This window comes from Amblyomma maculatum, chromosome 8 (genome assembly GCF_055883805.1).
Source record: "Amblyomma maculatum isolate TAMU_Amacu chromosome 8, ASM5588380v1, whole genome shotgun sequence".
NCBI classification, from domain to species: Eukaryota; Metazoa; Arthropoda; class Arachnida; order Ixodida; family Ixodidae; genus Amblyomma; species Amblyomma maculatum.
This window is the reverse complement of record NC_139351.1, coordinates 22166601-22233314: the sequence shown is the minus strand read 5'-3', so window position 1 is coordinate 22233314 and position 66714 is coordinate 22166601. Positions and strand designations below refer to the sequence as shown.

Below are 66714 nucleotides of genomic sequence, written 5' to 3'. Positions count from 1 at the left end.
AGTAGTTTGACGCATCTTCGGCCAATAAAAACGTTCTTTAGTCCTGTGCAACGTCCTTGCGAAACCCAAATGTCCAGCTGTGGCATCGTCGTGCATTACTTGAAGAACCTGAAACCTAAGACTTGTAGGAACTACCAGAAGAAGCCGCGCACCTACTGACGAGCAGTTCTTCCTGTATAGTACACCGTCACGAATGCAGAATGAGGTCGTAGGGTTCCGGGATTTTGCTGCCTCAAAAAGCGGCGCCAACTCGTTGTCGTGCCGCGGCGCAATCTTGAAATCACCAAGATCAGGGAAACTTGTAGAGATAGCAGCTATATATTCATCCAAGACCTCATTGTCGCAATCAGTAGTTTCCAGTGACAACTGTGACAAGCAGTCAGCATCACCGTGCTTACGACCACTCTTAAAAGACACAGTAAAATTGAATTCTTGAAGGCGCAAAGCCCACCGCGCAAGGCGTCCACAGGGATCACGAAGGTTTACAAGCCAACATAATGAATGATGGTCCGTCACAATTTTAAATGCACATCCCCAAAGATATGACCTAAACCGTTGCACACCGAATACAACAGCTAAGCATTCCTGCTCAGTTACTGTGCAATTACGCTCAGCCTTGCTCAAAGAACGGCTTGCATACGCAACGACATGTTCATCGCCATTGTGGCGCTGTATGAGCACAGCACCAATTCCAACTGCGCTGGCGTCAGTGTGGAGTTCTGTTGGAGCTGATGGACAGAAATGGCATAGTACTGGTCCTGATGTCAAAATAAACTTTAACTGACGAAAGGCGGAGTCACAATCGGCAGTCCACTTGAAAGGCACATCTTTTTGCAGAAGACAAGTAAGGGGATATGCTAGAGCAGCAAATCTCGGAACAAAACGCCGAAAATAGGAGCAAAGCCCCAAAAAACTCCTGAGCTGTGTTATGACCGTGCATCATCCGCACTTGCGCGCTCTATTGTTCGCCTGTGGGCATGAATAAGTGCTGTGGATATGTGCTGTTGGTACAATGGCTCTAAGTGAGCCTGTTTCCATGAATCCTTTTTTGTAAGCCTGTTTTTCTATGTTGAGACCCTGCAAATGACAAATTGGCCCTGTCAAGGGAACGTCTTGAAAAATACCAAGAAATGTCCCCCTGCGTGAAAAATACCAAGAAATGTCCCCCTGCGTGAAATAGCTGGAAGTGCTTTCGTTCAATTGTTCACCCTTCCCGTTGAGAAGCGCTATTGTCCAGTGAGGAATGCCTACTGTCCAAAGGAGACGACAGAGTGACACGTCCGCTGACGTACAGGACAAGAAAGGAGCAAGGTGATTACGGCCATTAGAGGATTTCCCGGGAATGCAGGAAAGATTTGCAATTGCTGGAAAGGGACAATGCTGGGAGCAGTATGTGGCGCGCACGTGCACTTGGGTTTCTGAGAAGGAAATCCACTTACCGGAACCAGCCTACCGGACCTTTGCTGAAGAATAGAAATGTACCTTCTCGCCGTTCCCAAGCTCTTCCCGCCAACAAGTGACCACGCCCAACGAAACAATGCCGGACCAGTCAGTGCATCAGACCATCAGTGCAGTGATGTGTTCGATTGGATGCCGATATCTGAGGGGCGTGCCCTGGAACTGGTTGGTCAGCATCTTCAGAGAGGGGCTGGACATAGGGGGTTTTAAGGACATTGCAGAGCACGAATTGACGCTCTGAGCCCTGGGTAAACGGCTCATCCAGACGCTTCTCGCTATGAATTCTTTACGCTTGCCATTTTGTTAATATACCCTTCTTTTTCATGTAAATAATCATGTAAATAAGTTTTCTCAAAGTGCCATTAAACCTGCTTGTATATATTTTACCAACTTCGAAGATTCAATCCTTCATCAATCCCGAGTCTCTGCACGCTACCAAGTGAAGGCCGGGTCGACTTAGCCCCAGCGTCACGACAACTGGTGACCAGCGTTGGGATCTGAATCTACAAGCCACAACATCTGGTGATTGGAGGTGGATCTGAAGCTACAAGCCACAACATCTTGTGATCGGAGGTGGCATCCCAAGCAACAAGCAGGAGCAGCAATCGGCCAACAAGAGAGCAGCTCGGAACATCGATCGCATGTGTGGGTGAGTGCTTGGCTTTTCTTCTGATGTGGACCAGGTTCTAGAACAGGGTTAGATTTTAGAACTGGTAAAAAGAGTGTGGAAACGCCTTTAGGCTTGGTAGTTTGCACAGTTGTTTTGGAAGTAGCCGACACTCGGAGCGATCATGGACCTACAAAAGCTGCAGAAACTGGAACTGTTGCAATTGTGTGAGGAATTGGGAATTTATACAAGTGGTTTGGCACGAAAACCCTTGATTATAAAAGCAATCACTGATTTGGGAACCGATGATGAGGAGCTCAGTGAAGCATGGAACCTCATCGGACAAAAAAAGGAGGAGCAGCTCAGACAGCAAAAAGAGCGGGAAAAAAGAGGAAAAGAGGCGTGAGCGTGAACTTGAGAGGGAAAAAGAGGAAAAGGAGCGTGAACTTCAGAGGGAAAAAGAGGAAAAGAAGCGTGAAATTGAAAGAGAAGCAAAAAGGCTAGAGCTAGAAATTGAGCTCCGAAAATTAGAACTAGAGTTTAGCAAGAGGTCGGGCAATTGTCCCCAGCTAGCGGTACCTCTTCTCAACAAGGAGGCAGATTTCAAGATGTCAAAGTACATGCAGCCATATGTGATATCAGGTGATATCGGTCTGTATCTGGCTAACTTTGAGCGAACCTGCGAAAAACTGTCCTTCCAGCGAGACACTTGGTCTCAGAGATTATTGACGGTTCTGCCCTGCGAGGCAGCGGAGGTTGTCGCGCGGCTAAGCAAGGAGGACGCGGACAACTACGAGAAGGTCAAAGCTTGCCTTCTGAGAAAGTATAGGCTTAGCGCCGAGGCGTTCAGACAACGTTTTCGGAACGCTACTAAGTCCAGGGACAAGAGTTACCCTGAATTCCTGTACAATTTAAGAGTCAATTTGGGCGAGTGGCTAAAGAGCACTGATTCCTACAGTGATAGGGACGCTGTAGTCGAGCGAATTCTTTTGGAGCAGTTTTATAGCTGCCTCCCAGAAAAAGAAAGAAATTGGTTACAAGACCGAGGCGACATTAAGTCGGCAACTGAAGCTGTCGAACTCATTGAGGAGTATGCTTCGCGCCGACAATTCAGCAACCCAGCAGTGGATAGGCCCCGCAATCCCAAGTTGAGTGTGAATAACCGTCAGGAAAGGCACTTTGCTAGAGTTGGAAACGAAGAAAGGAAGGTTTCTTCAGGCAAACTTCCTAGAAAGGACGGCAGTGAGAAAAGTGGGGAAGTGACCAACGCGCAGAACACAAAGAATAAGCTTGAGGCTAGGAAGCCGCTCACACGCTTTAGGTGTAATGAGCAGGGTCACATTGCCGTCAACTGCCGGAAAGAAAAGATTACTTTCTCGTATGTCAGTGACTGCGATGAAAATATGAAGCTTTTGGAACCCTACCTGCATGACCTAGTAGTCAACGGGAAGTCGTGCAAGGTACTGCGCGATTCGGCCGCAGCGATGGATGTTGTCCATCCGGCGTATGTGTCGCCTTCCGACTATACAGGACAGTGTGCATGGATCCGCCAGGTAGTGGAGGAACAGAGTGTGTGCTTGCCAATCGCGAACGTGGTCATCGAGGGCCCTTTCGGCAAGTTAACAACCGAGGCTGCCGTTTCAGGAAAGCTTCCTAAGTGCTATCCGTATTTGTTCTCCAACAAATCGGACATGCTACTGCGAAAGAGGGGCATCCTTTTCGGAGACAGAGTTGTGCAAGCCTTAACACGTTCAAAGGCGCGAGAACTAGCTACACTGCTCATTCCAGAAAAATCCACAGCGGAGGAAACGGCAGTTAAAACAGTGGTAAATGCGGAAGATAGCAGGTCAGAAAACTTTGAGAGCGAGGCATCTCAGATAAGTCAACTTGAAAGTGAGCTTGATGAGACGCGGAATGAGGACGTTCTTGAGAGTAACCTCTTGCCGCCAGTGTCTAGTAATCTCACGAGACTTCTAAGTGGAACCCGAGAGGACTTAGCTATGGAGCAAGCCAATGCTCCCAAGATACAAGAGCTTCTCAAAAAGACGGAGCAGATAGTAGAACTAAAGAAATCTCAGCTGTCCGATCTGGGCGAGCTAATGACAGAGTTTGAGGCCTGCTTCGTGGACAGGCCAGGCAGGGCTGATTTGACTGAGCACGATATTGAGCTGACTTCAGACGTGCCAGTACGATCAAGGTGCTACCGATTTTCTCCGAGGCAAAGAGAAATTCTGGATAGGGAAATAACTCGCATGCTGGAATTGGGAGTAATAAAACCCTCGGAAAGCGATTATGCTTCGCCTGTCATCTTAGTAGAAGCTCCAGGTAAAGACCCTAGGCCTGTGGTAGACTACCGAAAGCTAAATTCTCTCACCAGGGATCAAGTGTATCCTATTCCGAATATTGAGGAGAGAGTAGAACAGGTCAGTAGAGCGGCATATGTGACTACGCTGGACCTTACTCGAGGATACTGGCAAGTACCGCTAACTGAACGCGCCAGCAGATACGCGGCTTTCGTCACTCCGACGGGCAGCTACCAGCCAACAATGATGAGCTTCGGGCTCAAAAATGCTCCATTTTGTTTTTCCCGACTCATGGATAGGGTTTTAAAGGGGTGTGAAACATTCGCGGTGCCTTATTTAGATGACATTGCGGTTTTTTCCGACTCATGGGCGGACCATATGGTACATCTAAGAGCTGTACTGAGCCTTTTGCGTCAAGCTGGACTAACCGTAAAGGCCGAGAAATGTTGCCTGGCAAGGGCGACCGTGGACTACTTGGGTCAACATGTAGGTCGAGGTTTCAGGAAACCCAGCGAGAATAAGATTTCTGCGGTAGCAGACTACCCGCGGCCGAGCACGAAGACGGAAATTCGAGCATTCCTGGGTCTGACAGGATACTACAATCACTACATCCCTAACTATTCAGCTTTGGCTAGCCCTCTGAGCGACGCTCTCCGCAAGACAGAACCGACAAATGTAGTCTGGGACGAACAAAACGAAGCCTCCTTCGTAAACCTGAAGGCTGTGCTGATTAGCCGTCCGGTATTGCGAGCTCCAAACTATGACCGAGAATTCACGGTCCATTGTGATGCAAGTGATCGAGGGCTAGGTGCTGTTCTCTGCCAGAGAGATGACGACGGTAATGAGCACCCCGTGCTCTACCTGAGCAGAAAACTGAGATCTAGAGAGAGAGCTTATTGCGCGTCAGAGAAAGAGTGCGCTTGCATTGTATGGGCCATTCAAAAATTGCAGTGCTATCTTGGAGGGGCCAAATTCACCGTAGAGACGGACCATTGTCCCCTGGCTTGGCTGCAAACTGCGACATCAAAGAACAGTCGCCTTCTTAGGTGGAGCTTGATTTTACAGCAGTACAATTTTGAAATAAGATACAAAAAATGGAAATTAAATGGGAATGCGGACGCGCTTAGCCGCTGTTTCTAAGCGGTCCGAGGTGTTCCTCACCATGTATCCAAATTGATAATCAGGCTTTTTTTTTTTTTTTCGTGCACTTGTATATGTGTGACTATGTAAAGCAGCACGTTTGGTTTTCTAGGCATACGTGGGTCCTGAACGTCTTGAGTGTGGGCTTTTCTCGAACAACGATGGCAGTTTTCTTTTAACCTGGTCTCTTCAGACGGGAGCCGAGTGCTTGCTTGGACATGTGGTTGAGTTTCAGACAGCTCAAGCAATTTGGCCTACGACAATCAAGACAACGCGACAAGCGGCATCGAGCTTCAAGCATTCATGTGCAGGCCATTAAGTCGTCTCTTCATGCAGCAGCTGCGACTGCTGCCCTCCGTGACTCTTCTGGCGGGGGAGGAGGCTGTTATGACCGTGCATCATCCGCACTTGCGCGCTCTATTGTTCGCCTGTGGGCATGGATAAGTGCTGTGGATATGTGCTGTTGGTACAATGGCTCTAAGTGAGCCTGTTTCCATGAATCCTTTTTTGTAAGCATGTTTTGCTATGTTGAGACCCTGCAAATGCCAAATTGGCCCTGTCAAGGGAACATCTAGAAAAATACCAAGAAATGTCCCCCTGCGGGAAATAGCTGGAAGTGCTTTCGTTCAATTGTTCACCCTTCCCGTCGAGAAGCGCTATTGTCCAGTGAGGAATGCCTACTGTCCAAAGGAGACGACAGAGTGACACGTCCGCTGACGTACAGGACAAGAAAGGAGCAAGGTGATTACGGCCATTAGAGGATTTCCCGGGAATGCAGGAAAGATTTGCAATTGCTGGAAAGGGACAATGCTGGAAGCAGTATGTGGCGCGCACGTGCACTTGGGTTTCTGAGAAGGAAATCCACTTACCGGAACCAGCCTACCGGACCTTTGCTGAAGAATAGAAATGTACCTCCTCGCCGTTCCCAAGCTCTTCCCGCCAACAAGTGACCACGCCCAACGAAACAATGCTGGACCAGTCAGTGCATCAGACAATCAGTGCAGTGATGTGTTCGATTGGATGCCGATATCTGAGGGGCGTGCCCTGGAACTGGTTGGTCAGCATCTTCAGAGAGGGGCTGGACATAGGGGGTTTTAAGGACATTGCAGAGCACGAATTGACGCTCTGAGCCCTGGGTAAACGGCTCATCCAGACGCTTCTCGCTATGAATTCTTTACGCTTGCCATTTTGTTAATATACCCTTCTTTTTCATGTAAATAATCATGTAAATAAGTTTTCTCAAAGTGCCATTAAACCTGCTTGTATATATTTTACCAACTTCGAAGATTCAATCCTTCATCAACCCCGAGTCTCTGCACGCTACCAAGTGAAGGCCGGGTCGACTTAGCCCCAGCCTCACGACGAGCTGTTTTAACGATTTCGGCGGTTTAAAACAAGTGACAGCTTCGATATTTTTCGGATCAGGCCTGATTCCATCCTTGTCTATGAGATGTCCAAGTACCACAGTCTGGCGTTCTCCAAAACGACATTTCTTAGAATTGAGTACCAGACCAGCTTTCTCAATACACTCCAAGACAACCTCTAATCGACTGTTGTGATCATGAAAAGTTTTCCCGAATATCACTGCATCGTCCAAATAACACATGCAAATGTGCCACTTCAGCCCGCGCAAAACTGTATCCATGAATTTTTCGAACGTGGCTGGAGCGTTACATAATTCACATGGCATCACATTAAATTCATACAGCCCGTCTGGGGTGATGAATGCCGTCTTTTCTTTATCTTCCGGGTGCATGGGGATCTGCCAATAGCCTGATCGCAGGTCAACTGAGGAAAAATAGGAGGCGGAATGTAAGCAAACAATGGCGTCATCAATACGTGGCAGGGGATACACGTCCTTCTTGGTAACAGTATTCAGACGTCGATAATCAACACAAAATCGCCATGTGCCATCTTTCTTTTTGACTAGAATCACAGGGGCAGCCCACGGACTAGACGATTCCTGAATGATGCCCTTATGCAGCATGTCACGAACTTGTTCTTCGATTGTTTGGCGCTCTGATGGGGATACACGATAAGGCTTCTGGCGGATTGGATCAGCAGTTCCTGTATTGATTCGGTGCTGAGTACGGGAAATGGGAATCCGTGGTGGCGAGTCCCGAGAGAAATCGAAAGCCGCAGTATGTTTCGCCAGAACTTCCACTAAACTGTGACGGTCACTTGTTGGCAGGGATTTGTTAATCATGGCAATCAATTTTGTCTCATCTTCTTCTGAGCATGCGGTAGGCTGGGAATTGTCTGTGCTGAGCACGGCCACTGATTTAAAAGTGTCTTCGTCAAAGTTGGCAAGTTTTAGACCACGTGGTAATACAACAGGTTCGTTAGAGCAGTTAGTCGTCCACAAAGAAGAATGGCCATTCATGACTGAGATGATGCAGCGGGGAATCAGAATACTTTTCTTCGCGCAGTTGAGGGTGAGTGGTTCAACCACAGCGTCGAACGCATCACTGGCACAGCTGGAACTAACAACTCGTATAAACTCTGCTGACATTGCAGGAATGACTATGTCTTCCGAAACCGAAACGTGCTAGGATGGGTCCGCGAATTTCACGCAAAGCAGATTCAATTCGAGTGCTCACAGAAATGTCTCCATTGCGAAAGTCGAGAGTGGCCCCACATTGCTCCAGAAAATCGAGTCCAAGAATTACGTCATGCGTTGATCGAGTAAGTACTGCGAATTCAGTTCGAAATGTGTGGCCGGCGATAACAAGATTCACGGAACAGACTCCAAGTGGGTTAAGCGGTTCGCCACCAACACCACATAATGTTGTCGCACTATCCCAAGCAAACATAATTTTACGACCAAGACAGTTTTTAAAAGCGAGTCTTATAATAGAAATAGTTGCACCCGTGTCCAACAATGCCATAGCACGTACACCGTCCACAAACACTTCAATTCGTTTTTTTAACATCGAAATGGGCAGAGGCATGTGTAAGCTAGAATCTTTTGCGACCTCACCTCCATCGGCCGCACTCACTAGTTTCCCGGAGGTGGCGACCGTCGTCGGGGAGAAGGGGATTGTCGTAGGCGCCGAGACGGTGGTGTCAGGCTACGGTCAGAGGCCGGTGATTCGTTTCGGTTCAGTACCATTCTGCGTTCATGTCGGTTAGCTGTTGTTCTGTACTCATTCCGGCCAGGTGTTCTTCTATATGAATCATCATTGTCAGCAGGAAGCCTTGTACGGGAGTTCACCCATTGTCGGCGATACTGCTGGTACGGACGACGGTTGCGGCAAAAGCGGGAAATGTGACCGATCATTCCACAGGTATAACACACTGGCGGCTCACGTTCATTCGATGAATAAGGCTCATCATCGCTTGTATTAAACGTTTCATGCTCTGGATGTGGTCTACGAGGAGGACGAGAGTGCTCGCTGTTGTAGGCGTTGATGTTGAGAGGCTGAATGTTCGGGCGATGAGCAGCAGAGCATCGGGTGTCCGAAGGAGACGTAACAGAGGGATCATAACAGGTAGAAGATGGGCTGTCTGACGAAGAGGTACTCCTGTAGACGGGTCTGACATGGCCCCCAATATCTTGATGCCTCCGAAGCTCTTCACGGACGATCTGGCGAATTGTATCTGCCAGGCTTGTCGTTTCAGACACATCCACACTAGCGATAGTTGTCACATTAGGCAGCCGACCAAACTACGGAATGATACGGCGTCGCTTCAAAGATTCAAACGTGCGGCAGTGTCGTGTTACATCAGCGGTGGTATTCAAATCCTCCTTGCAGATGAGAAAGTTGTACACATCTTGCGCTATTCCTTTGAGGAGGTGGCCCACTTTGTCTTCTTCTGTTATTCGATCAACTATTCTGCATAGCTTGAGGACTTCTTTTGTATAAGTTGTGCAGGTCTCCCCCGGTACTTGTGCTCGCTGAGCCAGAGTCTGTTCTGCGCTCTTTTTTCGAGCATCGGCATCGCCGAATCCCGCTCTCATTTCTTCCATGAAGCGATCCCAGGTGGTAAGAGATGCTTCATGATTGTCAAACCATGTTAGTGCAGTTTCTTCAAGAAAGAATACCGCATTCGCCAGCTTGGTATTCGCATCCCAGCGGTTGTATTTGCTCACCCGATTGTAGTAGGTGATCCAGTCATCCACGTCTTCCCCAGGCTTGCCATAAAAATGTCGGGGTTCCCGATAAGGCTGTGGGGTGGTCGGTTGTGCTGCTGGCATGGGCGGCGTTGAAACATCTGCTTGCGCCATCTCCGTCCGTAGGGGGGGGGGGGGGGGGGGTAGCCCAGCAATTCTTCTGCTCCGGCGAAGTAGGAGAGGTTCCGTGGTGATCTTTACCCAGCACCTCCACCACACTTGTTACGACGTTTATTCAGTCAGATCTTAGGCTGCGCTAGAGAATAGCACACAAAAGCGGGGCAGAACCAGCTTCCTCTTCTTCTGCTTATCCCGCCAAACCTCATCTTCCTTCAATAAGGACCGCGGGAAGTGCGTGACACTATCTTTAGGCGTCACATACCCGGAGAAGCGCTGCTTCTCCAGGCTCCAATAGCTAACTTCCTCACCTCTATAAATCGTTAGCAACATGTTCTGAGCTTTTTTGCTGTTAATTGAACGGCGGAGGTGGTCCCCTCAAACTTATCGCTTCATATTTTTTTTTTCTATTGACGGCTGTACAGTTTTTTTCTCTTCAACCAACAGCTTTTTAGAAGGATCACAAGGGTCGCGTGTTCCTGCAATGGAGGAGCTCAAAAATGTTTTTCTTTGGATTTTAGGAGCGCAGTATGTCTAGCCTAGCACGTGAAGTTTAAACGTTTTGCTGTTAATTGAAAACACACAATAGGTCAATCGCATGTCCGTTAGCCTCTCGGAAAACCAAATACTTGCTACCATTACACTTATCAAAGCCCTTTTGCACTCGTCGTATATCGCCGTCAACTCACTACGAAATGCACATCCGAAGTCATAGCAGAATTCCTGAGCATTATCTTGTTTTCATCATGCACAGACACCACCCATCTTTCTATTACGGTAACTTTATAGCCTGTATGTTTTTACATTAAACCCTATGAACCAAGCCAGACTATACGCTGTGATTCACGACCACACCTGTCTCGTCGTAGTTCTCATCAGAGGCAGTGGTTATGTACTCGCTTTGTTATCAGAGCGACGAATTTTTACGGCTCAATACGCAAGGAAATGTTGCGAAGCTCACAGATGTCAGTTTGCCATGCTGCATGGAAGTAGAAGTCAAGACTTACTTCCAAGGAGTCATTTAGGGTCAGAAGGCAAAATGAAAGAAGAAATAGATTAACGGTGGCAAATGACGAGAAGATTCGACGTTGCGGGTGTGTAATTCAGAGTCTCAGGGTGGTTTCATAAGCCGTCCACTATGGCATCTCTCGTAGTCTAAGTTCCTTTGGACCCTTAAACCCTATAAATCAATCCAAATCATCAAACCCTCGCTTATTTTCCCGGTAATATGGGACAGGACCTCGACATTGAAGTGCATTCATTCCTACATAGAAGAATGTCTTAGGTGGGAACCAATGTTCTTGAAAGACTGGAATATGACCTCACACTGTGATATCAATGGCGAAAAAAAAGTAGGTGCTACCACCTCGGGAAGACTTGTCGACGCACCGTATCGGTGATCCGAATAGAGGTTATAAAGAACTGCCTTATCACAAAAAAATGAGGGTACAGCGCCTGCTTTACTCGTATTTTTTTTTGTTTCCTTTACTGTTATACTTTTTTAACATGACCCAACATAGCTGCCCTTTTATAATCTTTTTCTTGGGTGTTTGCTCCCAAGGCGCACGAGAAACTAAATTATGCGTTAATTATGCCAGAAATTCATGGCCACAAATCTTCGTGTGCAGCAAATATTGTTTCTTAATCAGACTACGGCAGAACAGGGAATATTGAGAAGTTAGAATATTTGAAGATATCTCTGCAAAATTTGATGCTTACAGAAATTGCGGTGCAAATTTCAAGATGCCTAAAAGAAAGTGTTCAAGGGCGACGGCAATATATGCAGAACAGCGCCCCTACGCAACGTGAAGACAATGCGGACCTATTCGGCGCTTCGCTTGGCGCGTAACTTAAGCACTCGTGTAACTCTGAGGAGGGCCCAGGTTCACATTCTGCTTGGTGCGGTCGTTTTCGTCCTTTTTTTACTTTTGTGTTTTTTAGATGACCCTGGTATTTTACAGCTTATAACTCTTTTTGCAGCCATAAATTTGTCTAGCCCGTACGACAGCTCTAACCGGTTTCATGCAGTTTTATCCAGCACATTAACCCAATATGGCCACATACTCAATCCAGTAAAAATTTCGTAATAGATTAGTCAAAACGAAAATGTTGCAGGATGCATGGGCTCCTTTCGGGGACAGCATGGACTCCCCCTGCTGCTCTACGCTTGTAAACGGGGGCGTGTCAAAAAGTAAAGGTCAGTGGTATGCAAAGAGCAAAGCTGCTTTGCTAAGCGCGTAAACCTAGGCACTCAGCAGCGATACTTGCCGCATGTGCCTCCACTAGCGTAAGTTTTCTTTACCTTCCAACATTAACAATCTATTAGGACGTCTTCTATGTGCTATAGACGTGCACATGCTGTTACATAACCAAACTTATTTCACAATACAGACACAATGCAATTTCACAATGCCCATTTGTCAACCCATTCGCGGCATGGAGCATGTTGAGAGAATGGCCTACATCGGCCTACATTAAATATCTGTTTTTAAAATAAGCGAAATTCAGAAGCCGAAACAAACTCGATTTCTTTTTCAGGCGAGCGATCATCTATAACCTGGCTGTTGCTAAAAAAAGTGCGCCGAAATTCGGCGAAAATGAACAAACGTTTAGCGATAATCTTTTGCCAAACACAACACTAAACAGATCGTACTGATGCATGTATCGAAATAAGCACAACCTATTCTTGCAATCCTTGTTCCTAAGCTTCATCTGCACATGGCCGACTGTCGTTAACGTTCCTGCCGACCTTCAAAGGCATAAAGAGATCGGTTGAAGATATGAACCCTGAACACAAAGCCATGGGATCGTTAACTGGGCCGCTGCGAGGCAGCGTTGTTGATCTGCTACAGATACCATATAAGAGGCTACAATTACTACGGCAATTAGGCCATAGATTCCACTTTTCTGAATTCAATAACATAAGTAAAACAGCTGAAGCAAGACAGACAGGACTATACTAGCCATTTCCTTTCAGTTTTCACCCTGTATATGTCTTATATACAACGTTAGAATGAAATAAAATAATTATCAATTCTATATATTGTAACTTGGATATTTTCCCCTGCCGAAGTGAAAATAATAGTTAAGAAGACTCTCACATGAGGGCTTGAAGGAGAAACCAACCAGTTAACCCTTTACTTTCTCACTTTCAAGCATAGCAAAGCTCCAGGGTGCACGCAATGAATATTCTAATTATTTCGTTGTGATCACAGTATAATCAATTTTAAGTATCATTTTCACAAAGTCCACAAAATGACTGTAAAAATAATATTGCGCTAAACTAGAGTTAAATCTAGGTTTTAGCATATCAATTACATAAATGGAAATTAAATCTGCAGATATTGTCAACATTTTCCAGAACATTTCGCTAAATTCTGGTGTTGAGCTTCTGTTACATATGAAACATAGAAAGAAACGCGGCCCTCCAGCATGCGCTGGATGTATTGACATTTCGCCTCCCTCCTTTGGGTTTAACTCTTTCGCATGCAAAATCCTGTTTCATTCGCATTGGAAATAAAGCTGGCTAACGGAAAGCTCCCACTATAAATTTTATGATAGATAATACCCCGATTCCTCAGGCACAAACCGTTCGCATTCTTGGTCTTCTTCATTCCTCTGGGACTGGTACCCCGTGGCTGACAGCCATCCGTAAGTCCGCTCATGCTACTCTAGGTCTGATTCATCGCCTAGCTATGCACTCTGGGGGCGCGCGGGCTCACACGGCCCGCCAGCTTGTTCGCTCTGTCCTCCAGCGGCGTATAATCTACCAGGCACAGTTTCAACGTCTCACCCGCAGACAGTGGGACTCCCTTGAGGCCATCAATCGTGAGGCTATGCGTGCAATAACATATCTGCCCCGCCTAACACCCATACCAATACTTCAGGAGTACGCCCAGCTTAATACGCTCAGTGAACTCGTTGAACAGCGGATGGCAAACAGAGCTCGCAAACAGTCTTTACAACTACATCATTTGAAGACACTACCTCCATGGCCGTACTGCCAGCTCACGGACAATCGCCCCACTGCTTCCCCGTCGGTATCATCCGCACATCTGCCTGAAGGGTGCATATTATATACCGATGCATCACATAATGCAGAGCGAGGAGTTACTTCTCTGTATAGTCCCTCTCATCCGCATCTCAACACTCACGTGACATATACCGCGGATACGTGCACCCCTCTGGCACTGGAACGTAAAGCCATTTACAATGCCATACATTCCCTTCCGCCAGTTCCTACATTCAATGCAGTTCATCTCTACACAGACTCTCTCACTGCCCTTAAACAGCTTAAGGCCGTTCGACGCACATTCCAAATAACACAGTCCATACATTTGCTCTGTTCAAAGTACCCATGTCCTGTGCGCATACACTGGATTCGCGGCCATGCTCGCGATCCACATAACATACAAGCAGATGCTATGACGCATATAAACACATCAGACGATCCACCACCTTCCCCTCTTCCCCCAGATCTGTTCCTGTCCCACGGTTCCGATTCGCAAGTTCTGCGCCAGCGAACACGCGCTCTCATTCCTCCGTGTTCGCACCCTCTCCCCCGTAGTCTTACTCGGCAGGAGGAGGTGACAGTGCGCCGGATCCGGGCAGGGGCAGCTCTGACCCCATCTGTTCGACATCGATGGCAGGAAAAAGATCTACCAGTGACTGACAGCTGCCCTCACTGTGACACTGCACCTGACGTCTGCGATGTACGTCACTTGTTGTGGACGTGTCCATCAACGACTCACATTAGACAACAGATAACCATGAAGGTGGACCTGCGGTGGAATCGCGATTGTGATTATGAGAAATAGACAATGGACAATCGCTACACTGCCAACCTCTGCGAATACATAAGCGCAACTGGACTTCACTCCTTCTTTTAACTTTCTATGTCCTGCACCCCATTCTCCCTTTCTCAACTTATGCCTTGTGGCAAACTTTTCGAAAAAAAAAAAACGCTCTATCTCGGCACCTTCTGGTAAGGACAATGTTTCGCCTGTTTCTCAGTTTGTGTTTTCGTTGAAGTGTCTCACTTGAAAAAACTTTCCGCTTCTATTTCGGATCTCGCTTTTTCTACATTATTGGAGCTTTGCTTTCAATGATTATAAGATTAGCAGTAGGCATTCCATCGATACAAGCAAACCTATTTTTTCTCTACAGTCTCCAATTAAAGGTGTGTCCTTCAAAGCTGAATGAGTAACGTTCGTTACATACTAAAGGTTTAGCATTGTCGTTAACGTTCCCGCCGATGTCTTCTTTCTATACGTGGAAAAGGCATTCGGCACATCATTAACTGCCCAGCTCCAACGTTCCACCACTACATTTAGGTGTTTTTTTTTTGGAAGGTATCTGAAAACAAACTTTTTCATCAACTGGTAGCAGCTTTTCCTCGTTAATGAGATAATGGCATGTCGTCTTTTCGTACCACCGTTAAAACTGCGGTACGCGAGGGCATCATCAGGGGCCTCTTCACATTGTTATTTATGGCTCACCAGATAACCATTCCTCTAAACAGCGCATGCCTGACAGCCATTGCGTAAATTACCATCCTTGAAAGAAAAGTAATCACCGACCTCCAAGTTCTTCACTGCTACAATGAAAGTCTAATTTTCATATACTTTAAAAATGAAATAACCTTCTTATATTTTAATCAATGTAACACCCGACATAAATTTCGAACTCTCAAATTACTACTTCTCAACCGACAAAGATATATAGTAGTTAAAAACATGAGCGATTTTATTTGGTTTCATCAGTTCAAGGAGGTTACTAACGAAGCTGATCGCTTATTGGGGTATTTCCTTCAAACCCTCCACGTTATATATTACTCCCGAAAGTAAAGTTGGTAGCTTATTTACAATTTTTCAACGGAAACCAGAATATACGAGTGCGCTAGTTCCAAACCCATGCCACAGCTTCCTGGTGCTTTAGTCATAGCACATTCATAAGACGCGTGGAAACGTTAATTTTCATCTTCCAGCACCCACGGTTCAATTTCATTTACTACGGTTCCGGCTTTACCTGCTTTTAGAATCCAAGTTCAAACGCGCTTGCAGTCATATTTTGATAAAGAAACCAAAAGGATTTGAATCACTGCGATTATTTGAACAGCTTCGTTAATATTATTTACTGAGCTAGTTTGCATTCTCAACCATACAGACATCCGCCAATAGCTTTCATTTCAATCGCGCAAGTCATTAACTGGCACGATATCACGATATTACACGTGAGCAGCTTGTGTGCTTTCTTGTTTCGACGCATCGAACAGATATTCGCACCGCACGCTTCGGAAGATCCGACAGTCTAGCCCCGCGTGTGCTCATGCACGATGGAGCCACCTATAAATCTTCCGCACTGGCAAAGGATCATCAGCGCGGGAGGCTAATTAGCTGTGCGACGTTTAGGGTAGAATCGTTCATCTATAACTTGAGCGTTAAAGGAAGGCACGCAAGCACATCCCATCGCAGGGTCGAATTCTGGGAACTGATCGCGGTATCGCTCAAACATCCTCACACAGATGAGACCCGAAATATAAACTGTCGCGATGTAATAGAATTAGAATCAGAAATATACTTCCTTGAGTTCGAGAAGTGTGTGATGAGAGGCTAGTTGGTACAGCTTTCTGAAGACATAAAACTACGCAGGAGACGCTCGTCCTGTCTGTATCTTTCCTGTGCCCTGTCTTCTGCGTAGGTTTGGGTCTTTAGAATACCTCCTTGCCTCCTGTTTATTTCTTTAGCGAACTGTATTCCCAAGAATGATGACATACTTCTTTTGTTAGACAGAATCAAAGATGCGAAACCACAAGAACATCGTCGTTGCTTGGTAATAATAATAATAATAATAATAATAATAATAATAATAATAATAATAATAATAATAATAATAATAATAATAATAATAATAATAATAATAATAATAATAATAATAATAATAATAATAATTGGTTCACAGGAAGGGAAAGGCGCAGTATCTGTCACACTTGTAGCTGTGGACACCTGAACCGCGCCGTAAGGGAAGGGAGTAAGGTGGGAGTGAAAATGGATAGAGAGAAAGAGGAGCCGTAGTGGAGGGCTACGGAGTAATTTGGACCACCTGGGGATCTTTAACGTGCGCTGACATCGCACAGCACATGGACGCCTCTTCGTTTCGCCTCCATCGAAACGCAGCCGCCGAAGTCGGGATCGAACCAGGGTACTCCGGCACAAGGGTTCGAAGTACCTGGGTTCGAACCCGACCTCGGCGGCTGCGTTGCGATGGAGGCGAAACGAAGAGGCGTCCGTGTGCTGTGCGATGTCAGCGCACGTTAAAGATCCCCAGGGGGTCCAAATTACTCCGCAGCCCCCACTACGGCTCCTCTTTCACTCTATCTACTTTCACTCCCACCTTACTCCCTTCCCTTACGCCGCGGTTCAGGTGTCCACAGCGGTATGCTATTTTTTTCTGACAGAGCCCTCAAGAGCGGAGCACAGACAAGCTCTGTAAGCGATCACTGCCGTAAAAATATTGCAAGCAGATTACCCTTTGTGTGCTCAGACTCACCTTATCCCGCTTCAAGGCAGTTAGCGCTCTGTGAGCTATCAACGCTGTGAGAGACGGTTTAAATCGTCTTGACCATGCTAGCGCTCGTGCAGCCGAACACAGAGCAGTAGCACAAGTGTTATCGCGTGCTCAAAATTTTATTAACATGCTCTGCGCATCATTGCGCACATTACTATGCACAACGCATGCAAGAATGTCCTCAGTTTGACTTGAAATGTCTTCAGCTTTTCAGAATGTCACACCAGCCGACACAGAACGTAACCGCTACGGATTTGACAAATGCGCCAGCCCACCTAGCCGCCCACTCCAAGACTACTGGATAAGCAATAAAGAGTCAAGAAATTAAGCTACACGTGCGGACATCTGTCATATTTGAAAATCCCCCTCACTACTTGCCCCATGAAATGCCGCACAATTCAATTTACTGACTCTTCAGTGGCCAACTAGTAGCCGTCAGGCAGACTGCTAGAATAAATGCGCAGTGCATGAGGGTTATAATTTTCGTATAATAAAGCGTGACAATACTTCCATCCCATCTATTCTGCAATTGTGTGATTTCTCATAACGTAAGATTTAAGGGGCATAAATTGTCCAGAAGGCTGACGCCCCTATCCCTGCAGCTTTACTTACAATAGGTAATTTACCATCTTCATAGCTCAAAAGGTATTGTGAGAGAATGCAGTGTTTGTCATTGACATCGGCATGCCCATCGGTGTTGTCATTGGCCACCCTACGTTCTCATCAATTTCTAAAATAGGAGTCGTCCTCAAGTCGAACAGAACCATCTTATAATTCGAATTCTTCAACGAACTATAAATAATGGAAGGGAATCACAAATTGTAGAACCCCAGTTGTTACATCATTCACAGAATAGCTTAAGACATAATAATTTGCATTATCCTAAGTAATAGCGTATTTCTCGAAACCAGCTTCAGGTGTTATATTTTATTTTTAAACTTTGCTCCCGTTTACTGCAATGATTCTGACACTATGATGACTACGGTTTTAAAATCCTACTTAGGGATTACGTAATAGGTCTTGCTTAAAGTTTACAACTTGCTAAACACGAGGAGTCGTTTGAAATATTATAGCTAAAATGATTGTGCCACTGGTAAATTAGGCATAAATAATATCTTTCTGATTACACCACCCGTTAATGCGAAATTTGAGCACGGCTATTTTCGTCTCAGAAAACCTGGTGTTTTCTTTATCCGCGGCGATAGAAACAAACATTCACCAGTTCTGCCCGAGCCTTTTAATGCTCCCAATGGTCAAGATACGCCTGCCGAAGTATGGTTCGAGAACAATAACGGCCGCTAGGTGCGCCCCCTCCAATCAGGCTGCCCACAGTTTACGCCGACGGCGGCGACGACGGCAACGGCGCTGTGGCCAGTGAGCTGCGCTTGTGAACAGCTTTCCCGAAGTGATCTCTAGAATTGTGCATCAGATGCCTACGATGTAGTGAAATTTGGAAAACGCCTCAGTGTCTGCTTGCTCCCTTTAACAGCTCATCTTGAGGAAACTAGTTGTGTACATGCACTTTCATACCAAATTAATAACTAATCCACTTTTTCTTCTTCACTTATAACACATATGCGCATTAGCATACATTCTCAAACTACACCATGACACCACCTGGCATAGCTAAGCCATATGAACGTTTCTGTGCGACCTCGGGTTATAATGTCTGTTCAGGAATTCAAAGGCCCGGTTTAATTCTCACTGAAATCTTTCGTCTGGGAGGAGCTACATGATTGGCAAGCCCGGCCTCCGACTATTTCAGTCATGTGGTCTTCTAGAGCAATCACTGCCCGGCGATGTCATTTGCCATCTGCCTCTCTCCAGAAGCATTCCCTTAATTTACGCTCACAACTATAACGAGGACGCCGGATTCTCCGCACAATGGGTCTCTCAGCGCTATCGCGTAGCCCCTGCCAGTACCTTTGATCCAAATAATAAAAAAGCACATAATTCTCGCTCAGTTAATCTCTTTAAGGTGCAAATGTGTTTCATCTAATCGGCTTTGTATAAGGTACCCTTGTGATAAGAAACCAGCTGGTGTTTTAACATGCATTTGCATAATGGCCGCATTATGCCATCAATGCTGTTTGACTTGGGCTTCAAAAATGAAGGGGGAAAATTAAGGAAAGGTTTAGTACTATTAAACCTAAGCAGACGTAGTGAATGCGATGCGCTTATTGTTTGACAAATATGTGAAGAAGAGGAAGAAGCAGGTTCGCGATGTAAAAGAAGCGAAGCAGCTGAAGGATATTCGAGCGCCGCCCACTCCGTGCACCTGCACGTGCGAAGAAGCAGCAGAATTGCTACATCAACAAGAAGCAAATCAGCAGTAGAAGAATCGGTTGCCGCCCGCTCCGTGCACCACACGTGCGAAAACGAAGCTGGTGGCGAGGAGGAGGACAAAACATTTATTGACGCAAGGGTATTCGGGGCCCCCTGGCCCCCTGGGTCCCAGCACGATCCAACCGCACTCAAACGTTCATGTTCAATCTGCCCATGACGTCGGCAGTCCGGCGAACTGCAATCTTTTGCTTCGCCAGGTCCTTGGAGCGTAGTGTGGTCTCCCAATCTTCCCAAGTCCGAGGTGTCACTGATCCTCCGGAGGGAGGAGACGCCGGGCAGGTAAGTAGTGTATATGTCAGTGTTGCTTTAGGGGCTTGGCAGAGGGGGCAGGTTGTCGAGATTGATTGATAGTGAGATAATAGGGAGAGAGTGGGGAGGGTCCTTGTTTGCAATCGTCGCCAGAGATGCTGTTCCCTGGTGGTAAGGGAGGATTGTTGTGGTGGTAGTTATTGTTGCCATTCGGCGCGGAAGTGTGCCCAGATTGCACGCAGCTAGTCATGCGGCGGAAGGCCAAACTGACACGTGCCGTAGCTAGCCCAGTGCAGCTCTCGCATGAAAAATGTCTCGTATATTTGAGGCCAAACATTTCGTGTTTAAACTTGCATCAAACCTATCTCCACTTTATCGAAGCCAATTTGTTTTTAAAATCTATTATTTGTTCAGTTTTTCTTCAATCTCATATGCTCTTCAGTGTGTCGCAACAGGGGCCCATTTTACATTTTGTTCATTGTGTTTCATCTAAAAAGCCAAGCCTTCATTGAAGACCGTGCAGCCTCTTGAGTTGCAATCAATACTAGCGTATCGCAACTTCAGAAAACAATTTCCCTACCAGAATGGCTTATATGATGAATTTGCCTAAGACTGGGCGAATACGCTTTACTGCTAGCACTACTGCATATCCCAATTATATACCTTTGCCAAAAAGGAATTGTCACTGCATCATTTTTCAATTCCTCACCCACTGCTTTGGCTCACAAAATCACTGGTCTCAGCTATTATTCTTCAGAGGACTAGTCACATTTAAGGACATTAACACCGTAATATCTGCTTAGTAAAATATAGAGCCAAATTTCTGGCATTCGAAATTGATCAAATCAAATCAAATCAAATTTTATTACACGGCATTATCTCGCCCATTGGAAGGCCAGATGAATAAATCAAGTTCGTTGAAATACTGGGATCAGTTCAGAGCCAGTTCAGTGCTTGCAACACCTTTGCCCCATCATCAAAGCCAAGTCTGCACATTTATTCATATAAGGGAGACAAACAGTGCGCGTTTTTATGATTTAGAGGCATATTTCATTTCATTTATTTCTCCCTTAAAGGCCCGAGGGCATTACACAAGGGGGGAGCAAACTCAATATACAATGCGAACAAGAACAGGAAAACATTAAAATAACAAGAAAAGAAAACAGAAACAAGAGAAATAATGCAAGGGTTAGACGGAATAATTAAAAAAAACACAAAGAACAAAATACCGTAAGTAAATGGCGCCGAAAATGTTACACAAATTTGCACGAGAAAAACGCTTTCACGAAACTGGTGAAACTTGAGCCGGTTGGTACGTCATCGATGGCAACGTCAGCACAACTACAAACACACGTAAAAAAAGGTATGCCTACTCCGACATGTTGTTCCAACCCCATTCACCACTTTAACAGTTTTGTGCCTAACTTTCCTCATGCCGTAGCATTCCACGATTGGTTTCTCCTTACACCTCGAAAGCGCGAAATGGTCTTCCAGCCCAGAAGTTTTACTTTACTAATATCATGACCTCACCAATTTACTGTGCGTAAATGCAGACAGGTCGGAATTGCCCTCCTTCTACGTTGTATACTATTGCAAAGCCCACCCACTAGGTATTTTTGTTTAAAACCACTGTAACCATGATGAGTAATAAAAAATATTTAATAGAGTGGTTCGTACTAACTCTACTCCGCAAACCAATACATAACTATCCCTACATCATTCACTTATGGCGACCATCTTAGCATTTTTTGATCGTCCTTTAAGCGATGCCAGGCTTAATTCACGCCGTAGTTTTTGGGCGCTTTTTAAAGTATGCAAAACTAGATCTAGATAATTATTGTCCCACTTGAAAGCTAAACATCCATTACATTGGCTATGTACGTCAGTAATATTTGTTCTTGCCGTACCTTATTTTTTACGTTTAATAATTTCTGGCATGCCCACAGCCATATTAGGCACAAAACTGTTAGTTAGACGAGGGGAGGTGAAAATCACCCAAGTATTGAATGTCCTTCAGAACGCAATGCAAATTTTGACAACTTGAGTGGATGAAAGAAAAATAAGAAGACTTGGAGCACGGCCGTGATATCCTGGCGACACCGGCACGCTCACTCCCAGCGTGACAATACAAGTAGGGAAGACAAAAGGGTTGTGACTGAAATGTAATCGCGCGTTGCACTACACATGGCTTACGGCGGTTAGTTTACCCCTCAGAAAGGAATTTCCGAAGCCACTGGAGGCCAGTTTCCTCCGGGAAGTTGTGCAGGAACTGGATAGACTTGACGTTAGAGAGGCTTGATGTTAAAAAGACTTAATGTTAGAGAGGCTACAGGAGAAAATTACGTCTCTAGGGTGCTGAACGCCAGTTGTAGGGTCTGAAAGTGTACCTTGAGTATTGCACACTACGGTGAAAAGAGTGGTCAATCACTGATCTGCACCAGGCTCCTTGCTGAGGGGTTCACACCGCATGTGTGCGAAAGTTTAGGAGAGGCCGAACCAAAAGGGCAAGGAGCCGGTCCGGGCGCTGTTGACACGAAAGAAAACTACTTGTCCCAGTCACCTACATGAACTGAAAGCTTCTTGAAAACGAATTACATATCGGCGAAAACAAATAAGTGAGTGCCTTCTCATCAATACACTGGGATGGTACGAGCTCCAACAAACAATGGAAACACACTCCGCAGATACATCAAGCATCGCACATACGCGCTGTGAAACGAGCGCATTTTATAAATTGATGAACTGATCATGCTGTGCATGTAGGCTAATGATTACACATTTTCAGGTATATTAAGAGGCAACTGTTTCATCCTAAGCCCTAGAATTAGGAGCCGGCAGATTGAGTTCAGAACAATTAATACCCACCAGTTACCAGTTACTGCCGCTTACTTTCAGCAGCCTTCTCCAGCCTGAATTCAAAGCGTTGTCGTAGCTTTGAATGGTTATTGTAGTTTCATTTAACTTCTTCACTTCTAAACCACTTATAAATCGCAATAACAAGGTTTCTTTTTTTTCTGAGCGAGCAATTCACAGCATTCACCGAAACTCATGCTATAACAGACGTAAGCTACCAACTACCATCGGTTATTGTTGCTTGCCACTTTAAGAACCTTGGGCACCCTCACGATCTGTGGCATTGTTTTTGCTAGCAGAGAAATAAGTCTGAAACTAGTAAATCTTCATTAAAGAATATATAGGCATGAATGTCATTCAAGCACATATGCAGCTTGCTTTTATTCCATTTTATTTTATGGCATCAAAGCTCTCCACCCGGCATTTCACTTGTGCAAATTCTCGTTCAGTTGACACGCTTTACTCAAGGGAACCACAGCCTGTGGCCGCCCTATCTTGTTATTTTAATGCACAAATGATACTGTTCCGAGCATTTTGGTACAGCGTATTTTATTGGCATGCCGTTTCTGAGTACCTTTGGGCTCTAGTGCCTACCGAAGTCAAGATTGTCACAGTTTACGGATGAAGACACTTTCTTGCAGTTTAATCCGTGTTGCAACCACATTGGCGGCACTTAATTTGTCACTAACCCTGTGAGCTTCAACTCAAGTATATTATGTACATTTGTTTCTGTGAAGAGGCATGTCCTCTGTACCTCCTCGGAGCCTTCAGCAAATAACGCCATGTCAGGAAGTGTATTCATATTCGACTTTCACACTGCATACTTTGCTTTAGCATGCTGTGCCGGCATTTATATTAAGTCAGTTCAATTCACGCAACGCATACGTCTAGGCGAAGTGAGTGATGGCGAAGTGAGTGATGAAAGTATGTTCTCAGTATACCGAGACTTGAAACCCGAAGCCTGCCATGCACGACAGCAAAATAGTCGAAATACCATATGCATGTAAGCAGCCTCATCTAGAGTAAAGAACAGCCACAGACAATAAAAGCAGCATGTCCCTTCGTATCACTTAACGCGCGGCTAGTCCTCCGCAACATTTCCATGATGACGCTTCTGCCGCAAATAGCGTTCTATAAAGCCTGCTGTCTCTATCTAACTCATCCACACGTATATGGCTCTAATGCCTCGTAATCATTGTGTGCCACAACGATCGACAGCAATCAATAATCTCTACACTCTGCGCAAAAGACTCTTTCGAGACTCGTTTTATGCGCAAACGTATACAGCTCTGTTGGTCGAAAATTCGTCTCCGTATCCTCGTTTTGGCTCGGGTGTTGCCGGTAGTTACCGCGCACGTAGTCGGAACGTGGCTGGAAAGTTGCCAGAGGAATTTTGCCATGGAGGCCTGGAGTTGATGTGGCGCCATTTCCCTTGCCATGCTGTTTAAGTATCCACAGGAAAGTGTGAGACCTAATGCGGCTTTCCTTTGCCGAAACCAATTTACAAACAAGCTATGCCTTCCACGCTTAGGATGAAGCTTGAGCATCCCGAAAACTTTTTATAGCATTCACGCAGCCCTTCATATGCAGCGCTACCGCCATTTATTACTGGTGCAGATTAGAGAGTGCATAATTGGTCCATCGAGCGCAATACCTACATCGAACATACACTCAGCGCCAATAATTCATGGTGCTTAACAAACTAATAGACCACAGACAAAGCCTTCTCAGAACAATATAGCCCATGTTAGCTCTTAGCATCCATTTGGCTTCGTAGTCAGCTGACATCGCTGAGAATTTAAAATTGTCAAGGCTAGCGTTACCCACCAGCCTAGGATAGGTCATGACAGAATGATGCCTCATGAAAGGTAGGGAAATGTAGACACCAGAGTGGGTCTCACTCAAGTCTCAGTGTACCCCCCCGCTGCTTTCGCACGCGCATTTTTCTCGAAACAAGAAGAATGAGGTGTACAGAGATTCCAACATATATTTCCTTTTGTTCAGTTCGACAGGAAGAGGCTGAATATCTTGCAGTGACGGTCCGAGCTCTCTGGAGTTCGGCGGCTTTTTGTACATTGAGGACGGGTGCAAGGAAACAAATCTATTGAGTCGCTTATGACTGCCTACGAGTTGAGTATTCAAAAGCATTCGTTTTAGTTCGCCCGCAATGTCGCTTGAAATGCTTCTAAATTCAATTAAACATTTTTGTATATTGTGGTTTTATCTTTTTTGCGCACCAGACTGGTGATATTTTTGGTGAACTTATTTCGTGCAAGGAGACAAATATTTCCACGTTTGTAGGGCCCGATAGAAAATTGCACTCGAAGAGCACTTGAGGTTTCGTATCTGGTAATTTCACGAAGCTTAAATGAGTGGCATTAATACGGATTAGAAAGAAAGAATACAACTCTATGCTAATAAAGAGAGCACAAGGAAACAGCCGGAAAATGTGGGACGTAGTCAACAATGTGATCGGTAGACAATTAAAACAGCACGTAGTTCCTGAAGACATTGATGAAAACACAGTTGATAGGTTTAATAATTACTTCACCAACATCGGCCCAGAGCTTGCAGCTAATATCCCTAATCTATCGTGCTCTGTTAATGACCCGCGTGTTCATGACACTTTCTTACTGCAAGCCATTGACGATTGTGAAATCACAGCAATCGTGAAAACTCTCGCCGCAAACAAGGCAACAGGACATGACGGGATTACAGTGAGAGCGTTAAAAGACAACATTCACCATCTTGCACCATTCCTGGCAACACTAATGAATCACGCAATTTACGAAGGTATTTATCCGAATATTTTGAAGATCGCTAGAGTTACACCAGTTTACAAAAAAGGGGATTGTAATGATCCAGGCAGTTACCGTCCAATCTCGGTTTTGAGTATCATTAACACTGTGTTCGAAAAACTTATCGCAAAGAAACTAAATGACTACTTGGAGAAAACTAGAATCATATCTCACTGTCAACATGGCTTCAGGAGTAACAGGTCTACATCTACAGCAGTAATGGCATTGTCTCAGGAGCTATGTTCATCTTTGCATAATAATGAAATGTCCATAGCCTTGTTCCTAGACGTAAAGAAAGCATTTGATACTGTTAATCATAACATTTTAATTCAGAAGCTAGATCACTATGGTTTTAGGGATTCCACTCTTGATTTCTTTACTACCTACCTTACCAACAGAAAACAATTTGTTCATCTAAAACACTTCAAATCATCTCGACAAGCTGTCTGTGCTGGAGTGCCCCAGGGGTCAGTTTTAGGCCCTGTGCTGTTTTCTATTTATGTCAACGACTTTCCTCTCTCTTTGCAGAATTCAAAAACGGTGATGTACGCTGATGACACTGCAATAGTTTTTACAGGCAAAACTCTAACTGAAATTGAGGCTAAGACACGCGATTTAAGAAACATCTCTGCATGGTTTAAGGCAAATAAAATGACATTAAATGCTGTGAAAACAAAGTACATCCTGTTTAGGTCAAGGCACAAACATATCACAGATACGCGATTACATATTTACCTCGACAATGTTTTAATCGAGCAAGTTGACACCATTAAATACCTCGGCGTAACCCTAGATAAGAACCTTAATTGGCATGAACATATTGATAGCCTGTGTTCCAAGCTTGCTTCAGCTTGTTACATTCTATATAGAACACGGGGGCTGCTAGACATATCTGTGCTGAGAATAATCTATTTTTCTCTTTTTCACTGCCATTTGACGTATTGCTGCGAGTCATGGGCTAGCACATACAGATCTTACATTCATCAAGTTATCTCTTTGCAGAAAAGAGCACTAAGAATATTAACATACTCTAATAGGTATCAGTCCAGTGCTCCTTTGTTCAATAGGTCACAGGTTTTGCAGTTTCCATTGTTATATGAAATGAGAATCGCAATGTTAGTAAATAACATTATACAAAATAACTACCCGCTTTCAATTAATATTTTTGTGTTGCCTATCAGGAGCACTAGAAATGCTAGCAATATTAACTCTAATTACCCGGTAACCCGCAATGCCTACGGTCAGCGCCTAATTCAATACTGCGGGGCGAAAATATGGAATAGTGTACCACTCGAAATTAAAATGGCTAACAATTTCCTGTTTTCAGTTAAGCGCTTCTACTTCTCGATGATTGAGAATTATGTTTGTTGATCTTTTTACATCTGCTGTTGAGTGTTGCTCGCTATTACTTTGTTCACTGATCATTTATAACCGAGTCTTATGTTGGTGTCTTCTGTTGCTGTTATAACAAATGTGTACAATGGGCCTATACTAGCTTCGGCTATTGGCCCAGCAGTTTTTGCAAACGTTTTTTATATGTTATGTGAAAATAAAGAAAAAAAAAACATCAATACCTGCGTAGAACAGCCGGCCCACTCGCCGGTTGTTTTCGACGATTATTGTTAAATCAACATCAGCACGCATCGCAAGCACATATTAGTAAGTCAATCCCCCACAACGCGCTCACTACGACTGCCTTTAATACCCTTAAACAGGTACCCTTCATTGCTTGGGCTTTGCATGCCCGCTTGCACGTAAAGGACATAGGTTCCAAGCCAGATGCCGGCAAATTAAAGTTGTTGACATAAAATATTTACTGGCCGTCCTTCCCGCCAGTGGCGTCGCGAGGGGGTGCGGGGGTGCAATCCTCACCGGTTGCAGCTTCCGGGGGGGTGCAGCTGGGCAATGAGAGGGAAAAAATGGCGGGTGTGGGGGAAATGAATTATTGTTTGAAGGCGAGAAAATATGCGCATTAATGCCGCTGAGACTCTGACAGGCAAGTGTGATCTAGTAGAACGAATGATTCTGTTGAGAGGAGTGATTGAAAACACATGCCCCAGTTTATGCCAGATACTACACGCCATTTTAACGTTGAGTCGGGCATGTGTACGTGCGTGTACCCTGGAAACACCAGCGACACCCGTCGGCGGCAGAGCTGCCGCATCGTCTCTTTTAGTGTGTGTGCAGTTCACTCTTCTTTTCCAAGTGAGGGCCGCTGCCAGTAGCTCCCCGGCACTCTTTTGTCTTGTTCATTTGTCACTTGTGCTCCTCTCGCTCCTCGGCTCATTCACACTTACGTTCGCCTCAAAATTTCAAAACTCTGAAGGCCACAGAATGCTTGCTGCTCAGTGGACTGGCACGGCTGATCACTACTCCCTGACTAGAAGAAAGAAAGAAAAAATCAAAGGGTCTCTTAGATGTCTCTTAAGAGGAGAATGGCGAAAGCCTACCCTTCCTAACCTATAATTTGTCTCCCATCGTTAGATTCTTATCAGCATTCGTTGCAGTAACTATAATTGGTTTAGAGGAAAATAAAAGCGCAGTATCTATCACACTTTCTGCGGCAAGTGCGAGTTTGTACCCCATCGCTCCTGTTGCGTGCCGTTCCTTGGCGCGCATTTAAATGTGGCATTGCAGATTGCAGGGACGCATCCCGCCTCGGCCAATCAGAGCGTCGCAAAAGCGGGACACACTTTGTCCAAGACAGCATGAGCCATTAAAGGCTTTCGCCTTAATAATGAGATGGAAAGGAGGGCACTTTTATCAACGCCAGCTAGGTGCTTTAAAAGGGGACATGAGAGTGAATGTACCGAAGGATGCTCACATAGTGCATTATCTGCATAGAGCATTATTTTCCCTGAAAAAGGTAAAGTCATTGTTAAAATGAGAAATGCAACTGAAAACGTTAAAAATGAGCCTGGAGACGCCCACAATCCCCAACTCCAAAAACCCGTTTCGCGCTTAATACTTTCTGTTGGGCATCAATGCGCGTTCGTAACTTTGCACTTTGGATGCCGGAGTCAACTTGCATCTTCTGGAGAAAAGGAGAAGAGAAAAGTTAAATGTGCAGAATATAAAGTAAAAGGCTTTCACCTATGCATGTGGCATATGAAATTAAGGCTCTGCTTGGGACCTAACTACAATGGCATTGAAAGTTTTCAGGAAAGGGTTTGATTACAGAATGTGCGGAAAAGATTTTTTTCTCGGAACTGTCATTATGCGTTCTCACACCAACCGCCCTCCGCACTAACCAATGCAGCCGAACACCCCAAGACCGTTAGCTGCAGCATGATGAAGACTTCCGAGTTGCAATATTTCAGAGGCCTTCATTGCGTAGTTCATGAGGCGCCTTTGTTCTTATGATCTCATGCTGGGCAATCAGACAGCTGCTCAGGGAATTTCCTCGCAACTTGCTATTGTTTGTACCTTTTTCGGAAATATGTGGTTTTGATGTGATGTAATTTGCTGAATTAGCAGTCGTGAGGCACGATCGTTGCGTCTAAGGGTTAAAAAGAAAAAAAAAATGCCAAAGCTTCACTTGCACATGTGTGGTTGGGTGCAGAGCGAACCGGACTTCAAAACAACACATGACGACAGAGGATGTAGAAAGAAAGTTGCGATTTGGGACTTAAAACGCGGGGACGGGGAAGGGCGGAAAAGTGAGAGGCGCCAAGCGACGCCACTGCTTTTCGCCCCAATTTTGTGGATACCTCCAGTGCTAGCACCAACACCACCAGACAGATTTTCGCGTAATGGGAGAAGAAATGCGTTTGCATTAAAAATGCGGCATAGTTTGACATATATTATGGTGAGGCTACCTCAAAAAAAAAGAACATAAAATAATGTGCCTCTGCCCGTGCCACTAGGTATAACGGGCTTAGGCAAAGTTTGACAATGAACATTGCTTTATCAATAAAGGCCAACAGAGTTGTCTGTGGTGACATTCCTCCAACGTTTCCACAAGGGAATGTTTGCGTCGCCGTCTATTGACCGGATGCCCAATGGTTTTTGATGGTAGCACTCACGTTTGCTTCACGTGTTCAAGCATCTGATCTGTGAAAATATCCAAGCATTTTCGGCTCCATACAGCTGTTAAATCATGTGCTTCGCTTGAGCACATGCTTGGCTAATGCATGAGGATGACATAGACGACACTACCTGCGTCACAAGCTACACTGTGCTCTGTGTTTGTTGACATCCTCGAAATTTTGATTGGATAATAAGACCAATGCAAATTTTGACATTTTAGCGGTGGTGTGGTAAAAATGGCAGATCCGAAACTAACAAGCAAACTTTATTCATAGACAATGGTGACATGAAGGCAGACACTTGCATGAAAAAAAGTAGAACCACAACGAAAACAATCCGAGGCACTTCAATATTGTTGCTTTAAATGTTGCATCAGCATTCGGCGCTCATCGGCACGCACGTCGCAAAACGGTGTGAAACTGTTGATTTGGATGCCTGCGGTGGCTTTTTTACCTGTCCGTGGCTGCGGGGTCCCATCATTAAGCGTCTTGAAAGCCTCTTGATTTCAGTATCTGCTCAGAGCCACTTAACATTTGAAGTACAAACGAATATATGGCCTACTAGCTTTACTCGACGTTTCCTCACAGGTCAATATTTCGTTGATGCAGGGATTTCAAATGTGTGGGCGCCGCTACAAATGGAAATGTTTAGAACCTTGAAAGAATGAGAAAGCGAAAGTCTAGTTAAATGTTTCGTTACTTTTTGCATTATTCATTCACACTCTACGACACGAGCACTCAATGCATACACTTTAAACATCACAACACATAACTTCCAGGGCGACTTTCCGGCAGCAGTGACGGCGAGCGCCATCTCGAGCTTCTCTAGACTCTTCCGCCATGGCAGATGTTCTCGCTCCTCACATCCCGTTGCTATTGCCTGGTTCTTCGTCCCCCATAGCGATGTGAAATAAAGCTCAAATCCCATCTGGCGACATATTCAAGCCAGGCGAGCGCGCTACTAATTTTCTGGCGCTGTTGGCATTTATCTCCAGCAGTGAAGCCCTCCCGCTCCACCACTGAAATGTGCACCTGCTTGTCCCCAGCGCCGCTGTTGTCCTCTCCCACAAAGCTCTCTGCCGCCTTACGTAAGACAATGAGAATTGTGGGCTCATTCTCGGGAAGTCGAAATAACGGTCACCGCTCTTGATAGGCACCAGGAAATATGGTACGAATCATGGCGTGTACAAGGTTCACTTATTATCGTTTTCCATTCACTTGTTTTTTTTTCTACGCGGCGTTTAAACGCAGTGCTTGAAGAATTTTGCCTACAAAATATTTTGCTCAGAAAAATGGCCAATAAAGAGCTTCCTGCGATTCTGCCTTTGCTCGGCTCCACCACGATGACCTGGAAGTAAGGGCTCTCAACTGCTGAACTCAACACTGTATAAAAAGGGAGAGTGGAACATGAGAAGTCATAAGAATTTGGCTTCCTTCTAGCACTTTTTGACCCTTTTTTTTCATGAAAGTGGTCGTACAAGAAATACGTGCCTACAACCCTCTACACTGCGGGCATCTGACCCATCAAGTGGCCCGAACGGAGTCACGACCCAAGACGCCATGAAGGGCTTGAAACAGCAGCTAAAATATAATTCGAAAGCAACGCCTTTTGAAGCCGTTTGAGGAAGTCAAAGGGAAAACCCCACTGGTTTTATAGCATACTTGTAATAACACAACTTATTTATCTAATTCTTAGGAGCACTTTTCTCTTTAAAATATATTTATTGAACTGCCACTATGCGTCTTACGGTTGATAAAATATCAAAATCACATAATAACGGGTGCTCATTAAATTTGTAGCGCGTTGAAATCAAGTATGACGCTAATCACAGTTACGCTCCCGCATATCTGTCGCTGTAGAGTTGGCGACACTTGACGTACGTTTCAAGGGACTGGAAGCGACGACGAAAGTGAACGAACGAAAAATTTATTAAGAATTTATTTTCCGCTTTTTCCCGTGGTCCACGTGCATTTTGATGTCCTGTAGTGTTCTGCGCGTCATTACTAAGACAAAAAAAAAAGCACCACCATTTCGTGCCCACCCCTGCAACGTGCGCTGCTAACGCACAGAACGTAGAATTTCTTCTGAATTTTGACTTTCCTGATTATGACCACTGATACCTGGGTTTAACCCGCGGTCTTGTAATTATTAGCTTTGTGCCCAATCCAGCGTCAGGCACAGATTATGAAGAATATGGTATGCTTAAATATATAATGCTTTGTATGCGGCAATCGAATGCGCTTAGTTGTTTTTCTAACTGCGTAAAAATTATGCTTTCATAGGCGCTTAGGCAGCATCGGATGTCTTTGATATTTAGCACATATATTAAAATAATATTTTTGCTGCCTATCATAATTGCTGATGTACAGCGAATATAAAGCGTCTCAGATGATGTCGCACTATAAATGAAGCGGCAGAAGCAGTGTACACAGTTGCACTTGAATAACCATCATGGCGTATAAAATTCTAATGAGCTTTCGAGAATAGAAATCGGGCATTGCAACTTTTGGATGACTAAATTCCAATTAAATAATACATTTTTCATGGAGAGAAGAAAACGTATAATCAAAGCAATTTCAGACGCGTAACCAACCACATTAACTCATACCTTCTCACAGCGCATGTGAAGACGAGCCCTTAATCGGACAGAGCCAAACGAGTAGTACGCGCCATGGTAATAAAAATACAGCGCCGCACTGTCCCAAACGGGGGCCATGTAACGAGGGGAGAAAAGAGGTTGGAGGTTGGGATAGCGGCTCTCCGTATCCTTTGCTGTGGCGGATCCACCTGACTCTGGATCATAGAAAGAGGAACCGCATTTCAACTGCCCTTTCTACCTCGTGGAAGGCGCCGCGCGAAAGCGTTTCGTCCTCAGCAGGGTGTGCTGTTATTCGAACTGTCGGACTGTAAAGATCCCAGCGGCTGTTGGCGGATGTATTGCTTCTTGCCCTGAATCTGTCATCTACCCAAGCAGCACAGCAGCATTGGTCCAACAATGGTTCATCACTGGAAAAGAATGGCATCAATATTGGACTGATATTGGCATTTGGGCATTTTACTACATTCTCCATTCTTGGCCCATCTTTCGTTCCAAGATTGGTCCAGTGTTCAACCAAGCTGGAGCCACCAATGTAGGCACAATATTAAACTTTCCATTCATGCCCCATGATTCTTGCCAATACTGTCCAGCATTATACCATCATTGTATTACCAATATTTGTTTAATACCAGCTATTCCATTGATGGCCCATTGTCAATGCCAATATCATACCAATGGTTAGCCATTGCAGGGGCACTGGCTACTCCATTCATGCCGCATATTGTCGATACCAATATTAATCCAATGGTTTATGGGTACACCGGCTACTCCATTCATGTACCGTTGATGATGTCAAGATTACACATTTTGTGGCACTGCCTGTGCAGGCCATAAAATGCAGCCTTTTTCATTCTAGCCATATTCGTGAAAGCACATCGAACTTGCTGGGACAATAATGGCCTTTCAAATAGGAGTGGCCATAATAACTCAAACTGTCGCTCATGAGCAACCAGTAGATATTCACAAAACAAGGGCATGGTTCACAAAAAGATAATATTTATTGCAATTGTTACTATAGACGGCAGTTGTTACTAACCAGCGCTGAGGGCACACACATCAGCAGTTAACGGGGCAGTGGCAGGGTTGGTCAGGGCAGGGCGGGCTCTCGGGTAGTGGAAGGGGCCAGGGAGCTGGAGGGCACACTCATAGGCGTAGTGAGGGGGCTGACCCTGTATTTGCATTCACAGGTGACATGCCTGGTTCGCCAGGGGAGGTTTCAGCATAACGCCTTTTTCTTCCACCCCCCCTGTCACAGGAACCAGGCAGCCACCTACGAATAAATGCGTGTGCCTCCAAATCGTCCACCCCAACTTTTTCGCAAATGGCACCAGCACAAAAACAATGAGGAAACAAAATTTACAGCACTATTACGAGGCATATAAAATCGCGCGCATTATTTTAGGAAGATGTAGAAAATTCCAGGATTCATGTACTGAAATTCATGGTCAATGAGAAACACTATACTGATGAGTTCCAGATTAGTTTCAGCTGCCTTGGGTTTATTAGGATGAAAGACGCACATACATTGCATAGCATGTGCCCTGTTGCATTTTGATCGCCTCCACAGCAATACGGCTGAGACAGCCAGTGTTTCATCCCACACTACGAATTAGTGCTTGATTGTCGGCTGTCTCCGCATATGACTGGCGCGCTAGTTTTTTGCCGCTCCTACACTTTCTGCGATGTGCAAACAGTTTATACTAAATACGGTTACCAAAAGAATGTTCGGCGACCATTTGCATTTTTTTTAAATGGCTAGATATAATATACACAAGCGATCTAAGCCCACGACTGCTGCACTGGCCGCAGGTTAGCTGATATACGCTTTTGACTGGTTTTGTGGGTAGTTCACTTAAACGGGAAGCTCACTTAAACGGGTAGCTCACAGGTGCATCATTTTTACACATATACTGCTTGTCCAAGCAAATTTGATCCAAGGGATAAAAAAAATATTTCGGAGGCAGGCAAAGGAAACCAGATATATATTTCTGGAAGCTACCTTGAGCGCCACAGAAAAGGTTTTGTTTGGAATCCTTAATTGACATTATTTACCTAAATTACTGATTAATGACTTACACAATAAATGGTGTTGGTACTTTGAAGAGTACCGGCACAAACCACGTTTGATTATTTGTGATAAAGAACCCTCACGTCTGCATTTTGAACACCAGATACAATAGGAAGCCACGAAAATACAGAAATCTGATTCCCGGACAATACAATTGAGGACTTGGCTTGGCTCGACAGCCCTGTGTAGCGTTAGACCTACAACTTGCCTATGGTTTCTTCGTCCGCGCCAGCACATCGTCCAACAAGACTGTATTCGTATTTTACAGCTGAAAAATACTGTTAAACTCATTTATATACTTACCGCTTTGTAGTCATCCGCATTGCCATGTTCGGCGCGCTCATTGTAACTCGAGCCTTCATGTGCGCCAAAGGGCCGACGCGAAGCAACCATCGCCAGCATATCACCCTTACTCATGCATGGGGCTAGCAATCATAGCGGCAGGTTGTTTTGTCCGCTCAAAACCATGTTGTGAGCAGCACAATTTAGGTGCGCGAATGGGCTGGTAACGGTTTCGGTATCTACATAACCCGGAATTTATCTGCAGCTGGAAAAAAAGGTACACATGAGGTTTCTAACCGCAAATATTGAAACAGGGGTTTCCGAAAGTGCTCACCGACTCTGTAAGTCCTATTTATTGTCTAAAGTGAATATTTAGTACTTGAAGCGAATAACCTCACTTCCCTACGTACAAAATAAAAATTTTCTGCGCTGTCCTAAGTGGCTGCCAGCAATGCACCACCGGTTTCCATCGTCTGTTTCTAATGGTTTATTTATAACCCTTGGCTCAAGCTATGGGGTGCAGCAGGCGTAATGTAGCTTGAATAAAACCTGCAAGAGATCATATATATGGGTACATTTGTAAGGTTTACAGATTTCACTTACAAATTCTACAGGAATCGCGTCACTGCAGCCTTTCTTTAAAATTGACACGTAATAGCGCTATATTCGTGTCTAAAATAAAGTACTCAACGCATTAATTCAGCTTAGCAAATGCAGCTGTAACAGAAAGTGAAGGCTGGCGACACCAAAGGTGTGCCTAGCTTTCAAATTTTCTTAGATGGCACAACCGTTCGAAATATGGAATATTAAAAAAAGCCCTTGATATTGGCTTTCTCACAGCGTATTATGGGTGCCTTAGATAAGAAACATAATCGAGGTCCCATGGCCATCTTTTGTTTCCAATGAAATTCTTATATGTGGTGGGCAAATATCTAGACACAAAAGAATTAACCTTAGTTTTTCAAGATACGCGTAGTTTCCTCGAAAAAAAACAATTGTATGGTATATCTCTAGAGGTAGAAAACGCTGTTTTTGCCATTTCAAAATGTTGCAAGTTTGGATACCATGATTTTGTCAGCTACTCTTTTTTACTAACTAAATATATGCAGGTTTTATATTTACAAACACTATTAGAAACCTATCTTGGTTTTGCAGTTGAGTTATTAAAAAATCGCAAACTTTTCTTCAGGAGCGATACGCTGCAAAAATATTCATTTTTAACCTTATGTACTGGCATATGATGCATTAGGTTGGTTGCACTAAATATGTTTTCACTTCCTGACGCATGTTCTTAATTCCAGGCAGTATCTGGAGCTCCAGACCACTAGGTGTGTTCTCCACAACGCATCAAAATTGCTCAGAATTCGAAAATAGCAGTAAAGGGCAAATTTGCTGCAATTAAAAAAAGATCATCTTCGATTTTCCTTCAAATCCCTCTCAAAATTCTTCAGTACCTCAAAAATATCACGGACTAAAAAGTGTTGCGTTATGCTGTTTAAAAATATAACATTAAATATTAAACCGAGTCTTGTGCTGATAATGGCCAAACTCAGCCTGCATTCTTGCAAGATCCAATAATATCTTGGCACAGAAACTATTTCTCTACATTATCTAGGTTCCATTTTTTATTTCTGAAAAAATTTGAAGCTCTAGATTTGTGTGTGTATCTGCATATTATTTTGAAATTGGACAAAAGTAAGAGAATGGTAAAACAAGGAAAACTGATTAGAATTGAAGAAACGGCCGCAACATCAATTTTTATCAAAATCTGTGGAAACAATGCAAAGTACTTTGTTTATTTGACTCAGTAAATATATTGAATTCTGCAAAATGTAATATTAAAAATATAAAAATGCTTATTTTTGTTCTATAGATGTGCTTATATGGCTCCCCCTTATGGAGTAGGCATCAAAACTTCAATTTAGTATTTGCTGAATTTAGTTACATTTTACCTTAAGTAAAATTTAAAACCTTGTCAGCGCTTATACACCCTTTTTCTGCTTCTGGGACAAATACTTAATATAGCTTAAAATGGTATTCGCTATTTCTTTCAATTTCATGGCAGAACGCAAGTGAAGGCTGAACTTTTTCTCTGTCCTGCATTCTTTTTTATTGCTAGGTGCAATAGCATTCAATCTAGGTTATTAATATATTATTCCATTTCTCAGCTTTGACCACCACTAACAATACTATATTTTTGAAGATGATTTTTCAATGTGTAATTTTTATAATTACAATCATAAGCAAACCGCTTTCCAGCATAATACTTTTGGTGGCGTTACAGAGAACACACATAGCAGCTTAGAGCTCCAAATTCTGCCTTAAATTAACAATATGACCTGCGTAATAAACACAGAATGTTTTAGTGCAAACAACGCAACGCGTCACGCCAGTATGTAAGGTTGAACATTAACACTTTTGTAGCGCGTTGTTCTTGAAGCAAAGTTTGCGATTTTTTACTAAATCAACTGCATCAATGAAACACACTTTTAATACTTCTTATACAAGTAAACGTTACCCAAATGCGGTGAGTAAAAAACAGTGGATGACAAAATTTTACGCAACCAGCCGGCCTCCAAACGTGCAACTTTTTGAAACGACAAAAACGGCGTTTTCCAGCTTTAGTGATAGGCGTTTTTTTTTTTTTCGAGAATACTACGCCGAATCTGGCAAACCTAAGGGTCATTCCTTTGTGTCGAGACATTAGCCCACGACATATAAAAATTTAATTTAAAAAAATGGTCATGGCACCACGATTACTGTTCCTGTCCGAAGACATCCATATTTGTTTTCATTTCGTCTCTTCAAACAGGCTGGTTTAGCCAATGCGGTGAATAAAAATATCATCGCATATATTAAAGATTTTCGCGCTATATGTTATACCTAAAGCTACCTATATCGTCACAACTGTCATACATTATTTGTAGCTGAAACAACATCACAAAAGGGATTCGATTGCAAATTGTTCGCTAGTTAAATAGTCGTACGAGATGACACACGTATACTTTGTAGAATACAATTTAGGAAAGAGCAGATACAAACTACAGGCGAATAATGCTATGATACGGAGCATATGTATTACTCCGGTTAAAGTAAAAAAAATCAACTTTTAACATAATAATATATTCGACAAACTATTGCATGCTCACATAGGAACACAATTAATGAGCTCATCTACGCATCTAATGTCTATGATCATTAGATATGTGGATGACTTCGTTTTATTCCAATTCGTGCGTCACTCAAAATAATTGAACGAAAAAAAAGTTAATGTCTACCCAATTTTCAGTCAGTATACCACAAATTATGCTAAGGTGCTTCATGTATGTCACATCACCTAGCAAGTGAAGTGGGATAACAGAAGTAATCAGACTCTAACCCTGATCAGCATTTCGCTTTTGCGCCATCTTTGTAAGTTTTTAGGCAGGCTTTTCCACTGATTATCCTCTTCTTTATACCCCTGCCACCCACAGCACACAAATCTTCTGGGGGTACCGAACTGTTGGTTTTCGCACCAGTGATACAACTTAATCGATCCATTTACACGTAGAAAACACTCTCGATGCGCACCTAAAAAAAAATGAAAGCATGTATGTGTAGGTGAAATGATTCACCGGCGATTTAATAATATGATTTGAACAATAAAATCAAAGGATCACACTCGAAGTAACAAAAAAGTGGTGGAGAGATAGGAATTGAAGCAATGAAAGGCGGTTGCTTTCTGCAAAAAGCCAATAGCAAGAGGTCCACCGTCTATAAGAATAGGCAATAAAAATAAGGCATATTTAAAGGTGCATGCAGCAGTTACAGTGATGCAGTGCTACCTTTTTTTAGGCAGGCTTTTCCGTTGATTTTCTTCTTCTTTATTGCCCTTCCAACCACAGGACACATATCTTGGGGGGGCTGTCAGTTTTCGCACCAGTGATACAACTCAATCGATCCATTTCTACGTAGAAAACGCTCCCGATGCGCCTCTAAAAAAAATGAAAGCATGTATGTGCAGGCTAAATCATTCACACATGATAAAACAATATGATTTGAACAATGAAATCAAATGATCACACCCAGAGCAACAAGAAAGTGGTGGAGAGATAGAAATTGAAGCAATGAAAGACGGTTGCTTACTGAACAAAGCCTATAGCAAGATTTCCTGCGTCTATAAGAATAGGCAATAAATTAAGGCAAGTTTATAGGTGCATGCAGCAGTTAAAGTGATGCAGTGTTACTTTTCTTTTTCACTGCAGTGATTGGTATAAATATTACAGCAATTGCTAGGCATCTCAGATAACCCCATTGAAAACCTCATCCAAGGTACCGAGCAGTAGTGGCGTGTTATATGCAGCTGTTAACGGAAAGACAGGCTATCCTATGAGTGCATGCGTATTTCCTCCTTTTTGTACCTTGAATAAAAGCGACTGAACAGTGAGTGTCGTAAGAGGTGCAGCGTCCCTAAGAATGGGGAACAAAATTAGGTTTTAGTAAACAGAGGTACAAAAAGAAGCAAATATGCTTGCAATAATAGCATGATGGCCTACCTTTTGATCAACAGCTGTAAACAACCTGTCACTGCCAGTCGGTTCTTTAGATAGGCTTATCAATGCCAGAGCTTAAAGCTAAGAGCAATATGAGTAATGTTTATTGCGGGCACGGCCGTGAACAATTCTAGCGGAACACTCCATTACTGTAACTATTCAGCCGTCCATTTATACACACCGTTCATTAAAGAACCATGCACATCATATTAAGTTGCTCTTTTCTACTCCCAAATGATTTCCTATAGAATTAGAATGCGTGGATCGCTGCTTCGGTTTCAACATTTTTGAACGATAGCTATGGCGTGCACTTCATGCATACGGTACGGTACGTGAGGTACAAAGAGCTGTAATTGCCGAACAGGCGGACCTGACGGCCTGTCCCATTTCGCCTGAAAGTGCGCGCCGTGATCGAGCGCTTCGCGAGCAATATATTTCGGACGATATGGTTGCCTCATACCGGCCGTCAATGTTTTGTACAATGTGTCCCGCGTGCACGTTGTTTACTTTGCAGTGACAGGGACGCAGTGCACACACGGCTGATGTGCGTTTTTGCTTGTATTGTTATTTTCCCCCGCCTTCGAAGCGCGTCTGCGAAATCGCTCTCCTATTGTCGCCGCTTTCTGATAACGACCTCACCTGAAGGCACGGGCTCAGAAGGGGGGCGTCGATTAAGAAAATTTTGAAAAGGGGCTCACTTGCGCTGTTCACGGCTTTCAATTCCTCAACATCATATTAACTATTATGACAGTGAGGTTTATTATGACTTAATTATAGCCTAATCATCAAGCGGCATCACGCACATGTCTGCCCCACTGTAAAATTCGCTTGCACAGACGGCACGAACAGTTTTCAAAACTTCGTCTGTACATCTGAAAACAAAAAGCTGCCCTTAACTCTTAACAAAATCCAAAAACTGTGTGAACATGGCTCTCTGCGCACAGAAGAGAGGCTGTCCAAAATATATGTACAAAGCCGGGCGCATAGTATCTGGTTACTAATTGATTGCGGCGCGCTGCACAGTCAAAAAACTGCGCAAATGGCTGCCTGCAGTGTTCTGTCACGTGTTGGTGGCATACACACCTGTTACGCACGGCTCCTCTATTTTCGGCGCAAATGCTATTCATACCGCAGCCAGCAAATCAGTCCACGCACTTGCTTGCATATAACCCGGACGAGAGAGAGAGAGAAAACTTTTAATGAGCATATAATCAGTAAATATTCGCAGGAGCTGGGTGGTCGGTGCCGCTAGTCCAGGGCTCCGCTGGCAGCAGCTGACTTGCGGACTAGCTGGATAATCCAGGCTTGCTGGTCCAGGTTGTCGCTGGTCAGGGCCGCCTCCCACTGCTCGTGTGTCGGGCATGGCACTATTAACGTTGGGTCAGGTTTGTCCTGGCATTCCCAAGAGATGTGAAAGAGTGTGGGGCTTGCACCGCACCAAGGACAGTAACTCGTGTATTTTGTTGGGCTTATCTTATTTAAAATTTGAAGATTAGGGAATGTGTTTGTTTGTATTTTTCTCCAGTCTATAGCGTCCGAGGAAGGAAGGTGTTTGTGTGGTGGTGAGAAAATTCTTCTTTCTAACCGTAGGTGTTCCAGCCTGTCGCCGTAGGGTCCTAGGAGAGGGGTGAGGTAGGGATGGGGACCCGCCCGGTTTGTAAGAGCTCGGGCTAGATCATTCGCTACCTCATTTCCTTCTAGGCCTTCGTGTCCAGGTGTCCATGTAATTGTGTGCGTCTGGGAGATGGAACGTAATATTGCACACGCTCTTTTGTGAGGTTTTCTGGCCAGGTAGTCCCTGCAGGCTGGTTGGGAGTCCGTCACTACTTGTGATGACTTATTTTGGTTGTCTTGTGTTTTTATGGTGATGGCTATTGCCAGCGATTCCGCTTCCGCAGGATCCTTGGCATAGATCGAAGCCTGAATAATTGGCCTCTTCTTGTGGTCAACTGCAGCTATTGTGAACTTGCCAGGTTCGCCGTAAGCCCCTATGTCCACGTAGACAACTTCCGCGTCTTTAGACAATTGTTTTTCCAATGATTTGACTCTGGCTTTCCTTCGACCCTTCTGTAACTCATGGTGCATGTGCCTGGGTATCGGGTTCACATAGATGTTGTTTCTTGTGGATGTCGGAATTTGTGATTTGATCTCAGAAGTTCTTAGTGCCTGCCATAGCCCTAGTTTTGACAGGATTTCCCTACCCGCCTGCGTTGTTGTTAGGCGTTGTTTCTGACTCTCTAGAACCGCCTCCTTGAGCTCCTCGAAGTTGTTGTGCACTCCGAGTGCCCAAAGACGTTCCGTTGATGTTGTTGGCGGGAGGTTTAGGGCCGTTTTATAGGCTCCTCTTATGATAGTGTCAATGGCCCTTTTATCAGTGAATCTAATTTCGTGATATGGGAGCCCGTAGGTAATTCTGCTAACGACTAGGGATTGTACAAGGCGTAGGGTGTCCTCCTCCCTCATCCCTTTCCGGTGGCAGGTCACCCTTCCAATCATTCTGGAAATTTGGTTGACTGTGGTTTTGAGTTTTTTGATTGTATAATCCACTCTCAAATTGCTTTGCAACCACAGCCCCAAAACTCTGATCTTGTCCTTCTCTTGAATTATCTGGTCTCCTAGAGAGAGGTGAATTTCTCCTGTGGACTTGTAATTTCTTCTGTGTAGCCTGATAAGTTCGGATTTTTCTGGGGAGCATTGAGGACCACTCTCCCCGGCAAATTCCTCGACTACGTCTATAGCGGCTTGCAGAGCTTCTTCTTTTTGCGCCAAGGATCCCCGAGTAGCCCAGATGGTGATGTCGTCCGCGTATAAAGTGAAGCCAATATCAGTGCGGGTCAACAGTTTTTTTGCTAAATTTATCATTGCTATGTTAAATAGCATTGGAGAGATTATTGAACCCTGCGGTGTACCTTTGTTCGGCATGGGTACTTTTGGTGATCGGATCTCTCCAATTCCTATGGTGGCTGTGCGATCTGAGAGGAAAGCCTTCACGTATTTGAAAATTTTTTCTCCGCAGTTGATATTGTTTAATTCTTGCAATATGGTTTGGTGGCCAATGTTGTCGAATGCTCCTTTGAGATCTAGTGCCAGAATGAAATTTTCGCCTTTTCGGGGTATGGTGTTGATTACCTCTTCCCTAATCCGGAGGAAAGCATCTTGCGTGCAGAGTCCCTTGCGGAAGCCCAGCATGCAGGAAGGAAGGATGTTGTTTTCGTCGATGTAATTTTGGAGCCTTAGGTGGATTTCTTTTTCATATAGTTTTCCCAGGCAAGAAGTGCGGGAGATAGGACGGAGACTCTCCACAGCCGGTGGCTTTCCAGCCTTTGGTATGGTGATGATATCCGCGTGTCTCCAAGCTGATGGGACCTGTCCCTTCTCCCACAGTTCTTCGTTGATGTACTTCGTTAGGTCTTGCAGATGTTCGGTGCTTAAGTTCCTAATCATAGCGTAGGTGACTGTCTCCTCCAGGGGCAGTGTTTCTTGTAAATGTATGGGCGGCAGAGTAGACCTCCGCCAGTGTTATGGGGGAGTCAAGGGAGGGGTTTGGTTGACCCGCATATGAAGTTTGGCAAGCCGGAGTAGGGTCTCCTATGTATTTCTCGTGCATGGCGGTGATCAACTCTGCATTTGTGCCCGGGTATTTATGGGCTATGGTGTGGAGGGTTCTTCTTGTGGCCGTTTTGGTTTTTGATGTGTCTAACATGCTTCTTAATATTGACCATGCTTTAGCCGTGCTTAGGGTACCTTTCAGTGAATTGCAGAAATCTGCCCAGTTTTGCTTGGCGAGCTTTATAGCATACTCTTGTGCTTCAGCCGTAACCTGTGCTATCTTTATTTTAAGTTTTCTATTTAATTTTTGCAATTTCCACCGTTTTAATAGACTTTTTCGGGCTTCCCATAAATGTAGGAAATGTCTGTCTACTTCTGGGGTTTTTGTCGTTGTGTTGATAGTCTTGGTCGTTTTTGCATGAGCATCCTTCAGGCTTTGAACCCAATCTTCAATTGTTGTGATGCCATCGTGTGGCCGTCTAATTTGTCTGAACTTATCCCAGTCTGTTATTTTAGTAGAGCCAATGTTCCTTTTCATACGGGTTGTCATTAGGGATAAGGTAAGGATTTTGTGATCGCTGCCAAGTGTTTCTTCTAGATTGGTCCAGGTGCAATGTCTTATGTTTTTGGTGAAAGCTAGGTCTGGGCAGGTGTCTCTGCTTACACTGTTTCCTATTCTAGTGGGGGACATGGTGTCCGTCATAAGACAGAGGTCCAGCTGCTCAGCCGCTTCCAACAACTTGGTTCCCTTCGGGGTGTCCTTGTGGTAGCCCCATGCCGTATGTACAGCGTTTAGGTCCCCCATAATAATAAGGGGGTTCGTTCCTGCTATGCGTGTGCATTCCAGTAAAAGTGGCTTGAAATCTTCGTGCGTGTTGCTTGGAGGACTGTAAAGGTTTAGAACAAACACACTTTGCTTTCTTCTTTTTTGAGAGATGATCTCGATGAGAACTTGATTAATTGCACTGAAGGGAAGGTCGTGCGGTATGACTGTTAGTGTGGGGGCCACTAGTGTAGCTATTTTAGGTGCCGTGTCATGGGTGTATGTGAGGTATCCTTTGAGGTATGTTGTGCATCCTGTTTCTTGGAGACAGATGACGTCCGGAGGTATCGGTTGATTTTGAATAAACATCTGCAGGGAGCTGCGTTTCCTTGAAGGAGCGACAGTTCCACTGCCAGAGCTCTAGGTGGTTTGGTTGCCGGTTAGGGGAGGCAGCCATCAGCGTTACTCGCCACTGACTCGCAGTCGCTGAGATCTGTCATGCCAGCGGACCTTCGGTGGGTTTTTAGTCGAGGGTCATCGGGGATTCCCGTGCGTTTTCGCACCCCCTGAGTTATTATTTAGATTTTCGAATTGAATTCTTCTTGAACTGCCGCAAATTGAGTTTGCGTGGCAATTTGTTGGTCTTGGAGTTGTTTGGTTAGTTGTGTCATCGTCTGCTGCATTTGAATAATCATTTGTTGCATTTGAGTAAGAATGCTTGGTGCGTTTTCTTGAGTGTGAACTCCGAGAGTTTGCGTAAGCGTTTTCTGCCGTTGCGTTTGGAGTACACTCGCCTGTTGAGGTTGAGATGCGGAGGTGTTTACAGCATTTTGTACCGGTTGTGGCTGTATCGATACTATTGATGAGGGTTGGGGGGCAGTTTGCTTCTGACCCATTTGTAGCAGTTGTTGTAGTTGTTGTTCCACCTTATTAATGCGTTTCTGTTGTTCTGATAGTTTTATTTTCAGTTGTCTATTTTGCTCCTCGAGCCTAGTGCAATCCTGGCATGGACCATACCCATTTAGAGCAGTGGGACAGGCAACCTGAGCCCAGCTTACCCTTTTGCTGTCGTGCTCTAGCTTGTCTGGCGTCGCCCCTATCGCTTCTGGTGGTCCCTGCTGGTTGGGCCTGATCTGTTGTGTCTTCTGTTGGGAATAGTAGGCTGTCAAGTCCCGTCCCTTGGATCTCGATCGGGATTGGGGTCTCTGTTTCTCTGCTAGCTGCTGTTCCTCCTCCTCCGATGAAAACCAGCGGCGCTCCATCGGCTTGATCTGCTGATCTCTCCGGCTGATGTGCTGCTTGGGGGGCTTCTGTTGCTGATTGTTATTGCTTTGTATAGCTTTGTTGTTGTAACGTCCGATATGTGCCCTGAGGCGCTACTTGCAGGCCTTGTCTCCTGTTGGGTGGTTTCCCTGGCAGGCCACGCACTTGGCTTCACAGGTGTGGTTTTCCTCTGGTTCATGAAGGCCGCAGTTTCGACATACGTTGGCGTTGGGTGTTGGGCAGACATCCGCTCTGTGGCCTGCCTTGAGACAGTCTTGGCAGATCTGTTGGGTTGGTCGATATGGGTAACATGCCGTCTCTCCCCCGTAATAGATGACGTAGCGGGGGAGAATGGGGCCTATGAATGTTAGCACTGCCGTGCGAGACTTTCCCAACATTCGTGCTTGAACGAGCTCGACCCCTTGTGTGCGTAGTCGGATGTTTGATAGAAGCTCCTCTGATGGTGTGTTTGGATCCACTTAATGAATAACTCCTCTGATGACGTCCTCAGGCGCCACCAGGTAGACGTTGACTTCGTAAGCCTTGTTTTTCAAGGTCAGACTCTTGATGTGCCGTATGGCGTCCGCAGTCTCTTCGTAAGGAGTGCTGACTATGATGATGTTCGATCCTGTGCGGGGTCTCACAATAAATTTGGAGAAGTCGCACAATTCCGGGTTGTTGCAGGCAGCCACGATGGCTCTTGAGAACTGGGTAGGAACAAATTTTCTGACTTCCATGCCCTTCTTGGGTCTTATTATCACCTTATAGTCAGTTTTAGGAAGGGGTGGTAATTTCCTCCTCTTCTGAGACGTTGTTTGATCCATAGCCGGCTGTACTGGCGATGCTATCGTTTTCTTCGGTTTCACGACGGTCTGCAGCAAGTGTGTCGGGGGAGCATAGATCTTTCCTGCGATCACGACTTGTTCGCCTCCTGCTAACCTTTGACGATTCTTCTTGCATATGTTTACGTGCCAGTTGGAGTAAAGGTCATCCGGCGTCCAGGCATGACCCTCTTCCATGTCATTAGAAGATTGGATTTGGACGTCTAATTCCATTCCCTGGTGTTTAGCAGAGTGAGCTGGGTTAGCGGTTGTTGAACACAGACCACTAGATCCCACTTCGCCTTGGTCTAAGGTATCCATGCGCTCTGGATCGGCATTACTAGGCCTCGCATCGCCTAGCATGGCCGCCGCCGAGGAGCTTCAAAAGCCCATTTTGATGTCCAACCCGGACGAAAATTCGCTTAGTTCTTGAAGTCATGCTTCGCGCAGTTGTTTCGAGGAGAATACGGAAAGAGAACATTTGGGAGTGGTAGGAGATTATATAGAACCAATTATGAAGCAATGGCATGCTGCAAGGATATATACTCACGGTCTAAGATGACGGCGTTCACTGAGTCCGATAATGCCGATGGTATCGAGCCGTTGCTGTAATCCGTACTCCGGGGACATTTCACAGCTCAGCTATTCACTGATATGTAGCAAGCACAAACCGGAGACCGTGGACATGTATAGGCGCAAGAGAAAATTATGCACAGCACAATGAAAAAGAAAATTAATGAGGGAAGAAATTAAAGAAAGGTTTAAGAAGCTGTCACAAGTCTTGTAGCGTGTCCAACAAGCTCTGAAATGGACGCTTCGGGAGGAGGCCGCACAGCAGCGCAGCTGGGGATGGTTGTGTCTTGCACGTAGACGCGTAGGCGAGGGGGAACAACGACCCGCTCAACCAGCGCGCGATTCCCGCCGCGGTGTTGTGTTCGCAAGGGCTGCGCGTGGGAACGAAGGACCAACGACCCTCTCAACATTCCATTCCTCCTTTACCCAGCCCTCTTCTGCTTGCACCGGCCAGCCGTGACTTCGGACCGTGCCGATGAGCGGCCGCCAGCGCGCACCGCGCCAGTCGAGTTCTAATAAATAGTTCTGTTTTGTGTGTTCGCAAACGCATTGTTTCTTCAAGCCAACCACGGACATAACATTTTTAAAAAAAATAGAAAGCCTCCCCATCTACCATCCACATTCTTGCGTAAATCCATACAGCTGGTGCATCGACAAATGCGCGCGTCCCCTCCCTTTCGCCACCTATGATCGAACAAAGGATGGTCGTTCGACCTTTTATATTTACTTCAAAATATTATATATTGTTGCGTGATGACTGAATAATAATGTCAAAGAGGCGGAGTTCCGAGCTCCTCTTCTATTCTGGCCATCTTTGGTTATAGATTATACAAATTATGCTCAAGTTAGCTAGCTAAAAATTATCCGACTAAATATATACATGTTTTTATTTGTATTCAGTTAATGTTCGCTTTTCGGGTATGAGTAGATGTTTTTATAAAAATTCTCAACATCGGCCCAAGAAACGAAAATTTTCCTAATTTGCAGGCCTTTATTTCAGAAAAGGTTCATGGTAGAGCAGCAATAATTCCACAATATGTTCTCAGCTTAATTATCCGCAAACAGCTAAAGCTCATATTTTTATGACATTTGGATACAGAGATACGATCGCGCTAATTTACAGAAAACAGCGAACATTAAAAATTTTTAGGAAAACAAAAACAGTTTTCACATTGTTTAAACTATTTCCACCTATTCTACACTACCTCAGCTTTGAAAACCATTAAAACATCTTGCATAATTTTGTTGCGCAAGTAATTATGGCCACATCGATAAAGCCTTTGTCCAATTATAGCGCACCGTGCTGTTCTGAACATTCTACGGAATTTGTGAATTGTTCAAGGTTTTTAAATTTTGGCATATAATTTTGTAACAGGGAGAAATATATTTACAAAACAGGATTCAAGATATATACATTGAGGAACAGCTGAGCTGAGCAGAGCTGAGCAGAATAAGAAGACGTCGATTTCTGATCTGCCCTGTCTTGGGAGTCCTCAAGGTGTTCGGTGCCTGAGCTTCTTCGTGGTGAGGCCTTTCCACGTTCAGGGGGGTTTTGATCAGGGTTCAGGCTAGCTTTATAGGATTTGGTAATGTAAAGGTGTCATTACCTTGCGCACAGGCATGTCTTTCACCACCCCGGGAGGGGGCTCGGCAGATTGGTTCGCCAGCCTGCCGAATGAAAGCTTGCCTCTGGAATCATTTGCAAAAAATGGCGTCGATGTGATTCCTGTCGCACTCATACCGATAGGCGATGGAATGCTGAAAATGAAAAATCCGAAAGCTATTCAGCAGCAACTCAAAACTCTGACGGATCACTACCTTGATATCTCTGAGGTGCGACCTTTCGGGAGAAGAGGTATAGTTTGCAAATCTGTAAACATTAATTGTGTGTCAGATCTGCTACGCTGCAGTTCTTTTACATCGATTCCTGTAAAAGCTTTTATTCCTGAACAGCTGGCTTGCACTAAGGGTATTGTGCGTGGAGTGGATCCTGCATCTACTGCTCAAGAAATTTTGGAGGAATTTCAGGACGCAGGAGCTGGTGTTCTTTCAGTGTATCGCTGCTCTCGCATAGTGGCCGGGGTGCGTGTTGCTACAGAGTCAGTTATAACAACCTTTGCCGGTCTCATGTGTCCATCTGAGTTAAAAATTTGGCCAATTATTTATCGCATTGACCCGCTACGTCCTCGCCCCCTTCAATGTACCAACTGTTGGCGATTTGGACACAGTGGACGAGCGTGTAAGTCTGCGACAAGATGCAGGGTGTGTGGGGAAGGACACTCTTCTAATAGCTGTACCGCTGCAAGACCTAGCTGTTGTCTGTGCAGTAACGAGCACTCGGCTGATGACCCCAGTTGTGAGAAACGATCTCAGGAGCAAGCGTTACTAGAATTAATTCAAGAGAATCGTTGCTCTCGAGCAGATGCTTATGCCCTTCTTGATCGGAAAAGGCACACTTATGCCAACTGTGTGCGCCCTTCTACTCCAGACTTTGAGACCACGTTGTCTACCGCAATTGTCAAAACGGTTGAAAAAGACCTTTCTGTCGTGGTTGACCGTATGCTTACCAGCTTTACTGAAGCTTTGTCTAGTATTGTTGGTAGCCAGTCACTTTGCCCACCTCAACCTGTGCTGACTCCAGCATCTATTTCACCTCAAACCTGTACTGAAAGTTCAAATGCAGATTCTCCTCTAGTGCTGGCTCAAGTGCACCCAATCGACAGTGTCCCTGTAGGCATTTCTCGCAAAAGTTTTTGCTCTAATGATGTTGAAATGGCATGCCCTACTCAAAAGCGCCGTGCTTCTAGCTCACCCTCTAAGTCCTCCATTTCTCAGACCAAAACTAAAAAAGGACCTTCCAAAGTTTCACAGCAAACCGATGTGTTAAAAGAGGCTATTGCGGCCTCAATTTTAGATAAGTAATCATGGCAGGTGTACAAGTTCTGCAGTGGAATTGTCGCTCTATTATATCTTCACTTCCAGATTTATCTCTTCTCCTTTCAACACATAAACCAGACATAGTGCTTTTGCAAGAAAGTTGGCTCTCCCCCGCAAAGTCATTTACCTTAAAGAAATATCATGTTTTCCGCGCCGATCGTGTAAACGGTAGGGGCGGTGGTTTATTAACTTTGATATCGTCAAAATTATGTCACCGGGCAAAAATAAGCAAAACAGTAATGAATCCTGAGTGTGAGATTTTGGCTGTAGATATCACATTGCCGCATTGTGGCCCTGTCACAGTCGCTAACGTCTACTGCCCCACAGGTGTACGTAGCACAGACTATTTTGACAGATTACTTACAAATTCTAATAGGGTAGTTATTGCAGGTGATTTTAACTCGTACCATACTCTTTGGGATAACTACTCCGACGCATGTGGACAGCTGTTATGGACGTGGATGTCGTCAAATGCTGTGCGCTGCTGCAATTCTCGGGCTATAACCTTCATGCGCGGAAATTCACAATCTGTCGTCGATTTATCCCTGGCAGCAGGTGGGATAGGTATAGGAGGATGGTCCACAGTAGATAGTGGTACGTCTAGCGACCACTTTCCAATAACATTTACCATCATGATGAGCACAACACGAGATAGAACTTTGGACCGTAAACTAGTAAACAACGCCAAATATGCAGCTTCGCTACGCTCCTCCCTCAAATCAAACCTTTGTTCATGTAGGACCGACAAAGCACAAAAGGTATTTTCCTCAATCGCGAATGCTACTGTAGATTCCCAGTTCACTGTGCGGTCTACAGTAAACAATAAGTCGCCATCCCCTTGGTGGAATGACGCGTGTGAGGAAGCCTTCCGCCGTAGAAAAGCAGCATGGAAAAGCCTCTCTTATAACCAGAGCCCAGTAAACTGGATAAACTACAAATTTTGTTCGGCGTCATTCAAAAGAGCCATAGCGCAGGCAAAGGACGAGTACAACGAAAATTTAAATAATTATTTGTCAAACCCTAAGCACAGGAAGGCTTTGTATCGTTTCATGGAACGAAATAGAAACTCGCACCTTTCACAGTCATTAAGTTCAGTAGTGTTGTCCCCACAGGAGGCAAAGGATGAGTTAGAACAAATTGCGTAAGGACTAGCATTACGTTTCCAGGAGCAGTGCAGAGTTCCCTTGCACGCTCCCATTTCTTGCTCAGAGTATGTTGAGGTTGATAGGTCAGAACTACTATCTGTGATTTCTTCCATGAGAAACTCGGCTCCAGGTTGGGACGGCGTTACGGTAGGTATGGTCAAAAATTTTAGCAAATGATTTCACTCAGGATCTCCTGGATCTGGTTAATGAATCATTAGAATCTGCATGGCTGCCTCACGTCTGGAAAGTGGCGAAAATTATATTGCTCTTGAAAGACCCTGGTAAAGGATTTCATGTTGAAAACATTCGGCCGATAGCTTTGACTTCGAATCTAGTAAAATTAATAGAAAGAATTGTGCATGGCCGCCTCTCAAAGCATATCTCAGAGGTTAATGCTTTGAGTTCTTCCCAAATAGGCTTCCGCAATGGATGCTCAATATGGTCTGCACATGTAGATTTAGAAAGTAGGATTCGCCTTGCAATGTACAACAAGGAGGTATCAGCGTTAGTGACGCTCGATATTGCTAAGGCCTATGACAGCATTGAACATTCCATTCTACTAAACAAGTTGTCATTATTACGTCCTCAGTTCTACATTTATGCGTGGATCAGGGAATTTTTGAAAGGACGAGAATTTCTTTGCACTGATGGCACATTAACCTCAGACACCTATGCACAGACAAGAGGGGTGCCTCAGGGTTCTGTGCTCTCCCCACTCCTTTTTAATATATTAATGTGCGATATTCCGGTTCATCCTGATGTCACTGTATATGTATATGCAGATGACATAGCATTCTTCGCCTCGGCAAAAGATATTCATGACCTATATCGTTCACTACAAGCTTACCTAAATGCACTTGAGGTCTGGTTTGACAAAATTAAATTGGTTTTAAATGTGTCCAAAAGTAGTGTGCTAGTTTTTAAAACCGTAACCCCCTTATATGTTTCGTTAAACTACCGCTCAGATGTCATACCTCAAGTGGAATCTGTGCGGTATTTAGGCATTACGTATGATGCTACTATGGATTGGAGGCTTCACATCAAGTCTAATGCTCGGAAAGGTGAACGTGCCCTTGGTAGGCTGACACGGATAAGTAACAGGAAATTTGGTATGCGTCGAGATACTCTTCTACTTTTGTACAAAGCCTATGTGAGACCGATTCTGGAATTCGGCTGCATTCTTTTTTCTGGGTGTCCAAAATATAAGCTACATCCTTTGCTGCTTTTAGAAAGACGGGCGCTGCGCCTCTGCCTAGGGCTTCCACAGTCAGTCTCTACCACTGTTCTGTACTTGGAGGCCCGCATTCCGGACCTTAACTCCCGTTTCCACCTTCTAACTGTCAGATCATTCTTGCGATCATTTGAGACCACTCCCGGTGTGGCTATACCTATTTTTGTGTCAAACCCCGCCCTCTTTCTCACTCAGCAGTGGCCAAGGGTCTGCAAGCCCCAGGTTGTTTATACGCAGAGCATTTTAACAAACATTGGTGTGGACCTTGCTTCTATATGTCCTATTGGTTGCTCAACGTCCTTTGTGGATATAAATTATGATTCTATATTTCCATCTAATGTGAAGCACTTGCCCTCAAATTTAATATCCAGTCTCCTATGTGAACACCTTGAAAAGTTCCCTGATCACGCTGTAATTGCCACTGATGCGTCTGTGATTGCGCACAAAGCTGCGATTGGAATTTTTTCGGAGTCTCTTTCCTGGAGTTTTTCGGTGCGTGTCCCGGATTACACACCGATATTTCTAGCAGAGTTTATGGCGATTGGGCTAGCGCTACTAAAAGTTCCCTGCAGTCAATCAAAAATAATTTTTCTATCAGACTCTCTTTCTGTTTTGTTGTCACTGGAGTCAGCACGGGATGCTCAGTTGATCCGCTCACTAAAGTATTTCATACCGGGGTGGGTTAAAGAAATACGCTTCATCTGGGTCCCCGGACACAGCGGTATTTTTCATAACGAAACTGCAGATTTCCTGGCTAAATCAGCTCTTGATGCATCTGTTTCTTGTACCATTCCTAATATCACCATTTTTGGAATGTCCCGTTTCCAGCGATATCAATACCTAGCCGCTACATGCAATGATTCTTTGCTATCTACAGCCGAATACCAGCATCTCATATACTCATGGAAAGTTCGAGCATGTAAATCACGGCAGTGTGAGGTTACGATGACTCTTCTGAGATGCAGGATTCCTCGCTTAAATCTTTATTTATGTAGATGCGGGATCATCCCCACAAACCTTTGTGAGGCTTGCGGTGAAATTGAAAATATCGATCACTTCCTTCTCGCTTGCCGAAGGTTTTCATATCAGAGGAGGGTGCATTTAGAAAGTCCAATTGCACGCTTGGGATTTACGTTATCGGTCCCGCTTCTACTCTCCTTCGGTGCGAGTGCGAAAGGATTTGCGTTGCCTCAAATTTGTCAGTACTTACATAACTACATAACAGTTACGGACAGATTCCCCTGCTAATTGCATTCCAAATTTACAAAACTACAAATTTTTGCATCATATTTTTTCATTCAATAACTTTTGTGATCTAAAACCTTTTGTTTTTGTTTAGTTGTCAATTACTTTATTACACTAATTCAGTTTGTGTAGGACATTTGGCAGTCCACACTGAACCCTGGCCAATCCCCCTTCGTGGGTATGTGCCAAATATCAAGGAAGAAGAAGAAGAAGCCAAGGGGCCAGGCTACGAGGGCCGCCCATTCGACGCAGTTCTTTTTCTTAATCTTCCACAAACGATCGCGCCACTTCGTCCTCATCATTCTCCAGCTGTAACAATATTTCTTCGCTCATGTTTTGTCTTGACTTCGCAAATCGACGGTGACAGACACAGCAATGAATGATTCAGAATCAATTTTGTTCGCGTCGAGGTCCTGATGCGCTGTGGCATCAGGCAACACACAGACGTTTTTCGCAATCACCTTCACCTTAACGCGGATTGCACAAAAAGACGATAACGTTCAATCAGCAAGCAACGTATTCCAAATCATTTTAGTAGAATGAAAGAATTAGAAAGGGCATGGAAAACTGCCTCATTAAAACAGTGTTTTTAGGCTGCATTTGTTTTTTCGAATGATTCGACAGCGCTCATTATTTTCATTCCTGTACAGTTTTTTTTATTCCTTTGCCACCGCCTAGCGCGGTTGGAATGGTCACTCTAAACTAATAGGCGGAAAAATCTATTTTTTTGTTTATTGGCGATATATACGTCGTGCGCCATATAAATGTACCGGGGCCTTCATGCTCGCAGTCTGCACGAAAAACGTGTCTTTTTTTTTTACCACCGTGTGAATGCCCAAAACTAAAATGGTAACCTCGCGAGTCTTCCGGCTTTTCATTTTCCAGTGATTGCTTCTAGAAAGTACACACATCGTATTCGGTCCTTTCTCCAGGTAAACAGACGATGCTGCGCGTAGTTCCTTATGGATAATACAAAAGCACTAGAACAAAAACATCGCTGAGAAAATGGTCATTTGTTCCTTCAACTGGAGGCAACGTTTTCCTTCTCGGCAATGCAAAAGCTACCTTCTAATCACTAATTTAATGTCACATGAACATGCTATGGCGACACGATTTCGTTTTTATGCGCGTTCTCACTGACAACTGGATTTGTACTATAGGTTAAGTATAGATGCAGGGATGTCGTCCAATACAGGCATATTGGGTCGTGAGTGCTAGCCGGTCTGGGGTAAACATATGTGGTCGCACGGTCGTGCTATCATTAGATATAATCGTGCGACAAACGTATGCGCCTGCGACAAAATCTGCATGGATGCCAATAGGCTAAAACCGTAAACACATATAGCTGACCCCCAAAGGTGCGCCGCATATGAGCGCACCGAAAAGACGAATCCAGACAGTTGCAGCGGTACGTGCTTGAATGCGTTATAGTAATTGTCGTCCCGTACGTGGTATTCTCTGAGGTCCGAACGATCGGCTGAAATGTTGTCGGAATTAAATGCCGCGGTTTGGCGTCCAGCGCACGTGTATTCAACCATAAAAATGGAGAATTTGTTTTGATTGAATGGTCAACGGAAAATATTCACTTCGGCAGCCCATTAAAGCTGCGTTTTTGGATGGCAATGACAATTGCGAGATCAGGGGACAAAGTGATCCATCGTGGGCAGTTTTCATACAGGGATAGCTAATACTGGAAAAACACAAGACAAATTGCAATGGTCCATTACAGCCAGTTTAAAACAACGGAACGGTCAACGTCGGAAGAACACAGGACACCTTGGTCCATTGTAGCCAGTTTTAAAAACTGGACAGGCAACGCCGGAAGAACACTGGACGACATGGTTCATTGTAGCCAGTTTTAAAAAAGGAACGGCCAACGACGGCGGAACACAGGACAACTTGGTCCATTGTAGCCATCTTCAAAAAACTGAACATCCAATACTGGAAGAACAGAGGATAACATTGTCCACTGTAGCCATGTTTAAAAACCGGAACATCCAATGCCGGAAGAACACAGGACAACTTGGTCCATTGTAGCCAGTTTTAAAAGAACGGAAAACCCATTGACGGAGGAACCCAGGACAGCTTGGCCCATAATAGCCAGTTTTAAAACCCGGTGCGACCATTATTGGAGGAACAATGGCAATCTAGGTCCAATATAGACATTCTGTATGTACGGCAGTGCCAATATCGGGAATTCACTGTACATCTTGGCCCACGCTAGCCAGTTTTGGCGACAGGCAGCGCCAACACTGGGGAGCATTGGCTAGACTGGGCCATTGTTGGACATTGTGTTGACTGGCATGTCCTATGTTGGGAGCATGCTGGTTAGGCTGGCCCAATGTAGGGCCACTGTTCGCCGTCGTACTTACAACAATGGCCCAATGCTTTGTGCTGCCTGGGCCCAAGCAGCACACCAGCATTGGTCCAACAATGGGTCATCACTGGAAAATAATGGCATCAATATTGGACTGATATTGGCATTTGGGCATTTTACTACATTCTCCATTCTTGGCCCATCTTCTGTTCCAAGATTGGTCCAGTGTTCAACCAAGCTGGAGCCACCAATGTAGGCACAATATTAGATTTTCCATTCATGCACCATGATTCTTGCCAATACTGTTCAGCATTACACCATCATTGTATTACCAATATTTGTTTAATACCAGCTATTCCATTGATGGCCCATTGTCAATGCCAATATCATACCAATGGTTAGCCATTGCAGGTGCACTGGCTACTCCACTCATGCCGCATACTGTCGATACAAATATTAATCCAATGGTGTATGGGTACACCGGCTACTCCATTCATGTACCATTGATGATGTCAAGATTACACATTTTGTGGCACTGCCTGTGCAGGCCATAAATAGCAGCCTTTTTCATTCTAGCCATATTCGTGACAGCACATCGAACTTGCTGGGACAATAATGGCCTTTCAAATAGGAGTGGCCATAATAACTCAAATTGTCGCTCATGAGCAACCAGTAGATATTCACAAAACAAGGGCATGGTTCACAAAAAGATAATATTTATTGCAATTGTTACTATAGACGGCAGTTGTGACTAACCAGCGCTGAGGGCACACACATCAGCAGTTAACGGGGCAGTGGCAGGGTTGGTCAGGGCAGGGCGGGCTCTCGGGTAGTGGAAGGGGCCAGGGAGCTGGAGGGCACACTCATAGGCGTAGTGAGGGGGCTGACCCTGTATTTGCATTCACAGGTGACATGCCTGGTTCGCCAGGGGAGGTTTCAGCATAACGCCTTTTTCTTCCACCCCCCCTGTCACAGGAACCAGGCAGCCACCTACGAATAAATGCGTGTGCCTCCAAATCGTCCACCCCAACTTTTTCGCAAATGGCACCAGCACAAAAACAATGAGGAAACAAAATTTGCAACACTATTACGAGGCATATAAAATCGCGCGCATTATTTTAGGAAGATGTAGAAAATTCCAGGATTCATGTACTGAAATTCATGGTCAATGAGAAACACTATACTGATGAGTTCCAGATTAGTTTCAGCTGCCTTGGGTTTATTACGATGAAAGACGCACATACATTGCATAGCATGTGCCCTGTTGCATTTTGATCGCCTCCACAGCAATACGGCTGAGACAGCCAGTGTTTCATCCCACACTACGAATTAGTGCTTGATTGTCGGCTGTCTCCGCATATGACTGGCGCGCTAGTTTTTGGCCGCTCCAACGCTTTCTGCGATGTGCAAACAGTTTATACTAAATATCGTTACCAAAAGAATGTTCGGCGACCATTTGCATTTTTTTAATTGGCTAGATATAATATACACAAACGATCTAAGCCCACGACTGCTGCACTGGCCGCAGGTTAGCTGATATATGCTTTTGACTGGTTTTGTGGGTAGTTCACTTAAACGGGAAGCTCACTTAAACAGGTAGCTCACAGGTGCATCATTTTTACACATATACTGCTTGTCCAAGCAAATTTGATCCAAGGGATAAAAAAAACATTTCGGAGGCAGGCAAAGGAAACCAGATATATATTTCTGGAAGCTTCCTTGAGCGCCACAGAAAAGGTTTTGTTTGGAATCGTTAATTGACATTATTTACCTAAATTACTGATTAATGACTTACACAATAAATGGTGGTGCTACTTTGAACAGTACCGGCATTAACCACGTTTGATTAGTTGTGATAAAGAACCCTCACGTCTGCATTTTGAACACCAGATACAATAGGAAACCACGAAAATACAGAAATCTGATTCCCGGAAAATACAATTGAGGACTTGGCTTGGCTCGACAGCCCTGTGTAGCGTTACACCTGCAACTTGCCTATGGTTTCTTCGTCCGCGCCAGCACATCATCCAACAAGACTGTATTCGTATTTTACAGCTGAAAAATACTGTTAAACTCATTTATATACTTACCGCTTTGTAGTCATCCGCATTGCAATGTTCGGCGCGCTCATTGTAACTCGAGCCTTCATGTGCGCCAAAGGGCTGACGCGAAGCAACCATCGCCAGCATATCACCCTTACTCATGCATGGGGCTAGCAATCTTAGCGGCAGGTTGTTTTGTCCGCTCAAAATCATGTTGTGAGCAGCACAGTTGAGGTGCGTTAATGGGCTCGTAACGGTTTCGGCATCTACATAACCCGGAATTTATCTACAGCTGGAAAAAAAGGTACACATGAGGTTTCTAACCGCAAATATTGAAACAGGGGTTTCCGAACGTGCTCACCCACTCTGTAAGTCCTATTTATTGTCTAAAGTAAAAATTTAGTACTTGAAGCGAATAACCTCACTTCCCCACGTACAAAATAAAAATTTTCTGCGCTGTCCTAAGTGGCTGCCAGCAATGCACCACCGGTTTCCATCGTCTGTTTCTAATGGTTTATTTATAACCCTTGGCTCAAGCTATGGGGTGCAGCAGGCGTAATGTAGCTTGAATAAAACCTGCAAGAGATCATATATATGGGTACATTTGTAAGGTTTACAGATTTCACTTACAAATTCTACAGGAATCGCGTCACTGCAGCCTTTCTTTAAAATTGACACGTAATAGCGCTATATTCGTGTCTAAAATAAAGTACTCAACGCATTAATTTAGCTTAGCAAATGCAGCTGTAACAGAAAGTGAAGGCTGGCGACACCAAAGGTGTGCCTAGGTTTCAAATTTTCTTAGATGGCACAACCGTTCGAAATATGGAATATTAACCCTTTAACTTGCAAGACCAGATAGAATGATGCTATAATTTTTTCATTGGTTTGTATTCGTTTTTATTAGTCTAAATGTGCATGAAAAAAAATGGGAATGCGTTTGAGCAACGATTTCGAAAAATACAGAACGTCAACAATTTTGTTGATCTGCCAAGATAGGGATCACAAAGCTGGCAAACTGACATGCGTCAGTCATGTTCTACTTGAGTTGGAATTGAAGGAAACAGTTGTTGCCGCTTTTCAGGCACGAAAAGACGTCACATTTGGCGCACTTGAAGCCTGACACACCTTTATGGCATAAAGCACAGCGACCCCTGACCTGCTGTGTTGACTGCGACTTCGGGTGGTGCTCGCTAGCGGCCACTGGCCAGTTACTTATTTTGTCGTACCTGGCGTCATCTGTGGGAAGGGCATGCTTTCGCACCGTAGTCCCTGTCTGGAGGCTGCGCAAAGGGGGTCTTCCAACAAGTCGAGGGCTCACCAGCTGCAGAGCCGACTTCAGTGCATTTCCCACAGACACACGGACTACCTATATCGTCAAAACTGTCATACATAATTTGTAGCTGAAACAACATCACAAAAGGGATTCGATTGCAAATTGTTCGCTAGTTAAATAGACGTACGAGATGACACACGTGTACTTTGTAGAATACAATTTAGGAAAGAGCAGATACAAACTACAGGCAAATAATGCTATGATACGGAGCATATGTATTACTCCGGTTAAAGTAAAAAAATCAACTTTTAACATATTAATATATTCGACAAACTATTGCATGCTCACATAGGAACACAATTAATGAGCTCATCTACGCATCTAATGTCTATGATCATTAGATATGTGGATGACTTCGTTTTATTCCAATTCGTGCGTCACTCAAAATAATTGAACGAGAAAAAAGTTAATGTCTACCCAATTTTCAGTCAGTATACCACAAATTATACTAAGCTGCTTCATATATGTCACATCACCTAGCAAGTGAAGTGGGATAACAGAAGTAATCAGACTCTAACCCTGATCAGCATTTCGCTTTTGCGCCATCTTTGTAAGTTTTTAGGCAGGCTTTTCCACTGATTATCCTCTTCTTTATACCCCTGCCACCCACAGGACACAAATCTTCTGGGGGTACCGAACTGTTGGTTTTCGCGCCAGTGATACAACTTAATCGATCCATTTACACGTAGAAAACACTCTCGATGCGCACCTAAAAAAAATTAAAGCATGTATGTGTAGGTGAAATCATTCACCGGCGATTTAATATGATGATTTGAACAATAAAATCAAAGGATCACACTCGAAGTAACAAAAAAGTGGTGGAGAGATAGGAATTGAAGCAATGAAAGGTGGTTGCTTTCTGCAAAAAGCCAATAGCAAGAGGTCCACCGTCTATAAGAATAGGCAATAAAAATAAGGCATATTTAAAGGTGCATGCAGCAGTTACAGTGATGCAGTGCTACCTTTTTTTAGGCAGGCTTTTCCGTTGATTTTCTTCTTCTTTATTGCCCTTCCAACCACAGGACACATATCTTGGGGGGGCTGTCAGTTTTCGCACCAGTGATACAACTCAATCGATCCATTTCTACGTAGAAAACGCTCCCGATGCGCCTCTAAAAAAAATGAAAGCATGTATGTGCAGGCTAAATCATTCACACATGATAAAACAATATGATTTGAACAATGAAATCAAATGATCACACCCAGAGCAACAAGAAAGTGGTGGGGAGATAGAAATTGAAGCAATGAAAGACGGTTGCTTACTGAACAAAGCCTATAGCAAGATTTCCTGCGTCTATAAGAATAGGCAATAAATTAAGGCAAGTTTATAGGTGCATGCAGCAGTTAAAGTGATGCAGTGTTACTTTTCTTTTTCACTGCAGTGATTGGTATAAATATTACAGCAATTGCTAGGCATCTCAGATAACCCCATTGAAAACCTCATCCAAGGTACCGAGGAGCAGTGGCGTGTTATTTGCAGCTGTTAACGGAAAGACAGGCTATCCTATGAGTGCATGCGCATTTCCTCCTTTTTGTACCTTGAATAAAAGCGACTGAACATTGAGTGTTGTAAGAGGTGCAGCGTCCCTAGGAATGGGGAACAAAATTAAGTTTTAGTAAACAGAGGTACAAAAAGAAGCAAATATGCCTGCAATAATAGCATGATGGCCTACCTTTTGATCAGCAGCTGTAAACAACCTGTCACTCCCAGTCGGTTCTTTAGATAGGCTTATCAATGCCAGAGCTTAAAGCTAAGAGCAATATGAGTAATGTTTATTGCGGTCACGGCCGTAAACAATTCTAGCGGAACACTCCATTACTGTAACTATTCAACCGTCCATTTATACATATCGTTCATTAAAGAACCATGCACATCATATTAAGTTGCTCTTTTCTACTCCCAAATGATTTCCTATAGAATTAGAATACGTGGATCGCTGCTTCGGTTTCAACATTCTTGCACGATGGCTATGGCGTACACTTCATGCATACGGTACGGTACGTGACGTACAAAGAGCTGTAATTGCCGAACAGGCGGACCTGACGGCCTGTCCCATTTCGCCTGAAAGTGCGCGCCGTCATCGAGCACTTCGCGAGCAATATTTCGGACGATATGGTTGCCTCATAACGGCCGTCAATGTTTTGTACAATGTGTCTCACGTGCACGTTGTTTACTTTGCAGTGACAGGGACACAGTGCACACACGGCTGATGTGCCTTTTTGCTTGTATTGTTATTTTCCCCCGCCTTCGAAGCGCGTCTGCGAAATCGCTCTCCTATTGTCGCCGCTTTCTGATAACGCCCTCACCTGAAGGCGCGGGCTCAGAAGGGGGGCGTCGATTAAGAAAATTTTGAAAAGGGACTCACTTGCGCTGTTCACGGCTTTCAATTCCTCAATATGATATTAACCATTATAAAAGTGGAGGTTCATTATGACTTAATTATAGCCTAATCATCAAGCGACATCACGCACATGTCTGCCCCACTGTAAAATTCGCTTGCACAGACGGCAGGAACAGTTTTCAAAACTTCGTCTGTACATCTGAAAACAAAAAATTGCCCTTAACTCTTAACAAATTCCAAAAACTGTGTGAACATGGCTTCCTGCGCGCAGAAGAGAGGCTGTCCAAAATATATGTACAAAGCCGGGCGCATAGTATCTGGTTACTAATTGATTGCGGCGCGGTGCACAGCCAAAAAACTGCGCAAATGGCTGCCTGCAGTGTTCTGTCACGTGTTGGTGGCATACACACCTGTTACGCACGGCTCCTCTATTTTCGGCGCAAATGCTATTCATATCGCAGCCAGCAAATAAATCCACGCACTTGCTTGCATGCAACCCGGACGAAAATTCGCTTAGTTCTTGAAGTCATGCTTCGAGCAGTTGTTTCGAGGAGAATACGGAAAGAGAACATTTGGGACTGGTAGGAGATTATATAGAACCAATTATGAAGCAATGGCATGCTGCAAAGATATATACTCACGGTCTAAGATGACGGCGTTCACTGAGTCTGATAATGCCGATGGTATCCCGCCGTTGCTGTAATCCGTACTCCGGCGACATTTCACAGCTCAGCTATTCACTGATATGTAGCAAGCACAAAGCGGAGCACATGGACATGTGTAGACCAAGAGAAAATTAAGCACAGCACAATGAAAAAGAAAATTAATGAGGGAAGAAATTAAAGAAAGGTTTAAGAAGCTGTCACAAGTCTTGTAGCGTCTCCAACAAGCTCTGAAATGAACGCTTCGGGAGGAGGCCGCACAGCAGCGCAGCTGGGGATGCTGTCTGTTGTGTCTTGCACGTAGACGCGTAGGCGAGGGGGAACAACGACCCGCTCAACCAGCGCGCGATTCCCGCCGCGGTGTTGTGTTCGCAAGGGCTGCGCGATTGGGAACGAAGGTCCAATGACCCTCTCAACATTCCATTCCTCCTTTACCCAGCCCTCTTCTGCTGGCACCGGCCAGCCGTGACTTCGGACCGTGCCGATGAGCGGCCGTCAGCGCGCACCGCGCCAGTCGAGTTCTAATAAATAGTTTTGTTTTGTGTGTTCGCAAACGCATTGTTTCTTCAAGCCAACCACGGACATAACATTTTCTAAAAAAATAGAAAGCCTCCCCATCTACCATCCACATTCTTGCGTAAATCCATACAGCTGGTGCATCGACAAATGCGCGCGTCCCCTCCCTTTCGCCACCTATGATCGAACAAAGGATGGTCGTTCGACCTTTTATATTTACTTCAAAATATTATATACTATTGCGTGATGACTGATTAATAATGTCAAAGTGGCGGAGTTCCGAGCTTCTCTTCTATTCTGGCCAACTTTGGTTATAGATTATACAAATTATGCTCAAGTTAGCTAGCTGAAAATTATCCGACTAAACATATACATGTTTTTATTTCTATTCAGTTAATGTTCGCTTTTCTTGTATGAGTAGATGTTTTTATAAAAATTCTCAACATCGGCCCAGGGAGCGAAAATTTTCCTAATTTGCAGGCCTTTATTTCAGAAAAGGTTCATGGTAGAGCAGCAATAATTCCACAATATGTTCTCAGCATAATTATCCGCAAACAGCCAAAGCTCATATTTTTATGACATTTGGATACAGAGATACGATCGCGCTAATTTACTGAAAACAGCGAACATAGAAAATTTTTAGGAAAACAAAAACAGTTTTCACATTGTTTAAACTTTTTCCACCTATTCTACACTACCTCAGCTTTCAAAACCATTAAAACACCTTGCATAATTTTGTTGCGCAAGTAATTATGGCCACATCGATAAAGCCTTTGTCCAATTATAGCGCACCGCGCTGTTCTGAACATTCTACGGAATTTGTGAATTGTTCAAGGTTTTTAAATTTTGGCATATAATTTTGTAACAGGGAGAAATATATTTACAAAAGAGGATTCAAGATATATACATTGAGGAACAGCCAAGGAGGCAGGCTACGAGGGCCGCCCATTCGACGCACTTCTTTTTCTTAATCTTCCACAAACGAGCGCTCCACTTCGTCCTCATCATTCTCCAGCTGTAACAATATTTCCTCGCTCATGTTTTGTCTCGACTTCGCAAATCGACGGTGACAGACACAGCAATGAATGATTCGGAATCAATTTTGTGCGCGTCGAGGTCCTGATGCGCTGTGGCATCAGGCAATACACAGACGTACGTTTTTCGCAATCACCTTCACCTTAACGCGGATTGCACAAAAAGACGATAACGTTCAATGAGCAATCAACATATTCCAAATCATTTTAGTAGAATGAAAGAATTGGAAAGGGCATGGAGAACTGCCTCATTAAAACAGTGTTTCTAGGCTGCATTCGTTTTTTCGAATGACTCGACAGCGCACATTATTTTCATTCCTGTACAGTTTTTTTTTTTTCATTCCTTTGCCACCGCCTAGCGCGGTTGGAATGGTCAAACTCTAAACTAATAGGCGGAAAAAACTATTTTTTTGTTTATTGGCGATATATACCGCGCCATATAAATGTACCGCGGGGCCTTCATGCTCGCAGTCTGCACCAAAAACTGTCATTTTTTTTTACCACCGTGTGAATGCCCAAAACTAAAATGGTAACCTCGCGAGTCTTCCGGCTTTTCATTTTCCAGTGATTGCGTCTAGAAAGTACACACATCGTATTCGGTCCTTTCTCCAGGTAAACAGACGATGCTGCGCGTAGTTCCTTATGGATAATACAAAAGCACTAGAACAAAAACATCGCTGAGAAAATGGTCATTTGTTCCTTCGACTTGAGGCAACGTTTTCCTTCTCGGCAATGAAAAAGCTACCTTCTAATCACTAATTTAATGTCACATGAACATGCTATGGCGACACGATTTCGTTTTTATGCGCGTTCTCACTGACAACTGGATTTGTACTATAGGTAAGTATAGATGCAGGGATGTAATCGGCGTCCAATACAGGCATATTAGTTCGTGAGTGCTAGCCGGTCTGGGGTATACATATGTGTTCGCACGGTCGTGCTATCATTAGATATAATTGTGCGACAAACTTATGCGCCTGCGACGAAATCTGCATGCATGCCAACAGGCTAACACCATAAACACATATAGCTGACCCCCAAAGGTGCGCCGCATATGAGCGCTCCGAAAAGACGAATCCAGACAGTTGCAGCGGTACGTGCTTGAATGCATTATAGTAATTGTCGTCCCGTACGTGGTACTTTGTGTGGTCCGAACGACCGGCTGAAATGTTGTCGGAATTAAATGCCGCGGTTTGGCGTCCAGGGCACGTGTATTCAACCATAAAAATGGAGAATTTGTTTTGATTGAATGGTCAACGGAAAATATTCACTTCGGCAGCCCATTAAAGCTGCGTTTTTGGGATGGCAATGACAATTGCGAGATCAGGGGACAAAGTGGTCCATCGTGGGCAGTTTTCATACAGGGATAGCTAATACAAGAAAAACACAATACAAATTGCAATGGTCCATTACAGCCAGTTTAAAACAAAGGAACGGTCGACGTCGGAAAAAAGGACCCGGACCAAAAAAGGACCCGGACCAGACAAAATACCAAACACATTTCTTAGAAGATATGCGGAATGGGTCGCAAAATACTTATGCCTTATTTTCAACAAATCTTTAGCCTCATCTTTCCTTCCCGCAGATTGGAAAATCGCAAGGGTAATTCCTATCCATAAAAGTGGAAGTGAAAATCAAGCGTGTAAATATAGGCCCATTTCACTAACAAGTACTGCATGTAAACTACTGGAACACTTAATTTTAAAACATATAACAACATTCCTGGAAGATCAACGCATTATATCACCATTTCAGCACGGCTTCCGTAAAAACCTATCCACCGTCACTCAACTAGTAGAACTAATACATGATGCTTCTCTTAGCATCGACCACCAAAAGCAAATAGACCTGATTTTACTAGATTTCTCTAAAGCATTCGATCGTGTATCGCATAACAAATTAATTCTAAAGTTAGAATCCACACTAGGCAAAGGAACAATCATTAACTGGATCAAAAGCTATTTATCTGACCGGTTACAATTTGTAGAGCTTAACAGTGAAAAGTCCACAATAACTGAAGTCACGTCAGGTGTACCCCAGGGCAGCGTTCTAGCTCCTATTTTATTTCTAATCTTCATAAATGATTTACCTGCTAGCGTTCGTGTTAATATGAGGCTTTTTGCTGATGATTGTATATTATACCATGAAATAAATTCGCCAATTGATCATGTAGCACTTAATGATGCACTAAAATCAGTACGTGAATGGTGCGCTAAATGGCAGATGAGCATTAATACTGAAAAATCAGCCGTGTTACGAATTACCAGGAAACATAGTGTGTCCGAATTTTCATACACACTAAACAATATTCCGCTTCCCACAGTTACACAGCATAAATACCTAGGCCTAATTATATCAAATAATCTTAAATGGGACACTCACGTGAACTTCATTACATCATCAGCACTAAAACGACTTTTTTTTCTTAAGAGGCGCCTCCGAGACGCCCCATCAGACATTAAATTACTTTCGTATAATACTTTTGTCAGACCCGTACTTGAATACGCAAATGTAGCCTGGTTTCCGTTTACAGATAAACTAATAAAAAAACTAGAGGGCGTCCAGAGGAAAGCTGCTAGATTCATCTATAACAAGTACAGACAAACGGACTCACCCACAAAACTAATAAACAAAGCTGGAATACTCACGTTACAAAACCGCGCCAGGCTTGCACGGCAGAAACTGCTTTACCAACTCATTCATAAAATGATAAACATAGATACTTCGAGGTATATTGCAAAACCAGACACAAGAGCAACACGACATAGACATTCACAAACACTGGAAGAATATCGCTTTAACACAGACTGTTTTAAACATACATTTTTCCCGACAGCAATTAGAGAATGGAACAACCTACCATCATGTATAACACGTTCATCTTTAGAAACTTTTTTGCAGTCTTATGAAGCCCACCTACTCGTTTTACAATGTCAGTTATAATCATAGTTCAAACTCATTCAGTGCTCTATGTTAATGTCAAGTGTGCTTCGTTGTGGTGTGTTTTCAGGCATTTTTTTTTTAGTTACTCTCATGTTATTTGTAATCCGTTATTATCAAATACTTGCTATTAACTGTACTACTGTTTCAAACCGTTGTAACGCTGTATATTTTTGTACTTTTGTTGTGTATTTCCAAATTTGTGTGCCCTTCCTGCAATAATCCCGATTGGGATTGGCAGTATTTCCAAATAAATAAATAAATAAATAAAACACAGTACACCTTGGTCCATTGTCGCCAGTTTTAAAAACTGAACGGGCAACGCCGGAAGAACACTGGACAACATGTTCCATTGTAGCCAGTTTTAAAAAAGGAACGGCTAACGACGGCGGAACAGAGGACAACTTGGTCCATTGTAGCCATCTTTAAAAAACTGAACATCCAATACCGGAACAACAGAGGATAACATTGTCCATTGTAGCTATGTTTAAAAACCGGAACATCCAATGCCGGAAGAACACAGGACAACTTGGTCCATTGTAGCCAGTTTTAAAAAACGGAAAACCTAATGACGGAGGAACGCAGGACAGCTTGGCCCATTATAGCCAGTTTTAAAACCCGGTGCGACCATTATTGGAGGAACAACGGCAATCTCGGTCCAATATAGACATTCTGTATGTACGGCAGTGCCAGTATCGGGAACTCACTGTACATCTTGGCCCAAGCTAGCCAGTGTTGGCTACTGGCAGCGCCAACACTGGGGGAGCACTGGCTAGACTGGGCCATTGTTGGACATTGTGTTGACTGGCATGTCCTATGTTGGGAGCATGCTGGTTAGGCTGGCCCAATGTAGGGCCACTGTTTTCTGTCGTACTTACAACATTGGCCCAATGCTTTGCGCTGCCTGGGTATGGCACCCACTTCCCTGACTGGATCA

The 66714-nt window shown here is 44.2% G+C and overlaps 1 long non-coding RNA gene across 2 annotated transcripts; it reads right to left on the bottom strand.

The window, feature by feature from the left end:
• Positions 1-34607: 34607 nt before the first annotated feature.
• Positions 34608-58770, bottom strand: LOC146180699 (uncharacterized). Of its 2 annotated transcripts, XR_014700105.1 has the most exons (4): positions 58177-58770; positions 38354-38503; positions 37909-38099; positions 34608-35078 (listed from the first exon to the last, which is right to left on the bottom strand). It is a non-coding gene; the product is annotated as an uncharacterized LOC146180699 (long non-coding RNA). The 2 variants fall into 2 exon arrangements; XR_014700106.1 differs by lacking the exon at positions 37909-38099.
• Between the last annotated feature and the right edge of the window lie 7944 nt (positions 58771-66714).